Source organism: Nyctibius grandis, chromosome 5 (genome assembly GCF_013368605.1).
Source record: "Nyctibius grandis isolate bNycGra1 chromosome 5, bNycGra1.pri, whole genome shotgun sequence".
NCBI classification, from domain to species: domain Eukaryota; kingdom Metazoa; phylum Chordata; class Aves; order Nyctibiiformes; family Nyctibiidae; genus Nyctibius; species Nyctibius grandis.
Window position 1 is genome coordinate 51,553,874 of NC_090662.1, and position 72,089 is coordinate 51,625,962.

The 72,089-nt window shown below is 39.4% G+C and overlaps 1 protein-coding gene across 2 annotated transcripts; it reads right to left on the reverse strand.

Annotated features, from left to right (window-relative positions):
• Window positions 1–1,853: 1,853 nt before the first annotated feature.
• Window positions 1,854–59,201, reverse strand: KITLG (KIT ligand). Of its 2 annotated transcripts, XM_068401383.1 has the most exons (10): window positions 58,965–59,201; window positions 30,884–30,997; window positions 22,222–22,284; window positions 17,312–17,491; window positions 15,237–15,399; window positions 14,224–14,319; window positions 7,471–7,580; window positions 6,893–6,969; window positions 4,211–4,294; window positions 1,854–3,032 (listed from the first exon to the last, which is right to left on the reverse strand). In XM_068401383.1, exons 1-9 carry the CDS (start codon window positions 58,977–58,979, stop codon window positions 4,255–4,257), a joined length of 858 nt encoding a protein of 285 aa, XP_068257484.1. In that variant the 5' UTR covers window positions 58,980–59,201; the 3' UTR covers window positions 1,854–3,032; window positions 4,211–4,254. The 2 variants fall into 2 exon arrangements, with proteins under 2 accessions (XP_068257484.1, XP_068257485.1); XM_068401384.1 differs by lacking the exon at window positions 14,224–14,319.
• Between the last annotated feature and the right edge of the window lie 12,888 nt (window positions 59,202–72,089).

A 72,089-nucleotide genomic window follows, 5' to 3' on the forward strand; every position in this document is an offset into this window, starting at 1 on the left:
TCTCACAAGTCAGTAGTCTTCCAAAATTTCACTATGTCCAAAGTAAGGGCCTCCTCAGTGGGTAGACGAACTGGGCACAGAAAATTTCAAATAATTTCATGATCACATTTCCAAGTGCCATGCCATCCATTATATACATGAATGTCTAAAAGTGTCCTTCTGCTTTGCGAAATGATTGAGAACACCCAATGTTTTGTTCAGATCTCTCAAAAGAGGGCACAGAGAAGAGGAAAACCATGAGCTCCAACAACAGGTCTGCTACTCCATGTGTCCTACTACTTCGGTGCATATTCAAAGAACAATGTTTGTGATGTGAAGTTGGAAGGTTTATACATGAATTTTCTTTCTTTTCTCAGGTAGCCTTAAATTTGCCTTGCTCCATGGAAGAGATTAAAGTATCTGACATTATTTGAAAGTGACATTTTAAGATGTTACACTTGAAAGGTGAACATTTTGCAGCAGTCTATCTGGGTTTAATGTATGTTTCAATTTACAACTGGTATTTTCTATAGTATTGAACAGTAGACCAAGCAGACTAAAACATCATGTATTTTGAATATCAAAGTATAATTTGGGGCACATCAATGTGCAACATTATCGTGTATTTCATTTTCTGGAAAAAACGCATTTAGTAAAACTAACATTCTTATGAACAAAGAACATTAATAAATATTTTTGTTTAACTGAATCTAAGAAAAATACTGTAAAATTTAAAATGCCTAAGCTTGCTTTGAGAATGTATTGTATAGCAACATGAAGTATTTAAGGTTTTTGTAAAATGTGTAAGGATAATTGCTTCCATTTACTGTGGATATTTTTCTGCTCTGTCAAAAACAATATGCAGTTATTCTTTGCATTACCAGTAAGGTGCAAATTTCCCATCAATTAGGTCATGCTGACATTTCTTTCAGCAAACTAAATAAGTTTCCAAGACAAAGTCTGAGGGCCTTGTGAGTACAGAACTACACAACGTCAAATGAGACCAAGCTGCAGATGGGGAATTCTCTTGTTTGATTTTTGCAGAGCTAAAATTTGGAATGCACTTGCTTTTTAGAAGTGATGAGCAATCTTGATTATTTCTTACTAAGTGGTGAGTGCTGCAGCATCTTCTGAATAAAAATGAAGGCCTAATTCTCACACTAAGCTTCTTTTGATCTAGTCTAAGAGAAGTTTCTCAGATGACGCAAACCCAAAGCTCTGTTAACGTTAATGGAATTATGCTAATTTACACCAGCTGAGCAGGACTTGTGGATGCTTTTCTGACACCCAGGAAGTACAAAAAGGTCTCAGTATAAATAAAAAAAATAGTTCCACATGACCAAATCCTTGTATCAGTGAATTCACAGGAAGTTTTGACATTGATCTCAGTAGGGTCAAAATTCCACGCAGAGTGGCTACATGCACACATAAGCTCTGTCATCAAACACAGTAAGGTTTTCTGTTTTTGGTAAGTATGAAAGACGAATCAGTTTTACCAATAACACACACACACATATATGCACACACACACACATATATATTATATGTATGTCGTATTCTTTTTATGCATGGTTCTCAGAAAATTCATCACATGAATAAAATTTCCACAAGAATTCTTAAAAAATTAAGTAACTATATACTTTAAAGAGAACTCAAAAGTTTATGCAAAACATTAAAAAGGTGGTGGGTTTTTTTTTAAGTTTTCAAGCTACTTAGCCTAAAACTCTTGCTGACCTGGTCAGTTTGATGACAGACAACAGTTTGTCATCTGAAGTGAGCCACCTCTACCTTCTGATGTACAAACCCCTAATACAGATAAATAATTCATACCCATTATTTGGAAAGAGCCAAGATGAAAAGATGCACAACTACACTTGTAACTTTTACCATGGTATTTTTAGGGTTTACTTGAAAAAGCATGTCTGTACATCAGTACTGTACAGATTCCACGGATGCTATAACAGCCACAAATGCAGAAGACAACTCGGAAACAAAGCCTTTCTCTTTTGTTTGAAGAGAATTAACTTTAAGTGTGGAGAATGCCAGGATATTAAAGCTTACTAATCACTTAAAACACAATGCAAACATTAATTACAGCTGATGTAAGAAAAAGCTAAATACACTCTCAGGATCTTTCAGATTTTCTCTGCTATACATTTAAAGACAAGGTATCTATGGCAAGCATCTTCAGCATTTAAAATGCATTTCATGGGTTTGTCTTTATTCTGATGTTTGAACGCAATTCAGACTCTTTACTTTTCCTTCCCTTGGCATGGCTGGAAATTTCACCAGCGTTCACATACCCAGCAGTTACTCTTAATGCTTCGAAGCTCCATGAGGTACATTCACCTCCTGTTTACTTTGTCTTCATCCAGTATTTGCTTCTCCTGAACAGAGATCACCAATGCTGATGAATTCTTGAAGTTTTCTAGGGTGGGCAACTAGCCACCTGGAACCCGACAGAGAGCACATGTTGCTGTACACACTACCTTTGCCAGGCATAAACACAGCTCCTTATAAGTAAAAAGGCTAGAACACAGGTCCATGGCATGACTTTGCTTTCAAGTTTTATATACAATGTTGAAGAGTATGTTATCTGTATCCCTTTCTGCGTTTTCTGTCAGTTCAGAGAACTCCATCTGAAGACACCAAGGTAAGGCAGAGGACACAGAACTTAAATTAAGGATGCAAAGGTATTTACGACTTTCAATGATTACACATAGTTGGAGGCATTTGAAAGATGCTTTTGTTCAGGACATGTACTTTGTTTGCCAGAGTCAGCTGCAAGTATTAATGCAATTAAAAATCCCCAAATGCCACACAAGGTAGATATTCACATAAGATACAGTCCTGCTAAGTGCACACTCTTCTTGTCGTTGTTCAATTCAGTGTTGGTTTCACAGTAACAAACACAAATTGTTCTCATTTCTATATCATGTCTACGGAGTCATGGGTAGCAACAACAGATGCAGACTCAGTCTGTCACTCCAGAAGGAATAGGAATGTGCTTAAAGCTGCTTCATTTATGAAGCGAACATGGAACTGTTACCTGCCTGAAGAGAAAAACAGAAATTATAATTTTGCTGATTAGTTTTCCTCTCGGTATTACTGAACAGTAGAGCTTTTCACAGACATATAACATAGACATTTTTTCTTACAATTTTGGAAATAGATAAATTCAATGACACTTGCAAAGACTTTATCCAGAAAGAAAAATTATTGTTATAAGATATACTTTCCTGGTCCAAGAACACACTTGCTTGCAAAAGCTCATTGATGTCATCTATGGTGATGAAACTACTCTCACGATTTTACAGAACTGTTATGTTTGTGTGTTTTGGTATCTGGCAATCTCTGGCAGCAAAATTCCCTTTGAAGTCATCTGGACTAGCCAATACCAAAAATTAAATGACTTGAGCAATGCAGTGATGATTTCCCTTCTCAGTGAGCAGATGTTAGAACAAAGCAGCTAAGGAGACTGGAAATCTCTCAAGTTGTAGCTAACCTGATCACAACGAACACTCTGGAATACACCTGAGAGCGACCGCTACAGGACAAACTGCAAAACCTGGATTGCCTGTTATACTCTTACACTGCTCTTTCCACTCATGATATATAATGAAGCATTCAGCGCTGCCTGAATCTTCCAGACCCTTGCCAGAGATGCCGTGGCTTAAGTACAGCACAACTCCTGTGGTAAGAAGCCCCTTGCCAGAGACATGCACTGTTCTGCAGAGGACAGCTGGGACCGAGAAAGCTCACTTGCCTTTGCTGCTCCCTCTTACATACTAAAGGATGATGTACCTGATATGGCTACAGAGTCCACAAACTGTGCTGAGTAAGCAACAATAGAAGCTCAGCTCTACTTGGCCTGTTCTCCTACACTCACCTGCTAGTTTAAGGTTTGTGTTTCTTAGGTCACGCTGCTTTGAAACAGCTATAGCACAACAGCTGAAGACTTCTCCATATCGGCTCTCACACCAAAAAGGAGAAGCAGTAGCTGTCCTTCATTTTCGAATTTCAGCATTTTGTAACATTCAGGTTAAAAGTCAAATGCCTAAATTAATGATACAGGATTAATTACATTAGCTGCTAAAGATCTTAGGTACAAACAAAGCCTACTGATAACAAGTTTTATTTTTTTTTCCCGAAATGGACTCTGAATCACTTTGTATTTCAGCAGCCAAAAGTTATTATACCTGTGGTAAGACTCTCAACCGTAACAACTTACCAGTACACGAAACAGTAACAGTGTTGAGGGAGAAAAAGCAACAGCTACACTTGTAGATGTTCCTTTTCTTTTTGCTGCAACATACTGGAAAAAAAAAAGTACTTTATTACTACAATGCTAGTGTTTCAAGGAAATAGAATGGAAGGGTTTATCAGTTAGTTACAATAAAAGGGAACCCAAAGTATTAGAATTTATGTTTGCTAATAAGTCTTCCTAGTTATAGATGAATATTACAAATTTCTCAGGGAGAAGGAAGAAAAAAAAACATATGCCATGTATTTAAGAAGACGTCTGACGGAGAATGTAACCTGTTTAAATTTCCTGTTCAGGCCATCTCCTACATTTAACTAATTGTTTCCTCTTTCCTCTTTTCTTCCTATAAAGCAATGTTTCATACTTCCTGTGAAGTTAAAAGGAAGATGCATGTTCTATTTCACAAGTTTTAATACCTGTGAGGATGAAGTGCAGGATGAGTTATTGGTAGCAACTAATATACTTGGTGAATACACAGTCTTTCATTCTACATACTGTACATGAAGGAAAGTTGTTTTAAGAATGTATTATTCTAGAAAGTTTAAACACTGAATATTTCAGCTCCTGTGACCAAACTGCTAGATAAGAATCTCACCTATTTCTGCCTTCAACAGCAGCCAGCACCAGGCATTTCACACAGTGTGAGAAGCCTACAGGATAAGAAGTGTCCTTCTGCCATTTGCATCAGATCGTTCTCTTGAGCCCTCATACTTAAAATTTGACCAAATATCCTGAAATATGAGGTTAAATAATACTCTCAAAATGCTTTAGCATGAACTATTCTAACTTAAAATATCCCTAAGTCCTTTTCTGAATTTCACAGACTTATTTACCCAAGTCATGTCGAAGCAACTCTGAATGTCTTCAACTATTATTTCTAAGGTATATTTGATTAACTGAGTTATATAGAATTTTTTCTCCTTAAAAATTAGATAAAGCAGTGTTTAAGTATGAATAGAGCCATGAATCATTTCAGGATGACTTTAAGGAGTTATTAGGATTTGAACGAGTTCTCACTAACTTTCTATGAACATTAAAAACAAAACAGAAAACATAGATGCTTATATACACATACCCTGGAGAATGTAAAAAAGTAAAAGAACATAGAAAATGTTAATGTAAAAAATATTTAGAAGAATTTTCCCACAGCATTCCCCTGGAGAAACTGACTGCTCATGGCTTGGATGGGTGTACACTTCGTTGGGTAAAAAACTGGCTGGATGGCTGGGCCCAAAGAGTTGTGGTGAACAGAGATAAATCCAGTTGGCAGCCAGTAACAAGTGGTGTTCCCCAGGGCTCCGTAATGGGGCCAGTTCTCTTTAATATATTTATCAATGATCTAGACAAGGGGATCGAGTGCACCCTCAGTAAGCTCACAGACAACACCAAGTTGGGCAGGAGTCTTGATCTGATTGAGGGTAGGAAGGCATTGCAGAGGGATCTCGACAGGTTAGATCAATGGGCTGAGGCCAATTATATGAGGTTCAACAAGGCCAAGTGCGGGTCCTGCACTTGGGTCACAACAACCCCATGCAACACTACAGGCTTGGGGAAGAGTGGCTGGAAAGCTGCCTGGCAGAGAAGGACCTGGGGGTGTTGATCGATGCCTGGCTGAATATGAGCCAGCAGCGTGCTCAGGTGGCCAAGAAGGCCAACAGCGTCCTGGCTTGTATCTGAAATAGTGTGGCCAGCAGGACTAAGGAAGTGATCGTTCCACTGTACTCAGCACTGATGAGGCCACACCTCGAATACTGTGTTCAGTTTTGGGCCCCTCATTACAAGAAAGATATTGAGGTGCTGGAGTGAGTCCAAAGAAGGGCAACAAAGCTGGTGAAAGGTCTAGAGCACAAGCCTTATGAGAAGCAGCTGAGGGAACTGGGGTTGTTCTGTCTGGAGAAAAGAAGGCTGAGGGGAGACCTTATTGCTCTCTACAACTACCTGAAAGGAGGTTGTAGCGAGGTAGGTGTCGGTCTCTTCTCCCGAGTAACAAGCAATAGGACGAGAGGAAACAGCCTCAAGTTGTGCCAGGGGTGGTTTAGACTGGATATCAGGAAAAAATTCTTCACTGAAAGGGTTATCAAACATTGGAACAGGCTGCCCAGGGAAGTGGTTGAGTCACCATCCCTGAAGGTATTTAAAAGACGGGTAGACGTGGTGCTTAGGGACATGGTCTAGTGGTGGACTTGGCAGTGCTGGGTTAACGGTTGGACCCGATGATCTTAAAGGTCCTTTCCAACCAAAATTATTCTATGATTCTATGGTTTAGGAGCACAGCCAGGAAGATACTGTTTTCTGTTTATTTACATAATATCAACCTAGCTTTACACCACACAGCAAATGACAAAATTTTCTTGCTGCCGCTATAGGTCTCAGCAATCCTTTCTCACAGTGGGAGTAAGGACTGATAAAGTAAAGGTAATGTCCCTTTAATAAAATTTCATATGCAGAAATCTCCTCCATATCAATTTTTACATTTAAATTAGAAGCTCCTTTAGAGGACACCCTAAGCACACATTTTGCCTCTACAGCAAGACCTTGTGTTTGGTTTTTTTTTTGTGCTTGTCTTAGAGCTAGAGACATACTTTCAGGAAGCAGCTCTCAAAGATAAAATTACATTTGTATATACGTATATAAAGTGAAACAATATACCTTATCACATTTTCCTCTTGACAGTCATGAGACTGTGTAGTTTCATCACTTTCTGGTCTGGATTTGGGATGTGTTTTCTAGGAAGAAAATGCATTAAATATAAATACTCTATAGCTTTCTTTAACACCTCCCTACACAATAGTTGTATGTTTCAGTTTGCTTCAGATTTTCAATATCAAACTCACCTTGCAAAATGTAGGCCAAATCTTGTCCTCTAACATACATCTGCAACTGGTATAATTTTACTATCAAAGCCTTTGTATTGTAGGCAGGGGCACAAGGGGCAAAAGGAAAAGAATCCTCTTCTCAAGATATAAGAGGAGAGCTGGGAAATTGCAGGAATCCCATGTTTTTTATTTTTCATTAGACAGCTATCATGCTGATAAGACAGGATTTGCACTTTGGTGGTGGAATTCAAGAATTTGACAACATAGATTTACAGTTGCATGTCACACAGTTCAGTGAAGATCAAAAGAGATGTCTTGCTTTCAAATGCAGAATGGTTCTGTTCTTCCCACCTCCCCATAGCTATGAAACATAGTATCACTATGTAAACAATTAAATGTAATATTTCTTACCTTCCAGTATACGGCTCCCAAAATAAAGCCAATAAGAAGAGACAGCAACGATGTCAGTGCTATGCTGATCCCTTGCAGGCTGGAGCTGCTAATGAAGCCAAATGCCTCTTCTGTAATTACAGATGTTCTCGTTAGTGAAGACAGATTTATAGCAGAAAACTATCTTCAGGGCAACACTATTAGCAAGAGCACTTTTACACACCACCTACATAACAGCATCTTAAATAGCAGAACAGATACTTCAAAGAGCTGGGTACATAAGGTGCACTTCACACAAAATCTCACAGGCAATTTTTGACCACAAGGATGCGCCTCCCGTTTCTGAAACAGCTGTGTTGAATAGTTTCAACACTAATTCTCTTTTTGTCATTTGTAGAGAATTTTCTCTTTCACACACTTCAAAGTTTTGGGTTTATCAATTTTTAAAAGTCTTATTTTGTAACATAAAGTAATTCTTTGGAAGAGAATGCATCTGTCACTTCGTGCATTTGCTTAAGTTCCATAAGACACATCCCATTGACTGTAGATAGACACTTTGCCTTGCCACTAATAAATGACCAACATGAGGCCACTTGAGGGAGGTTAATTTAACAAAATAAGCCTGACTTCACTTCTAATGCCTGTCTGGAAAAATCCCGCTGACTTCAGCAAGATCAAACCCTTGTACCTTGAAGTCTAGCTGTGTGTTATTTTGTCATAACCATTTCTTGATAGCTTCTTATATTTTAAACAGAAGAGCCCCAATTCTAGTCTTTTATGTACACAAGCAATTCCATTCCCCTCACAGGGAGCTGTAGGCATGCTGAGACTAAACTGTGGCCTTCCAGTTATTTAATCAAGAGCAGGATGTGAAAAGTCCTACGAAGTCACCCTGGGATCCACCTTCTGAAATGCAAAGTGAGCCACAGGAGACAGCTAGTTTAGACACCATCCACCCAGGTTTAGTTCATTTCAAGATTTGGTGTCTGCAGCTCGAATGGTGGGTGCATTGTCAGATTACAGGAAAGAACCAAACTGTTAGCACTGGAAAAGTGTAGGTCATTAGATACAGAAATGAAAATGGACTGGTAGCACAAGAAACTTGTGTGACTCATGCAAATAGCAAATGTCTAAGCACGTAAGGTATGATATACTGGGTCAAGCAATGTGCATTTAGTATGTTATTAAACAGCCTCTAAGAAAACACTTTAGTTTAGAAAGGAGCATTCTCATCATTAACTAGCAACTCATTCTCAACTCTCTGAGATTTTCTGGTTGTCATTTTGCAAGCTTTTACACAAATGTTATTTTAATCTCTGAAATTCAGCTGCGTTTTCTGGAGTCATGGTAGACAGAAATAAAAAGTAAGAAAACAAAAAGTCTGTATCTTATATACTCATATACTACACGTATCTTTGTCTCTCGTACACTGTTTACAAACTCTAGATTCTAACTAGGTAAAATTCTGAATTTTACTTACATCCGGAAGACTCGGCACACTAGAAGGAAACATCGGTCAAGTAGAACCAATGTTAGCTTACCATGAAAGAAATCTGTCTACAGAGGAGAAGGGAAAGATAGCAGACAAAGTTCTACAGAGGTGAACATCAGCTGAAAAAGAGAGGCTATTGATTAGTCTGCCTCTGTCTGCTAGGACATTAAAATCAAAAGCAAAAATTATCTGGAGTGGCATATCTTTTCTCAAACTGTCTGTCCCAGATTAGGCATAGAGGAGGTTTGCTTGCAGAACTGACCTTCAAGAAATCCGGACAAACTCAAGTAGGGTAGAGTCAGTCGGAACATCTCAAAAAAAAATTCCTATCATTACTTTATCTGAATTGTATTCTGAGCATATTCTCAGAAGAAAATTCCTGTATTGTTCTTGTGCTCTAGTCAAGAAAAATGCAACACTGCTTTGCCTAATCACATTAGCCTTTCTTCCCAATGACAGACCGCTGAGTTATACAACTGAATTATGTAAATCCTATGGGGATGGTCATGTTTTTTGGATTTTGTCCTGCAAACTTCAGAAAAAATGGAAAAGTGAAATCGAAATCAAAGGAAAAACCCTTCAGGTCATACAGAGCATAATTTATTTGATAACATGTTATGGTATACCGTATAACCTGAAAAAACCTCTGCCTACTCTGCAAAGCTGGGCAGCATGTCATGGCAGGCATGCTGATTTCTACGTGAACTTCTAGAGAAATGTTCTGTACGCAGGGTGATCAGTGACAGTCTAGCACCCTCATTTTTACCATTTTTCACAAACTTTAGATAATCTTACACAACAGAAGAGCTCCCTTTACAGTGAGGTATCTAAAAGTGGAAAAATCTGATTTCTGAAAAGGTATCTCCAATGCAGATGCTTTCTTCAGCATCTATGGAAAACTGAAAGGAATACATAATTAGCTTTCCAGGTGGGGACCTGCAACCCAGGGACAGAACCTAAATACAGTCAAATTGTGACACCCTCCCCAGCCTACCTTTTAAAAAGGAAAACATTTTTTTTTCATAACTTGATCATGTATGAATTAATTTGAAAGTTAAGTAACCCAAAACTACCTTAAAAAGAAAACAACAACATTATTTAGATTCACTTTCAAGTCCAGAAAAAAGACTCTTGAAAGATCTGGAGAGAACTAAATGAGTCATGACAGGTTTCTTCATGTGCCTTTTATTTATAGTAACATCTAAACCAGAAAAGGTTGGAGAATTTTTGGTCTGGAGAACCTCCCAGCGACCTGTGTCCTAATGAAGAAAAGGGAAATAAGGAAAGCAAGCCGACTGACAATAGGTTTTTATTCCTTCCATAGGGACTTTTTCCTCTGTTGTTAGAAACTTTCGAGTTCTACACAGAAAGATTCCCACTTCTAGCAGCTGTAAAAGCAGAGTAGGAGAAAGAATAGGAGGAACCAGGTGTATGAGTAACTTTGTGAACTCCTTGGGCATCGCCAGACGAACTTTTGGCTTTGCAGTTAGTGTATTATTCACCTAAAATAGACTCTATCCAACAAGGTGAAAAAGGGGAGTGGAAGCACGCCAGCACCTCTCAGAGCTCTTCCTCTGCACCTTGTGGAAGAAACCCTTAGGAAGTGAGCTCATCTGATGTAGGTTTATGTATAGTCTTCATGGACATTGGGATATTAAGCTGTGACAAAATATATTTACATTAAAAGCCACTCAGCTACACAATGAAGTTATTGAGCTGCTTTCCACCTTGAGCCATGTGCGTAGGTTTAGCAAGCAATTATGATTCAAAGCACTGGCTCGATTTTTTTTTTGCCATATATGTCTCAAAAGAATTTTCACTTTAGCTCTGCTCAGCTCCAACACAATTACCACAAGATCTTATCTATAAAAATTCAGAGCAGCTCTCACCTGTTCATTAGGGTTTTCCATCAAATATAAAGTTGGAACAAAGGAACAAAGGCACAGAAGGCAACACCAATTGCATTAAGCCATGGGTGAACATTTTCAAATTGTTGTGCAATTACTGAATTAAACTACGGTATTCTTTGCTTAATTATAAAAGCAGACCTTCTTCCTAAAAACGCTTACAGAGATCTCTGCATTTACATGTTCTTCAAGCTGTTCAGTACTGAATAATAAAGCCAAATTACTGTGAGGAAATTATAGGCAAAAATGGAAGAAAGCAACAGTGAACTTTCCATGAAAATACAAATAATACTATGGCAATACCTTGAGTGAGAATTGTTAGTAACAGCTAGTGACTTTAAGCTTTAATCAGGGTAACATGAGATTCACCTGGTGCGAAAAAAAAGACTACTATTTATTGTCTGGTTCAACCACTGAAAGAAGAGGTCAGGACTCAAGAATTCTTATCCTGACACTTGTTCTTTACATAGGAACCATCTCATCTGAATTCTCTAGGCAACGCATGGTGTAATGATAATTGGAATTTAATTGGGATTTAAACTGGACTATAGTCATGTAACACAAAGAGAAGAAAACAAACCAGCCTAAATAAATCGGGAGCGGGGGGTGGTGCTTGAGAATTTTATGGAGGAAAAGATGGAGTGAGAACATGCCACAGATCTACAGTCAGTATTACAAGAATGAAAACAGCATTATTGCCATTCAAAAAAAATCAGAATGGGATAATTGTTCCATTTTACAGTTAGTTGCAGTAAGACTTTAGGTGTAGATTTTGTCAAAGTTCTACTCTATTTATAGCAGCTTAATTTTATCATTGTGTAATAACAATGAAGTCATGAAATATTACTCTTCCAAAAAATGCATGAAAAAAATGTAATTTAGCTAATTTATATTATATACAATTTCTACTATAATTATTTCACAAATGATTTTATTAGATTATGCACTTCAGGTTTGTCTAAGTTGAATTTAGAATTAAGAGCAGTTCAAGTCATCTGAATGCTTCTAAATGGTCTAGAAATGATTAATTTTAAATAGCTCAATTTAAAACTGTTTAATATTAAAGAGGGTCATTTAAAAAAAAGTATTGCAGTAGTTTGTGTATGGAGATGCTTTTTTCAGGTTTCCCCTTTTCTCCAAATGTTTTCCTTTTTGAAATTCGAATCTAGTGGTGCTGTTCTGAGAACAGTACTGAAGCCAGCAGACAGGGTCCCCTGTGCGAGGGAGTCTTCACATGGGAAGTAATAAGTTTTATTTATTGTTGTTCCTTCCACAAAGGTAGGGATTATCTAAAATAGAAAATTTACTCAGCAATAAAGCCAAGACAAAACTAAAATCAGTACTGAAGACCATTTTCAGGGAGTAAGACAGAGATGCCAATAAAGATGTCACAGATCCCTCCCTGCAAAAAAATCCAAACAAACAACTAAAGTGTAACCAGTCAGCATCTAATGTCCAAGTTAATTTAATCTGATTAAGAGTTCAAACTGTCACCAGCCCCAGACGTGCAGTCCTCATGTCATTTCTACATAAGGCTGTTAACTGATATCCAATTTTCCAATAAATTGCTTACGAGAATGATAATCAGTTAAAACACACCTGTACAGCATATGGCCAGCCAAACAATTTCTTTGACTTACTGCATTATTTTAATTAGGCTTTTTTCCTACTTGATTATCAGTTCCAGTTATAAAACAAGATTAATAAACCTGCTTCTGTAATCCCCTCCACAGTACAGACACAGGTGCTACACTCTGCTGCGCTGCCCAGCATCCCTCCTGTTACTGTTCAGATGGAAGGAGTTTGATCCTGTACTGCTCCTGTAATCTATCTGGGATTTTTTTGGCTCCTTGATTCATTCCTACGGCTTCAGGCTTCAGCTGAATATTCTTCCTCTAGCAGCAACAGCAAAAATTATCAAATGTTCAGATCTGAGAGAGACAGGTATGCGCTCTTTAGCCCCCTCCTGGTGCCTCATAATTGGACCTGGGCTCACCACGTTATTTGCAGCCAGCTCGGTGACCTCTTTGTGAGGAATTCATGGCAGTGAGACTTCTCTTTTCCACAGAGGAAGGCTGGCAGCCAGGAGTTGAAGGTGGTTTTTTTTCCAACCTTCCACTCAGAGGGTTCTGGGGAATGATGACTTAAGACCTTTTCTTAATTAGAAAGCAATCAGGAAGGGCTTCAAATCTGACAGCAGCTGTGAGTCAACTAAGAGGTAGCATGCATGGTGATAAAAACACAGAGAGTAACTAGATTACATGTTCCTAAGAGAAGGAGCATGAGAAGAAACCCAGTCTTAGTAGTATCTGTCCCACCGTCAGGAGCTACCGTCATGCCCATCAGGCTGCCTCCTTGCTCATGTTTTCTTAAGCATAAGGAGTACCAGCCACACACTTCATCATCACACATTTAGATACCACGGATGCTTGTGAAGTGAAAGGGGAAAATTGTAGAAGACACTGTCATCCTGATGTGTCCAGGAAACAGGAACAAGGGAAACAACAACATTGTTAAGCTTTAATCACCATTTCGGGAACCTCTAAGGAAAATCCCCTTCTTTTGTTCATGTGGAAAGCTCCAGAGAGTATTCATCTTGCTTTACATGATGTCACTAAAAGCTCCTGAAACTTCACTGTTCCTCCTAACCTCAGATTCCTATACCCCTTCTGACTTTGTGACAGGTAATGCTTAGGCTCTTACAGCAACAATTCTGGGCTCTCTTATCTGTCAGTGACCAGTCATGTAGTACACTGACCAAGACAGATGAGAAACATGGAGATGTCCGTGCCAGAGAGAAGATTACAGCCTGCCAAAAGTGTAGTGACTTTGTACTTGACCTCAACCCAAAAGCAGGCGGACTGTGGAGCTGGTCCTACTGTGACTACAGCAAGCAAACACAGCGACTGTCTTCAGATTTGGTGTCAAGCTTGGGGCTGACAGTAGTCTCAAAATGCTACGTACAGGCAACCTCTTTGTCCACTTGAGTACCCTGGGCCCAATTTTTGACAGCTATTCTGATCGTTTGGAGCAACTTCCTTTTCTGAAAGTTAAAATGAGGTGTCTCGGATAGACAAGTTTGCTGAGGCCATATGACTAGTGAGACCTCACAACAGCCAAAACAAAGAGACCTGCCCTCTCCAAGTTCTAGAGAGCTGTCACATCATTGTAACTTGATAGCATCTCTAAATTTTGATTAGATAAGTTCATTGCATTTCAGTATGACAGCTGAGAAACACATGGTACACCATGAGGCACAAGTAACTTCCCATTAATTTGCACAATTAATGACATTCTTTTCCTCTGAGCTCTCATAACAACCAGCTACCAGAACAAAATGGAGACACGTATATTAATTCAGTCACTTGTACTTACTGTTACTGCTAGTGTTACTGCCAATGCTGTCATTCCTAAGGGAGCTGGCAGCAACAGGAGGAAACAAAAATGTTTTTGTGACAGCGACTCTGGAATCTAAATAGAAAATGAGTGTGTCAGCATTATGTAACTTAAAATACAGTTCCCTCTATATAAGATGATGGGCTATAGGGCTACTCTGATGTGGTTATAGGGCTGTTTTAAAAATCTGCCTACAGGTTTATAAAGTGGATTAAGCCACTTTTTATAAAGTGGATTAAGCCAAAAAACACAGTCTTATTAACAGGCAGATGTGTCTACACACTAAGCTGCTGCTGAATAGCTATTCTGGAAAAGCAATTGCTTTAAACAAGTTCTTAGGTTATGGCACTGATCCACTTCTAGTTACTACTGGTGTAACTGTGCAACTGGATACGTTGCCTTCATTAAAAAGCTAATAGCTGTCACTAGAGAGAGTAAAAGAAAAGAGAATACAAAACCTCCATTTACTGGAAGGATGAGAATGAACTGCAGGAGCCTGATGAGCTTGTTAAATTTTTTAAATGAAGTAAACATGGCCCTTTTCAGGAGGGGTGGGATGAATACGGAGGTGACTTGAGGCTGCTGCAATTTACAACTTGTCCTAGCTTCCTATCCTTTCAGTAGTGCAACCTGAGGCTCCTTTACTGCCTTATAAAAATTAAACAGAGCATTAATATAAGATAAGAAGAATAACAATGTAAAAAGATGATCCAGGATACATTTGGAATGAAAAGAAACAGAGCAGAGTATTGTGAGGTTATTTGGATTACACTAAGGAATTAAGTCACTAGGAACGATGGCACTAGTTTTACTGCCAGATAGAACTCGACTTAGAACAGAAATACAAGCTTCAGTGTTGGTAGTAATTTTAACTGGCTGTAAAAAGGAGACATGAAGCTATAGCATTAGATCCTTAGCATCTCTGAAATCAAAGGAAAACCACCCATTTATACCTACTTAGATTCTGTTACCCAAAATGAGAGCCATCTTACCATTTTCTGGTGTTTCTACTGTTGAAGGTAGAATGCAGTCATTCTTATCCAATGTGTCTGCAAACTCTTTGTAGACCTCAATGGTACTATTAAAGTGCCTAAAAAAATCCTCAGGAATGAAGCGACCTTCTTCATAAAGGTGACCATTTTCTTTTACAAAATCCTAGGGTAAAATATAGAATTCAGCTTGAAAGAAGGTCAAGAGAGATGCTCATTTCAGCACCTCAACAGATGATAAAAATATCCAAAGATGACACAAAATAGTTTAAATTTTTATCCTGCAGAATACCAAATTTGCTGTATACAATCTTCATAAAACTTACAAGCCCTCTGATGTGAGGATTTTAAATTAACTTTGCAAATAGAAAAAAATTATTAATCAGTGTTGTAAAATTACCAAGGAATGAAAGGCATCTTCCATCCTACGCTGAAAACGAAGAGGCGTTTTTTTTTTATTTCCCTCATTAAAAAAATTACCTTGATTTCACATTACTTTGCAGTGTTCCACATGATCCTTTCAATCTGAACACAGGAACACAACACAATCATAGCTATTGTCATAAGAGTACAGGGAACAGAAAACAATAGTTGGGATACACTACTGCACAGAAGCAGGCTGAGATCCCTGATAATGTACCTAAAAATAAGAGCAGGACTATAAACAAGGAAGCCCAATCACTCTGAGGTCTAACAGACAAGTGTGTTACGCCAGACTAAACAACAAGACTGAGGTCCGTGTTAAGATCATTGATGGTTATCTTCTTTTTTAATTTTTACCTGACTCTGGCTTCCATAACAACTGTTTCTTATGCCAGCAGGTCAAATTTGACCTGGGGTTACTCTGTACTCCCGAGAAGAAGGACAGTGGTAAGAACATCGGTTAAATACGTACTAAAGAAAACTTTCTAGTTTTGGCTCCAAAATTATTTTATGTTTAAGGCTGAAAGTACTATACCTAAGATCATTCTTCTCTAAGGAAATCAACAGCTAGTTGTTTCTCTAAATTACAGGATATTTACTTTTTCATTCTATAACACAAAATTCCTCTTCCCCAACCACATCCAAGCTAAGTGCTTTGACTCATCAGGACAAGAATAGAAAAAAGATACATTGAAGACTGGACAGAATTAAGTTTGAAATGGAAATGTACAGAATGTCTAAATACTCTCAGCAATATAATGCCAATATATGACAAGGTTACAAAGTTATGCCACTCTAAATGAGACTGAGTATTTTAGTCCATTTGATTCATACTGGATGTTAAAAAGGTGCAATTACAATAGCTAAGGACTTACTTGACAAAAATAAATGTACATGGAAGATTAAATCCTTGCCCTAAAGAACACGATGGATTTTGGCCATTTTGCTCAGTGAGACTTAACCTTCGACTACAGAACTTATTTTTAATTACTGATAGACTGGTTAGAGCTGGGTAAGGGATTAGAAAGTTAATTTTTCCTCATCATTTTCACCCAAGAGGATCAGCTGTCTCTTGAGTGAGACTCCTGGAATCCTTTCAGCTGCTGTTGGCATTCAGAAGCACAGGAAACGGGCCTATATCCTCTAGTCCTTGCTGTGTCTTTGTATGAAAAAGTTCATTAAACCATGGTGAAGTTTTCAGAGCCTCACACACTGTGATACATACTAATAGGCATATTAATAGCTTCCAACCACATCATCTTTAAATTTACATTAGGATCATTAGCAAAATGAGCAATTTAAGCTGGATACACAAGGATACACAGTTTGCCTGTTTCAAACAGACCAGAATGAATTAATTATCTTAAGGATGACGGCTACATTTTTGACTACTTAAATAACTGTATACAGGACATTCTATATACTGTAATTCCTTGTAAGCCATTTTCTTTTGAAACAGGAGATAACAACTAGCCAACATTAGCACAGTGTACTCAGTGCATTTCTAAACAAAGAAGAATGTCAGATGTACAGGAATAGAATGAGAACAAATCTAACAAGCTTTGGACATTTTTAAACTATTACTGAGTACTGTGGCAACAGAAAGTTCAAATAAAAATATTCAGTATCAAAGTAGAAACTCTGTAGTATATTACCTTATTTTTATCAAAAGCTAGACAAGCCATAAGATCATTAATTATCCTTGTGAGATTATTGATTATTGAGTAGTTGCTTAAAACATCAGACATATCTGAAATATCTGAAAACTTCTGGAGAAGATTATGTAGACTCCTTGAAAATTCAGGCACCATCAAATGCAACCAACAGTGATTAGGCTGTCAGGGGACAAAAAGAGAAACAGAGAGGTAGATTAAATATCAGACTTCTGCAAAAACTGGTTAAGCAACTCAATGTGCAAAAGTAGATTAGACTGTTCTTTCCAATTTAATTATCTTGAAGTCTAATTTAAATTCATCTTCTTTAGTGTGGCCAACTTTCTCTTCAGTCCTTTTGGTAAAATTTCTATTCTCACCGATACTGACATATTTATGGTTGTCTGTTAAATGCCATCCCTTCATTAAATTCTTAATGAATGCTAAGCATCAGTCTGTTGAGAATCTGAGCCTTGGGACGTACTACTATGAACCCTCTTCCTTGGTTTCATTAACCTATTTATTTTTTTTTAAATAACTACTGCTTTAACAATTTTCTACGGACTTTCTTTAAACCTGTCTCGGTTTTCTTTTTATTATTGTTACCCTACATGACACAGTTAACCCCAAAGATCCTTGATTTGAATCTCTTCTGAGGAAGGTTTCCGTAAACGTTTTGCATGAAATCCATGTGTGCTTTTATCCACCTTTAAACTAGTTAGCTCAGTCAACTCCTCCTCTTCAGCTTTTTCACTAAATGCCATTCCTGAGACCAGTTTCTAGATCTAAAAGTCTTTCTTTTCCTGAGTTTTTGCAGACAAAAGGGTTCTGAACAGTATCTGCCACATCTGTGCCACTGGAATAGAGTTCAAATCCTTTCACTGACACCTATGCAATTAGTTTGCAGATAAAGTTTGTACAGCTGTTCATGTGATTGAAACCTGGTCATTCATCTTGCTGCCTTATAGGGAGTTGTTAACTTCTTTTACTTAGATTTACATAACAGTACACAAGTAAATAAAAAAGCCACTCATCCCAGGAAAAACCCTAACTCAATATGGTCAGCAAAAATACAGGTAATGTGCTAGTCACACTGCAACATGTACCTGGAAATCCCATCCCAATAAATGCTGTATTTTTAATAGTAAATGTTATGGGAATTTATTCTGTATGTGAAGCTATTTTTTCAATGGTTTAAAATGTCTCAGGATCATACAGCCTGCCAGTTATGAAGATCTTGGCCCAGCAAGCCCTAAGTACTCTCAGTATCACTAAACCAGTTTCCAATTGCTGCCCAGCGGATGGGCAGCTACCACTGAATCCATCCACTCCACCTTCTGCAACGCACAGTAAATGCTTGGCAATGTATCTGCTTCTAGACTTAATCTCATTTTACTCAATTTCTGCAATAAACCTGCATACAGATTCTTTATTAAAAAAAAATGTATCCGCTACTATCAATATTATTACTTGGCAACAAATTCCTTTCTCAATGACACAGGTGTTGTTCTGCCTTGATATGTAAATGTTTTTGATGAGGAAAAACACACTTTGTGCTTTCGAAGACTAACCATGGTATTAGGCTTCCAGGCTCAGAGAACCAAATGTAAATACATTGTTCAGCTCCACTTGACTTTCACCTTTGTGTACAACTTTACAACTTTCTGACACACTGATAACAAATGGCAAGTCAGTATTATCACCTTCTGTAATTATCTCAACAATAACTTAAAAAAAGAATGAAAAAAAGAAGTGAAATAGATGGCATGTGGCTTGATTCTCTGCTTCCTTTTTTTTCCTTCAAGCACAAGAACAGGAGGAGAGGCATAAGCAAATAAATCAGAGGAAGCTTGTTGAAATGTACTCTGTTTAAGCAGCATGTGTTGTGCCATGTCGCATTGCCCTCGTGAGATAGGCAACGCATTTTCCTCTGCTTTGGTGTAGGAACAGGGACACAGAACTTCTGTGCTTCCCTGAACTGCAAACCTGGAAACCCTTTTCCTCTGAGGTTTTGTGGGTGTGCACTCTCCTCTGGCAGGCACTAGCAAAAGCTTGCCGCTTCTCCTAGTGAGCATTTGGTGATTCCAGCAGGGAATCTATTTTGTTGCTCCCGCGGTTTAGCGTGTGCGTGGGAGCCTCCTCTGACTGAACTGTTCTGACCTGCAAAGCTGTATTTCACGAGAGCTTCAAGTTTTCTTTTCAGCAATATCAAGCTCTGCAATCGCTTGCTATCTCAATACCTACCAAACACAGGGATGAAACTGTTGAAATTGAGAAATGTAACGCTTGCAAGGAGAAACGGAGGTTTAACTCTGCTTTTTTTTTGTGTAAACTTTGACCAAGATTTACATTTTAGGGCAACTGCAAACCTGACTTCCCTTGTGCTTCCAGGTAGTCCTCATTTAGCTTTTTCTTTCTACATCTATCTAAAAGTTTCAGGTTTATCTGTCTTCTCTTCTGAGTTCAGCCCCCGCTGCTGTCATCTTTGCCTTTTAACTTTCAGGTTAGACTACACAGTTCACTCTATGCGAGACTACTTTTAAAGCCACTCAGATGCCTTGAGCTAGTGCATAATGCAACAACCCTTCTGTTTAATGGATTGGGTCAGTCTGTTCCTGTTACATGCACTACACTAGCTTCCTATCTGCTTTGCATTCACAGAATCACAGAATCAATCAGGTTGGAAGAGACCTCTGGGATCATCGAGCCTAACCATTCACCCTGCCTTCCTACCTTTTGTCATCTACATTTGAGACTTGATACCTTGGCTACATTTCCCACTTTATGCATGCACTGAAGATTGAAATGTATCGAAAAAAATTGCAGAGCACCGTTTCAATCCTTTCAGAGCTGAACAAAGGGCATTTGCCTTATGCAAAGCTGTGGGTTTCCCAGCTTGCAGGGACCTTGCAGAACCCAGAGCAAAACCTACTTATTCAGCCAGCCTCTGCTGTGGTATGTGTAACACAACCTGAAATCCCCAGAGAGGAATTTGGCAAAGTGGGATGTGAATACTGCGGAATACTTCCTCCTGTGAAGGCATATGGCCAAGAGCTGCACCTTCCATCACCAGGACTGAAAGTGGTGTACGAGCAAAGGGAATATGGAAACCCTAGCTCTGAACTTCTCTTCTTCTTATTTATTTCTTGGCCGCTCATTGTAAATGTAAACTGGATCTAAGTTTCTGGATATGATGCAGCAAGATGACATGGCATTTAAACTACACAAAAGAAACTGCGTACTGGCAGCCAAAACTGAACCACGAGGTGAGGTAGGAGTTAATCAGTGAGAATGACCAGGACTCACTGCTCAAGCGGGCTCCCTGGCCTTCATCCACAGTGCCAAACTCCCCAGGAGCGAAGTGGAGGGAACGGCCCTGATCCAGCCTGACTCTCACCCATCAGCTGCCCTGCTCATCCTGGAGGCTGGGGAGCAGCGCTTGGGCTACGGCTGTCCTCCACAGATGTGAATTTCATCACATCAGGCACCAAAATAATTGAACTTCAAAAAGCATCACAGCCAGGGAATGGTGCCAGTCTTACTTCCTTTTTCTCTGGATATTGGCTGTTTTCAGAAATGGAAATTTTTACATTAGTTTTAATTGTATTATATAGGATCTAGTACCTGACTTCCATAGCATTTGTTCTGTAGAGTTTTTCTATGGAATAAAGTTTAAACTGGATTTTCTAAAGTACTCTAAGTTTTAGTAAAAGCCTCGAGCTTCCAACAAAATTCGTAAGAACACTGCCAGATCTACCATCACACCTCACAGCTCAGGACCCTTCACTATCCCATAGTCTCCTTTTCCTCCAGCTATCTTCTTAATTCATGTTATTCAGGACTGAGAGAATGTTGCTTCTGGCATTGTTATCCAGTACGAATAGGGCATATTGCTAGATTTGCTACAGTGTTGTAGGATAGTATGCTTTTTTATATGTGTATCACACACAAATTGGATTTTCATAATGAAAACTTTGTACAGACACAAACACAGCTTTTTACATCTACCAGATGATTTCCAACTACTGATGTATGTGTACAATGATTCACTCTTAAGACAGGCGCAATATTGTTCAGTTTAACTGACAAAGTAGTCCTTTTCTTACTTTTTTCTTTCCTTAAAAAAAATAGTACAGTATAGCATTCAGCATAATATCTACTTTCACCTTTTTTCCTTCTCTCCTTTTTCTTGCAGTGCATGCAACAACCAAAAGAGCATTTTCAATGCATTATTCTTAAAAATATTTTTTTTTAAATTAAGGAAAAATATTGAAAATATTTAGTAGAATAAGCAATAAGATGACAAAGTTTTAAATACAAAATGGTATCGAACTTTAAAGAAGGTAGATGATGCCAATTTGAAGTATCACTATGTATTAACTATGGGATTATATAGAAAGAATAATACAAAGCATGTTTGAATGAAATAATGTCATCACTTTCTAACGGTTTGTTTAGTTACTGACACAACCATTTGCTGAACTTAGGGTTCTCTTCATTGGCTACACAGTATTTGTTGTGCTTTAATGGCACTTCCACTGGCTTAAATGAGAAAGACATTCTACAGCAAATTCCAAAGTACAATTAGAAAGAAAGTACTTGTTTAAGAAAGCAACAATTTTCAATTGACATGATGAAATAATACTGTATTTTGACTTTTTCCGGAGAAGCTGCTAAAAAAATTAATATGAAGAAATATTTTTCTAAGATTCCTGTAATTAAAAAGGTTTTAAGTGACTGCAGGAATCTCTTTACATTTCTTTTAAATGAATACTTGCAAAGCATATGAAAAGTGAAATAACGATTATTTAACCGTAATTTACTAAGCCATAGGACTAGGTATAAAACATTACAGCCATCACTGGTTCCAGTGGGCTGTTTTATTGGGATTAACTTGAAGTGGTTATACATACCAGACTATCCATCTTCGGGACATATTTAAGGGTTATCATATAATCATTTGGGAGATTCCCGACCTACAATAAACAGATAATAAAAATGTTATTACTGATTACACAAAGTAAGACTTAATTTCCATCACTGTATTCAACAAAATCTATCAAATATTCAACACAAATTTTCAGTAACCTACCAGGTGCAAAAGCTTACATACTCAGTTTCCTGTGGAACTGCTACTGACTCTTATTTGCTCACAAGTGAAGCATCTTTCCACACCTCTGTAACATTCCCAGATCCAATATGATTATGTTCAAACCTACCAATTCCCAGCAGAATTAAAGTCAGTAATGTGTGAGGAGAAGTGATCTGAACTTATTCATTACTGCATAAACTGCATTTTCATCTTTTAATGGCATGCCTTGAAGTGTTTACTTGAGAATTTGATGTAACCCCAACCACTCCAAACAGTAGAGGTCCCAGCAGTATATAAGCCTTTTTCCTTCAAATAACTTCCAACTTCAGCAAGCATTTGAACCTACAGAAATATTTGCCTGCCTTGTGCTTAGTTATGTACCAGGACAGAAAAACACTTGAGTACAACTTCAGCTTTGAAGCTGTGCCTCTTGTTAATGACGAGCAATATAATTATATAACAGCAATGTCCTGGGGCAAAGAAGAGCTTCCGCATATGTAAGCTCAGTGCGGCTCCGCAGATGTGGGTAAGTATGTGATGTGCTGAAGCAAGGACAAGGAGTGGAAGAAGGGTTCTCACTGAATTATACCATGCAATTTCCCACAGATGGAATCCAACACTACCATGAGACATGGCTGATCATCTAGGGAATGTGCTGAGTGGGGAGATGAAGAGGAAGATGCTACCATGATCCACAATCTCTTGAAGTACTTTTTGCAAAAGGTTTACCGATACTATGATGCTTAGTGATACAGTAAATCTATTTTCTTTTGTATCAGTGAAAGATTCATTTGGTATTCCCCATTCTGTTTTGAAATTCATTTAGTCCAAAGACAACAAGCACACACATAATTCCTTTCATGAACCAGAATCTACACTTTGTTCAGCAAAGCATTTCTACTTCTTCGGGGTAAAGATAATTCTGTTACGGTTGCTTTTGATTCTGCTGCTATAGCAACCAGCACAGGGATTTTCGTTTTTCCTGTGCAGTTTTTAGGTAATATTTGTTTGACACAACAGAATGTTTTATTTGATAATTAAAATTTTGTTTCAATTAAAAATTAAATAGCAATTTCAAAATGTTATGGCTCTAGAAAGGATCAAGGACAATACTTAGGCACAGACAGTCACTAGTGAATTCCAGACATTTTTTTATTTACAACATGGGCCGAGCCACAATCCTTCAGTTCAATGACATCTACCTTTCTCCTACAGCTTTTAAAACCAAGTTTTATACAAATGATCCTGACAAATTCCTTTCCATAGATCAATTTTCTTTTATCTTTTTTCTTTTCATACCTATACATTCCCAAAGCAGCAGTTGCAAAAGTGCCACTAAAATCCCCTATATCAATTTCTATTTACCTGACATTTTGGGGAGTTGATTCAAGAGACTACAAATATTGAAAAATATTGCAATATATTTGTTCTTTCTTTAGAGCACCTCATTTATTCTAAATCCTCGTCCACAATTTTTTGTATCTTTTTCCTTCCTCTAAAAACATCCTGACATCATGACACATTAATAGGTAATCCAGTTTCTTTTCCAGCTTGCTTTGCGTGCCTAGAGAGGTAGGATTAGCAGCACTTCAAGCAGCAAAAATAGTGAAGATGCTACTGTATGTGCAAAGTTTCCCAAGCTCACTCTAGAGGGATTCAACACTTAGCAATGTCAGCAAAAGCACTGTTCTTTAAGAAAGGTCACTGGAAAATTAAATTTGTTCCAAATCAATGAACACTACAAGAATTGATATGCATTATGTATACAATCTACTTTACTGGCAGCAGAGCCTGTCAAGAACTTTTCATGCACAGTTAAAAAAATGTAACTGCCCAAGAGCTCTTACAGCATCTCAAACAAAGCCAGAGAATACAGCCCAGCCTCAGATATTTTTCTGCTTGACAGACTGTGAATCAGAAAAGATATTTTTGAATTTACTACTAAAAATGAAGAACACTGGAGGGGAGGGTGTCAAACACAAAATATATGCCCTGCCTCAAGACAAAACAACTTGTTAAACTTTTATTGATTAAACACCACATGCCAGATGCTCTGCTGATGGTAAATGATGGAGCTCAGTCAAAGCAAGGGAGTCATATTTGTGTCCCAGTTGGACTTCCCAACTCACGCATAGAAAATAGGGTAGAGCCCCTGATGTAAGAGTGAAGGATATGTTTGTACTAAATCTGTGTATTTTGTACTGTCTTGCTTTCCTGAAATGAATCTTGAAAATTCATTGACGACTAACCACCAAGACTATGATCCAAAACCAACCATTTGCTTTTCAAATGCTGAAGTGATCCTGAACGGAACGGAAGGACTCTGCGTACCCGCTCTGTGCGGGGTGCCTGCCTGCTGCAGCTCCCAAGAAGGAGCCGCACGAGGAAGAGGACAAGAGGGCTCTGAGCTGCCTGAGCAAAGGGGATGGAAAGGGACTGTCCCTAGAAACTCCCCGAGTCCCACAATGGCTTTTTTGGTTCCCGTACTCAACTTCTTAAGTACAGTGACAAATTTGGGGGCCTTCTTAAGTACAGTGACAAATTTGGGGGCAACAAAACACCTGCCTGCATGACTTTCCTTGGTTTAGACAAAAGTAACAGTTTTGATGCTTACAGAGAAAGTCAACCGATAATCTTGGAAAGTAATGTATAGAACTAAAATAACCCTGCATTGCATTTAAAATGCCACAAAAAAATTCTCTGATTTAGTGATTGTGTGTGGTCGTAGAAGTTCTATCAAGCTCTGAGAAGAGGTGAAGAACAAGGAATCTAGACTTATGTCTTTAAATCCATATAAAACCAACATTAAGTGCTATATTCCCAGTTGTAAAAAAATCTCAAACTGGGGAATGTAAGATTCCTTTTGACATACAGAGGTCTGAATATTTAATACAGAACTGTTAACATTGCATAACCAAAATATACTTTTAAAATATGCTCATGGTCACATAGGGAGGTGAAAAAGGGATGTTGTGAAAGCAATTTGGGTTCCATAAACTACTCTTCCATTGCAACAGCAGAACAGAAACGAGATGACCTATGTCTGCAGTCAAGTGCTTTGAAAGGAGGGCTACTGCTCTTAGAAATTCTCTTTATTGTGACTGTTCTGAAAATGTTAAGGAGATAAGCATAGATATCATGATTTTTTCATACACAGATCAAAGATAAAGTAAGTCATTAAAGTAAAAATTACCATTTAACATTGTCAGTAATTTCTTTTCTACTCTGAGGCATATGATGGGAAAACCATACTTTCCTTTTGGCTACCATTTCTGCCTCCCATTTCTCTCTTCCTCATTCCCCTTTCCTATTCATTAATGCCTCTGCATCTCCCTTCTCTGTATCCTTGGCTTTTCTTTTCCTGTAGGAGCTTCCACTTTCTGTCCATCATCTCTGCAATCTACTCTATCTCATCTGCTAATGAAGCAGTTAATAAAATCCTCATCATTTGGCTTAAGACAACATGCTAACGATTTCCGTTCACACTTCTTACAGCCATAGTGGCAGATTATTTGCAGGATAACAACACTGGATCATTTTTTATAACCCCTTCACTCAGGAGAGTTAGATCCATTTAAAAATAAATATCAAATGTTGCAGAGAGCGTAAAGTACATATTTACAGCAAAGATGAAATGTGAAGGCAAACTGTTTGAAACAGCATGTCGCAAACAAGGAACCTGATCAGTAAATGCTGACTATTGTTTGGGCTTCCAACAATCAAAAGAAAAAAATTGCTTTAGAGAAATAGATCATGCAAGAAGAGGTGAAATCTTAGACTTTGTTAATGAAGGAAACCAAAATATGTAGGTACTTTCCATACATACCGCACAGCTCAGTGAAAATTCTATTTACATGTAGGTTTGATGTTCATATTTAACAAACATATATACAACAGATTCCTAATTCTTATGCAATATCAGAGTCACAATTGCGGCAATGAAGCTTTCTGCCAACTTACTGTGCTGAAAAGAACAATGGGGACAGGCTTTATTGACAGGTGCTGCAATTACAGTTTCATAATATGGCACATTTGTTCATCAAGAAATGTGTTTCCCTCCAGACATCTTCATTAAAAACAAAGCAGGAGTTCAAGTGATCAGTAATGCAGAATGAATACTCTCTAAATACTTTCGTTCCCTATAGGTATGAAATTATGCTCTTTTAAAGTTCTCACTATTAAAAAACAAACAAACAATGATTGTTCAATTGTTCTTTGCTTCTTAAAATCATTTTACTTAGGACACATTCTTCATATAATAAAATTATATTATAAAGATTTGAATAAATTTAATCTTTATTCGAGTCATTTTTGTATGAACACATATCAGTCTGGTTTGGTCTTAGGTTGATTAACGCTCAGAAACCTTATTGTTATTGAATCTGCTCTTTCTTTCCTATTCTAGCTTCCGGTATGAGTCTAGTATGATGCTAGTGAAAATCCAGATTAACACCACTGAAAACAAGTTACACCATACATCTGTCCTCAATTTACTACTCAACACAAAGTTGATTAGGCAAATGACCCACATTTTCAGGCACTGCACAGTGTGTCTCATTTATTCTCCAATAGCTTAGGCTTAGTAGACATCCCTGGTCTATATTCACTGAAAGTGTTGACTGAAGCATGTTATTCTCATATTCCTGGAATACAATACAGCCGAGCAGAACACAGCCACAACCACACTCGGGGGTTTTCTACCAGTGATACAGGGGGTTTACAGTACTTGGAACAAGAAGCTCAGAACCAAATAAATGAAGATTAGGTTGGATCAAGCTACAGGCAAAAAAGTTTGGTAGGCAATTGTGGCACTGTTTCGCTAGCTGTAGGTGAACTGCAATAGAGGTAAGGAAGAACAGAGTAGGCAAAAGAAAGAAGAGGGATGTGGATTCATGCTGCAAAGAATTTTAGCATGAGATACAAAGAGGATGAGAATCTGCCTGAAGTTCATCAAGGAGCATCCTTCCTGCGGCCACAAACAGCATAACAGATACCATGGAAATAATGAGGAGAAGCTAGGACAAGAGGGCAAACTCAGCATGTGTTAAGACATCACAGGCAGTGTTAATAGTTACTGTCTTCGAAGACAAAACCAAGAAGCTTGCCATTGATAATGAAAAAAAGGAGGAACAGCTTGAAGGAAATAACTAGAAGATATAGGGTCAGAGCAGCAAATTAATAGACAGAAGGGCAAAATTATAGAAGTCAAAGACAGAAAAAGACTTTTCAGTAGACTGAATTTTTATCCACCAAGAATTTGGAAGAAAAGTGAATTTGTATGGACATATAGCTACAAAACATTTTTCCTGTTATGACAGGAAAAACAATGGAGGTTTTAAAAGTGAACATACAAGGGTCTGTAAAGTGGCAAGAGCCAAAATGGACACCTTTGTTATAGACCTGAATGGCTGGGGAGAGATGGTGATATACCTTTTCAGTGAGGAGAAAAGGCCCAGGGAGGACTAACATTTTTGGGGAGATTAAGAGATCATAATCCGTCTCAGTAAAGGATTCAGGCCATACTGAATCTAAGATGATGTCTGAGCATTTGTGATGAGACAGGAGGACAAGAGGTCAATATCCTAAGCTAGATGATGGGACTTGTGTACGACCGCTGAACAGCAAGTTTATCACACATAGATATGGGACTATACTCATGACTGTGGACAAAAGGGTTTAAAGTACATGCCAGTGTGGCTGAGAATAAAGCCTTTCAAAACAACCGTCATACCACTCCCAGCAAGTGTGATGGAGCTTGTGGATAACATCATAACAACTATGGGCAATAACTGTACACACAAGATTAGCTTCTGTGAAATCCTCGGTGCTACAATTTGTTCTCAGTGTGAAAGGGGAGGACATTTATTAAAGACACTATGTCCTACTGGCACAAACTCTTTGGATCAGTGGAGAAATAAGACTTTTAAAGGCCAATAGGATCAATAAAGAACCCAGCCACCTACAGATGCTATGTCTAATTTTGAAGATGTAAATAATCAGCATATCATTCCTTAATTCAATGAGTGTATTTTGTTTCAAAGAGCAGAAGTGGTACAGAAACATTTACAGTAATTTACAAGAGTTGTAGGGTCTCCTGAATGATATTTTTAAGCAATATCATGTTGGAGCCTGTATTATACGTACTAAGGATATACTCCATATAGCACAATAAAAATAGTACTTTTTAGCAAAGTAATGTGATCAGTCTTTATTCTCTGTGAATTTTTCCCTTCTTGTATTCACACTGTCAGCTAAACTTTAAACCTTATCATATATATTTTTTTTAATTTTGTTCTCATGTCAAGTTGTCACTGTGTAGCATTTCAAAAGAGAATGACCAACTTGCAATATAGTCAGTTGAATTGAAACCAGGAGTTCTTACAGTAAATTTAAGACACTAAACTTATTTCCATGTAATCCTTTCAATTCTCAAGTGGCTTCATAGAAATTATTTCCGCATGAAAAATCTATGCAAATGTTAACACAGACAGACAAAACAGGGATACAGACTTTCCTCAAAACATTTTCTGACTCACAACTCAAAACAGAGAGAATCCAGGTGTCTGGGCTTTGTATGTTCTGCATCTCTCCATTACTTCTCCAACCCCAAATATCTTTGAACTTGCTAGTTAACTTCACCCAAATTTTGCATTTGGTAGAGAGATCTGAAAGGTGTAGGTGTAAATCAGGAGAAGGACCGTACTGCATCCTCACCGAGGAGTGGCTGGAGGAGCTTGGCGCTACACTATGGCTCGAGCTTGACAGCAGCAGAAGCACAGTGCAAGCTGGACTGTTGGCAGAGGTTTTCTTCCTGGACAAGCAGCACATACACCAGAACAGATGCCACATGAAGTCCTTCCTGCCCAGCCAGCAGTCCAAGCAAAAGGGGATACAAATACAGCAAGAGCTCAAAACATTGCTCAGGAAGGCATCATGCCCTAGGGGGCATGGGAGGGAACTAGCAAACACACTGCATGTGAAGAACTAAGGGGTTCTGGAGGAGAGTAGGGGTATGGAAACATAGTACTGCAGGAATATGTGCAAGAACTGCAGTTTCTGGACTAGTCTGGAGGAAGATGTAGGAAGACGATACAGAAAGTCACAGTCAGTTAAAGACTAACCTAATTTTTATGATATTAGGTTTCTTTCATAATTTATCTCACAAGCAAAGTGTGATTGCTCAGGTTGCATGCAAATTTTTGTAACCTGTATTTATACATTCTTGAAGTTTAAATTGTACTAAAGGGAAAGTTAAAGAGTTTGTTCTGAGGATACATAACTGACAAAAAGTTATTGCTAACTCTGTACTAGACAATTTCACCAGCCCTCACAGGGGTTCTGTTGTTCTGTCATGCTTTCAACAGGTTTAAATCAAAGCTTAATACTCTTTCAAGAGATGAAATATTATCTTGAATAAACTTGCCAATATTTCAGAATTCTGCCTAAAGGGACTAACATGAAAAACTAAGCATTTGAGTAGGCCTATAGAGCACCCCCAGACATTTACACTATGTGCCAATATATATAACAATGCCCAAAGAAAACAAGTTAAGAACACTGCACTGGCAGCAAATGCAAGGGACTCCAAATTAAGCGTTTGATAACATTAACACTGGTATTGCAACCGTTTTTGCATAACGAAGCCATAATTTTCAGCTGAAGTCAACGTGTAGACGAAGTAATGCTTGTTAAGTGTTCAGTATATATTTCTTAAAAACTTTGTTGTTAGATCCTGCACTACTGCAAGTTAGCATAATCACTGACTTCAGTGGAGTTAAATACCAACTGACTTCACACAAGGAGATGCAGTTTTTCAGGTTAATGCAGTGTTCAATTAAGTAACAGTTAAAATGTACTTAAACAAATTCAGTTCTACGAAGCCATGAGTCCTTCAGACTTAAAATTCTAGGTACAGCAAGTAGAGAGAGAAACACATAATGAGTGTAACCCACTTACACCTAAAAACTGTAAGAGATGTTCAATTGTTAATTGTCTTGATTGCTGCAGCGATGTCTAATATCATACTAATCATACTATTTTTACACATGGCACAAGTTTCCCACATACCTAAGGTAAAGACTTCTGGTTCATTTCAGCTGTGTTTGCCACCAGTCTGCTCCAAACAAATCAGTAACACAAAGACAATAATCTTTCATCTGCATGGAAAACAATCTGATCCCAGACAATGTTTGAGGAAATCAAGACTTTTGACAATTTTTATGGAAGTTTGGAGGGAGGAAAACACATACGTACATACACTCCAGCTTGGTCAAGCAGGTCATTGCTTAAATGAACTCTGAAACTATTCTCCAGTATCCACAATAAACGTTTTGATTTTGATCAGGTGACAGACATTGATGGATTTTTTTTTAATATTCCCCTGGTTCTAATATAGATTTTCTAACTTTGCTTAAAAATGTAAGTGTCATTAGTCACTGATTACTGTTTAACATAAAGAATAACTTAAAATAAAAGCTACTTACCAATTTTGCAATGTCATTCACATCATCTGTCACTGGATTCCCGCAGGAACTCTGGGCTTTGACAAGAGGATTAAGTAGGAGTAGTTGAAGACAAAAGCAAGTGATAATCCAAGTCTATTTAGTAAAAAGAAAAAAAAAAAGAAAAAAGAAACACCAAGTAAGCAATCTTCAAATGTGAAGTAAAAAGAGATTTTAGTAACATTTTTCATATACGAAGTTTAGATGCAACAACACTTCATCTTTCATGAGGACACACTCATACCATTATAGTATAATCTTCATGGCAGGGATCTACAGAAATGCACTTAATTGATCTTTTCTGGAAGCAAGTACCTTTAGAGTAATAATGGAAAACCTGGTATTGAGCCATCAGATTACTTGCGCAGGATCCTGCTTAGGTGAGTTGCTGCAAAGTTTACAGATACCAAAGAAGAGAAAGAGACAAACTTTGCAATATTCTTCATCATCAACACAAAGTTAACTAAATACTGGTCATTCACCTGCTAAGGTATTTGATAAACCTGTGCCTCTAATGTGGTAATGGATAATAAGGAAAAAAATGATACCAGACCACATCAAGATAAAAGGAGAAAGTTCATAATCGCAGCCATTACATTTAGGTAGTTCAACTCCAAGCTAAACGACAACTGGATTCTGCCCAAATACTGAGATCTTAATCAGCAATACAATACATTTTCTCTAAGTGACGTGCCCTGGCCTCTCAGGAGCGGCAGCTTGGCTTTGGCACTACGTTCCCCTCCTAAATCCTATTAGGAACAGCAATGCAATGTACTCACACAGCCTTGTGAGACTCAGCCAGAAAAGCACCAGATAACTAGCTGCGATGCACCTGGGTGTCTCCTTGGCTACACTGCCTGAACTTCCTCGCCTTCTGTTGTTCCTTGTGCTTCGCTGGTTTCCCACAGAGCCCTGTGCCAAGTTTAAGCTGCAGATCTTTATTTCCAGAATGTTAAAGCATTTAAGCTATGGATAATCAAAAGTTGCCTCGGGTTGTGAAGCTTCTTGTGCCAGCTGACTGAAGCTGTCAGCAAGAGCTGATGATGGTGTACATCTACTGCAAGTATGGAATTTGCCTGTGCAGGCTCCTGAGCCTCCATGATGAGGGCAGGACTGAGACCAGAATTTGCTTTTGCTTGAACTAAGATGTAGCTCAGCCCTGTCTGTTCCCTGTGATAGGTAGAGAGGTCCCTTCTCCAGCCTTTCCTTCAAATGCTATCCTACCTTTCAATTTAAGACCAAAGCAAATCAAACAACATAGACGAAGCTCTCTAGGAAAGCAGAGAGAAAAAAAATTTAAAAGATTAAGTATCATTATAGTAACCCAGAGGGGCTAAGAAAGCATGATGATAACGATCGCTCGGGAGCTACATAAACATGACAGAACAGTGCCAGGCATTTCCCTAGAGCTGTTAAATGACAAGTAAATCTCACTCTTGTATCTTAAATCTCTTAAATCTTATATGTATCTCACATCTCAAGTAAAACTGGTCATTTGCTTTCTTAGAATATGGCTTCCTGACTCATTTAGGCAAAACCAGTGTGGGCTGCTGCTGGAAAAGACAACCTAGCCTCCTCTCCCCGCCCCTTGCACTGGCACTGAGAAGATGGTTTAGCCAGCTGTACCAGGCAGACAACTTCCATTTTTGTCTTCCTGTCCTATTTTTGAGGCAGACCAGCTTTCTGATCCAGGTAACTGAAAGAGCAGAAATGCTCCTTTACAGATGGGACAAGCCAGGACTGCCTGTTTTGGTGGAGCCTACACTCAGCTTTCCCTAAACTCTACCTTCAGACACCACAGGATCATGATTGATGGGTAGACTTACACACAAAGAAACTGAAAGCACTCTAAGCAAAGTACACATTCAATACGCAGCATTTCTTTTGAGAATGCCTCTTTCTTCAACATAACTAGCATTTAGAAATACTTTTAATTTAATATTTATACAAATAATTATTGAGAATAATTACCTATGTGAAGAATTGAGAATAGATACCTAACTGGAAGTTAGGTACTTAACAGTTTTTCTTACAAAACCTCTGTATCTTACACTATACAAAGCTTTGCAGTTATACATATATCAACAATTCAAGCTCTGCAGAGATGCAACGAAGATGCTGCTAGTCTCTGAAAGGAACTTTGAGAGCTCCTTGCAATGTATAAGACATCAAAGCTGTTTAAGAACTAGCTTCAAGTGGTCAGAGAAACATCTCCCTCTCCTCACATAAGCTCCAGAACCACAGAGGAAACCAAAGAGGACCTCAAGTTAACAGACTACTTCCCCACTGCAATTTTTGGAAAGGCAAGAAATTAATGACAACCAGCTCCAAAATGCACTAACTATACTGCTTTCAAGAATTAAAAAAAAAGTAGCTCTACCTTCAGAGTTAAACAGTACACTAGCAGTTACACTCACTAGGGTCCAGGGACATTTCCCTGACATGTTCTTTGGGGATGGAGTCCACGTCAGAAATCAGTGATTTCTTTATTGGGTTCCTCAATACTGAGTAGTATGTAAAGGAAGATGGGATTTGTTCACTGACTTGCGTCACTGTCATAGGACAATGTTTAACCTGACATTCTAATAATAAAAAAAGTAACAAAACTCTTTCTTTAACTGGAAATACTTTTTTTCCAGATCAACTGAGCAATATTAACAAAAGCAGCTGCACACTCCAAATAAAACCAGAACTCTGATGCATCTTGTCAGTTACCATACTGTTGGATCTAAAGACAACCCATACATAAACCTTAAAATCACTAAACATTTTATAATCATACAAGTCAATAAGAATACACTTTTCTCTATGTAAATAATGGGATTTAAAGGCATAGTAAATTTTATAACTGCTATAAAAATAAATGTTTTGTAAATTTTGAGATGATTTGAGGTTTGTCTTGCTTATTTGTTCCCTGTGACATCCAACAGGAACTGAAAATCTGCAAAATACTTCTAGTTTCAACACGCCTATTATACAAAATCTTTTAATTATTTGCACTTACAAAATATTTATATTACACATGCCTACAGGCACATTGTATGTAAGGACTGTACAGATCAAAGAGCTAAGCTATTTTTGTGTTATTTACTAATGACCAAACCTGCTATTTGAGCAAAATGTGAATAGACTGAATTAAATCAAGGACAGAACAAAAGGGAATCTTAAACAACAGTTTTATAAATAGAGATTCCAGTTTTATACTTTACTAAGCATAAATGAAAGTTACCCACACAGCATTCATAACAGATTTCCATATATAATTACTTCTAAGCTGAAATGGGATTTTCAAAGCTGACCACAGGATTTAATCACACATCATCTACTAGCATTAAATTGAAGATATATGGCAGACGGGAGGTAGACCTGCATACCAAAGGGCTTCTTCCTATTTTGGCTCAAAAATTATTTAATTGTTTTTATATTCTGAAATCTCTTAAATACTTAATATTTAAGTTGCTTTTTTGGAAAGGGAAAAAAATTAATGATTAGACTGGAAAGGATAATTCAAATTAAGGATTTAAAGTATACACATTCAATCATTCTATAGATTATTTTTATCATTGCCTATACGCCACAATCTCTAATTTCAGTTAACAGCATTTTAGAGGCTTAGCCAGTGATCCAGTGTGTTGAAGGCCATCCTTTCAGTTGCAAATCAACAACTTTTTCATTTATGTTCTTCATTTACGTTCTCCATTTATGATCTGGAGTGTTGACAAAGGCTGCTGAATGAGTGCTTTAGCATCTTTTTCACAGTATGTTATCAAAGATACTCAACCACTGGTTAATGTTCAGCTAATTCCTTAAGCGGAAAGCAGCAAGGGGAATACCACATTGCTAAATAAGCAAAACATGGGAAAGTCTGAACATTTCCAAGTATGTGGCTTGTACTGATAACAATTCTAATCATAAGTAGGGAGGAATCATCAAAAAAATGCAAATAATAAACCACAAAAAAATATTAAGCACAGGGAGAGGTAGTAACTACACAGATGAATGCGTTCTTCATCATAAAACTTCTTCCATTCAAATCATGTTAGCCACGGAATTTTTCAGCTCAGTTTCTTGAGCAAATCATCCAATTAACCACAACCAAGCCATGGCTCCAGTTGAGTTAGCTGACAGTGTGGAACAATATTCACCCTAGGCCAGGCTTCCCAAATTTATTTTTCACTTCTGCTAATGCTGGGGGAGGAACATCTCTCAATATTGGCTCCTCAGGCAGTGTTTGCGTGATGCTTTGCAGAGGCACAGCTTGTGAACTTCTGCCATAGACAACATTGGTTGGTCAGCCATGGATAGCTAACTTAATGTTCATACTTATGCTGTAAAAAGCCTTTTGTAAGAAGATTCAGAGAAAATGGAAATAGAAAGAAAAGAGCTTTCTCACACTTCTTTTCTTTTAACCACAAAGCATCCAGAAGCATAAAAGCAGAATAATTACTTCATATGTCTACTAATCTATTTAGTTATTTAGCTGTGATAGAGATAATTAAAGTCATGGAAGAATTGTCTTTAAGCAAGTAAGAAATTTACTGTCAGTGTGGATAAATCTTACAGTGAAAGAAGAACATTTATACAGAATGTAATCCAATTCCCATTTTCATGGTATTCAGTGATACCTTCACCCATGCAAATGACAGTGCCAACTTCAGTACTCTAAATGGCTGTGTCTAAGTACTGCTTAAATGGTAAATATTGCTTAAGCCCCAAAAGAGTGAGCTAGCTGTCGAAAAAAAGGCACCCACCCATGACCACCTAGTTCCGGAAGCAGTGAACTATTTGGCAAGCACATTTGGAACTGGAAAGGTTCTTACATGCTCTCAGGTACACAGAACATTAACTTCAGTGTAGTTGGAGCAACCACTGCCTGATCCCTTAATAATGCATAGTTGAAGTGTCAAGTCCAGTGTGAACCCATCATTGTCCTTCAGAAGACTGGCACTAGTCTCACTGAATTTAACAGTCTATCAACGAGGGTGCTCACTAACGAGTGACAGACCTGGGTTAAACTTCCTCTAATGAAGGTAATGCCAATTCACAGGAGTTGGGATCTGTTCCTCTGATATCTACCTCATAATTACCACCGGAGGCACTTTCCCACCTATGATGGCTTCCTAGCCAGAAGGGGCAAAATGGGGGTACACTGGTATTCCTGACCCTGATTTTTTCAGAACATTTATGCATTTTACACTGGCAAGCCATTATGTAGGAAAAAAAAAAGATATATGTTCATTGCACAGGCATCAGAATATTTATGTGTATCCTCGTCTCGCACATGCTCCTCCATCTGGGCACCCTAACTTCTGGGAAGCTCCCCAGTCAACATGTGAGTTTACTTGAACAACCTTTTGGCAGTCCACTGAACAAAACGGAGGCTAACTCCAGCTCAGTGAGTCACCCTGCCGGGGTGAGACACCTAAAAATCTCTGGATCACACCCTACATGCTTTGTTATGATTACAAAAAGCAGATGCATACTTTTCTAGTGACTTATACTATTCTTCATTTTTTTTAACAATGATGTGTAGTAGGGAGAATGACAATAAAAGTAAACAAAATTCATCAGGGAGTATCAGTGTGATTTATTTGGATTCTGATTTAAACACAGACTACAGAAATGTTGGTCACTCTTTTTCAAAGTAAGTTTTGGAGTGCTTTAGACATTAAATATTTGAACACGTATTCAGTTATTTACAAAATGTAGAATACTCTTCTACCCAGTTCTGCATATAATATCTAAAACACATAATACAAGGGCACAATACAATGGGGTAAAGGGGAAGGAAAATAATGCGTTATTGTTACAAACATAAGCAGGGAAAGGTGCCATTGCCCCCTACATTCAAATGAGTTCAATGGGCAACCTGCTTTCACAGCTGTTTGATCTTTTTGTGATGATTCGGTATTTGCCTTTCCATGATGTTCCCAACCATAAAACCTCTTCCCCCTAACCTTTGCACACTCACTTGCTTTCCTGTGGGGGACTTCTGGAATGCCTAATGACAACTGACAAGAACAGGATTTTTCAGTTAATTGTCTATTTGGTGGCAGAATGTTAAAGTGGCATTTGCTGGACCCCACCAGCCACGTGTGCAAAGGAAAAGCCAAATGCTGTATCCAGATGCTTACAGACCTGTGAAATGCTAATGCAGAACTACTTTTTCTTCACTCCTTTTTCTTCAGCTGGAAGGAGAAACCATTCTCTAGTTCTGCCAAGTTATGCACATCTTTTTCCTGAGACAGACAAATTTATGATACGTGGTCTTGCTGTGCTGAGAAAAAGATGAATCACACTATTCTTTCCCACCATCCAGATCTTGGGAAAACTAGGAAGCTGCTTAGACTATATGCCAACTTCATTTCATGCAACCTCAGGCCAATTACTATCATGCTCTACCCCTTCCAGCTCTCCTTGACAGATGCAGAAGCAGCAGGCTGCTCCAGCCAATGTGCTACTGTTGCACTTACTAAGGCGCAAGGAAACTCCTGCTGTGCTTGGTTTGTGTCTTTTGGTTGGAAGCAAGACGAACATGATAAGCCAGAAGAAGTGTAAATTGATACAGAGTTTGCCTTGCAAATCAATGTAATCCAGGTATTTTGTAATTACATTCAGTAAACTACAAAACAGTGTTTTTAATGTGTAAATTAATGTATTTATTTTGCATCCCTGTAAGGATATCAATGTAAAATATTTGGCTGTCCTAAAAATGTTGGCTTTAGCTCTTTAAAAATGTTATCTGTTCCATAATAAATTTTGTCCACTTTTTAATCTCACTTGACAATCAGGGATTCTGGAAGTTTCCATGCATCCTAAATCTGTCCTGGATGACAGCCAGTTTGTTTAGTTCCCAAACACTGGGAAGTGAAGTTACCAAGAGACAGGTAATTACATATGGATGTTGCCTCTGGAGCTTTTGTTAACGGCATCCAAATAAATATTTACTGATAATCATCCATCAGGTGGCATTCTAGTTCTGTAAAGAACCAGGAGTTCTATGGACAAAAATGTTTCAATTGGGAGAAAGGTTAAAAATAAAAAAAAAAACATATATTTTTAAAGAAATGTTCCTGTTAAGTCATAATCGGAGATTATGAGGACCTTCAGAGGTCCTGCACTTAGCACAGTCTTTTTAGGACATATGTACTGGCAAGAGATTTTTTTTCCCCTTCTCATAAAGTTCCATTACAATCATCCAGGATGGGTATTAAAATTTTAAATTTTTCTGTCCCACTTTAGAGTGATAAAGACCAATATTTACTTGTTCTGTTAATGGAGACATTGAGATCCAAAATACCTACAAAATCAAAATAGAAATAAGCAGAAGACCAGACTTCAGTTGACTCAACAAAATTTCCCACAAACTCCAAAGAGGAAGTTACCTTTTTTTTCCCCCCCTCCTTCCTGGGAACTTACAAAAGAGTTTTCTAGCATAAATCCAAAGGCATTTTTAAGTAATTGAAAGGGGAAGGCGAAGTAAGATACAAGATTTTCTTGGCAGGGAGGATAAAATTCTCACGCTGTATGGAGGTGGATGATCTGACTTCCTCAGGGAATGAAAAGACATTCTCTTAAGTAAAATACTTAATTAAAGATTGTTTTTAAAGATCTATTTCAGATGTTTTGCTTGCTTGCCAAGTTTGTGCAAAAAAAAATCCACTATCTTGAATATTCTTTTGAATTATAATGAGAATATATAAAGAGCCACCCTTTTTAATCCTAGACCTTCAAGCACCAGTAAAGGAAATGGAGTAAGAGTTGCTATAGAAATTCTGTACTGGATCTTTAATTCTTACAATCTGCTACAAAATAAATGGAATTTGCGGTGGGAAAACTATTACACTGACAAAATAATAAAAAAAAAAAAAAAAAAAAAAATCAAGGACAGCGAAAACATCAGCTATTTTGATACTTGGCATACGATGAAACTCATGTACATGATGAAAATGTCTGTCCTCCCTAGTATTTCATTTATAGTATGAAGTAAAACAGGTAAAGTGTATTGTTACTCTTTCATGCACATAAACTTCGCTAGAAAGTAAACTGTATTATAAATCTGAAGAGTTTTCAGTTCATGCTTGGGCCTGTGCAAAGAGAACATCAGGAAAAAAAACACTCATACAATAGTAAAAGGTTTTTAGGCATTTTTTCTTTTTCTTTTTTCTTTTTCTTTTCAATCCTTTTATACTTTCTTGTATAAGCAGAGGATGTTTTGTTTCTGAACTCTGAATTTCTTCTATAACATCCCTGATAGTCCCTGTATCTTTATAGGGATATAAATTCAGCACTAATTTCTCTGACCTGCTCGATATGAGAGACCTCATTAGAAAATGATAATTGCTGAACACAGACTAAAAATGGATGCCAGTGCAGTTGAGATTAAGTGTGTTTCATCCACCTACATTAATTGTATTACATCGTTACAATTACAAGCTTAGCTGTGATTAAACAACACTCTTTGGGTCTCTCAGATATGCCAACACCAGTACAAATTTCGACAGTGCTGAAGGATGATATTTTTTTACAGATGCTGTCTACATTGGTGGTCTACAAGAGCACTCAGGATAAGGTGAGAAACAGAGGTTGCATAAATTATATGGTTTGCGTCATGATAAAGATCATGGGATTGAGCTCCAGCAGCTTTCCTCAGTCCTTCTACCATCGTGAAGATCTCATGACCATCAGGCAAATGTGATACTCTTGCAGTCCATCCAGAAAAGCTCTAGTATCATCTGCTACTAAGGCAAATGATATCAGTAACCTGAATTCCAACATACAGAGATAGGTCTAGGTAGTCCGCCTCAACAGACAAACAAAAAACTGTTATTCCTGGAGCATAAATCTATTGACTGACTTTATTTGCCCCATTCTGCAGCAGGTATCAGTTTTCAAAGTCACTGTGGGCTTCACGTAACTCCTGGGATAGGTAGGCTCCAGATAACAGTTCTGTTATATCCCATTTCTTTGATGCCACAGACAGGTTACATTTGTAATAGGACTGGATAAAACCAAATAGAAGGAGTGGAGGAGTAAAGTGGGAGTGGAGGGAATAATCATAGAATAATAGAATATTTTAGGTTGGAAAAGACCCTTAGGATCATTGAGTCCAACTGTGAACCTAACACTGCCAAGTCCACCACCAGACCACGTACCTAAGTGCCACATCTACACGTCTTTTAAATACCTCCAGGGATGGTGAGTCTACCACTTCCTGGGCAGCGTGTTCCAGTGCTTGACAACCCTTTCGGTGATAGAACCCTTTCCTAATATCCAAACTAAACCTCCCCTTGCAAAACTTGAGGCCCTTTCCTCTCATCCTATTGCTTGTTACTTGGGAGAAGAGACCGACACCCACCTTGCTACAACCTCCTTTCAGGTAGTTGTAGAGAGCAATAAGGTCTCCCCTCAGCCTCCTTTTCTCCAGACAGAACAACCCCAGTTCCCTCAGCCGCTCCTCACAGGACTGGGTCTCTAGACCTTTCACCAGCTTTGTTGCTCTTCTTTGGATGTGCTCCAGCACCTCAATGTCTTTCTCGTAGTGAGGGGCCCAAAACTGAACATAGTATTTGAGGTGAATCTTGGGAAATTGTTCCAGATCTTCACTGTTCCGATGGTTAGAAGCCTTCTTGTACTGTGCAGTTTAAGCGTACCGACAGCAGTTTATATCAATGTGTTCTCATGGCAACACTGCTCCTTTGCTTATGTAGTTATCCTGTCTTTCCAGTTTGTTCCTTGAGGTACTTATGGAGACCAACCCTACTATGCAAGTCTTCTTTGTGCCTGATTGAAAAGCCTATCTGACTTCCAGTGGTCCACGACACAGAAGCAACATAAAAAAAACCCAAACCTCATGGAAAATAAACAAAGCATTCCCTTTCTCTTACCTCCCCTCAGATTAAAAATTGTATTTATTTACTCTCTATAGTACCTTAGTTTCACAGGCTCTCCTCTCCAGCAAATGTAAATAGAGGATTACCCTGCCTCCTACTGAGCATTGTTTCGGCCATTACAATGGATGCAATGTCCAGCCAGGTGGTTGCTTCTGAAGTGAAGAGGAACAAACAACTTAAAATCAACACTTTAAGTCATACAACTTTTAAAAGCGATAGCTCCTCTTTAGTCAGAGCAGTTTCTCCCACTGATAAGTAACAGCCAACATAAAAGGTATTCCCAATTTATGCACACAAAAGCTGGCTTCTCTGGATATATTCCAGACAGTAGCACCTGCATCAACTTAAAAAGGCTTGGAACAGGAAATCTCAATGCACCAGAACTGAGAAGTTTTCACTTTGATCCCCCAAATCCTCAGTTGATAACTTTTCCAATTATGATGTAACCTGCATTTTTCTCTTGTAAAATGTTGGTGAGGAAAGTGATTTTATATTTTGAAGAGATTAAAAAAAAGAAAACCAACCAGATATTTAGCCAAGCCTGTGGCCAAAGTTTTCAGCACCAACTACAACACTGATGAAAGAAGGTCATTCTGCTTTTCAGCTGCTTTAAATCCTGGATCTTTTGGGAAATAGTTAAGGTATATTTTAGGTTTCCTTCCATCATCAGTAGTGACACCTAAAATTTTGAACATAAGTAATAAAAATACTCATTCTTTCAGAACTCAAAAGATACTTTTATAAGCACTATTCTAAACCGACATGATTACCTTGGAGCAGGTAACAGGGATGAAAAGTATTCTTCACACACTGCTCTACTGTAGGATGAAGGAGTGCCGTTACACAACTCAGCTGCAGAAATGGGGCCAGGTCATGGTCTTCCATAGTGAAGCTTGAGTTTCTGCTCCTTCTCACTATTTTCCATTTCATCAAGAAATTTACTATACTGGACATAATGTCTACTAATGATGTGCCTGTACACTGTTCACAATTTAGAAATGTGGCTTTACAGATTTAACGCAGTGTTTTACAATCATCTTGTGTACAAAATCCTATGCTAAGTCAATAGAACACCTAGTATGTGCCATAAGTGAATATTCAGGGGAAAATTTAACATAATAGCGCCTAGTTTGTTAGAAACAGTTTGAGTTTTAAAACAAATACATAATCCTTCCCACATCATGTACTGTTTCCAACAAAACACATGTTGTTAGGCAATAAAGTCGGTTTCTGGCCCCATAAACAGCCACTGCAGACATTTAAACAATAATTTATACTCAATTTTTACAAAAACTACAGGAGGTTTCTGGAAGATAATTTTTCAGGGGAAAAGATTAAAGGCACCTAGAGGCAAGCTGTTTAAAAGCCAGCATACTAAAAAACCAACAAAAGTGAAAAATGAAACCTTTTTCAGGAGATGCAGGAAGAACCCTGAGGACTTTCAGCATGTTGAACTTATTTGTCACAATAAAAATCCTATTGTTCTTTGCTCGTTTATATAGCATTTCTTGATATAGTATTAGCTAAGCAGAAGGTCTGTCCCAATGTTACCCTGGGAAATGTGTAAATTTCAACCCTACCATTCAAAAACTTGGAGCATATGACTGCACATTCGTCTATAATAAAATGAAGTTTCAATGAGCCCCTCAGAAGCAACATTGCTAGGCTTACGTTCTTCCTAGACCTATTTATTAATTTTCAAGATTTCAGTAGATCTTGATTTTGTACTTCTTCTCATCACTGTACCTGACAAGCTGAGCTGTATGTATTAGTAGTGCACCAAGAAATGGTTGTGAGGATCATGCAAGTTTATGTCAGCTGTTTCCAACTAACACAGAGTAAAACAAAAACAGATTTAAATCATTTTCTTACCAAAAAAAAAAAAAACACCCATCATTTTCTAGATCCTGATTTCAACTCAATTCTCTCATATTTATTTATGAAAGTTACCCAGTAAATAATTTTACTTCCAAAAAATGCTCTAAGCTCTTAGACCACATTTTGTTTCCTACATAATTTGAATCGGATGCTTTCCTAGACACACTCAAAACCCAAGGGAACAATTTAGCTGTAAGGTAGTGATCTGTGAAAGAATAACACCATCTTACATTTACACTGTTATTAGAATATAAGGACATTAAGAAGGAATCCATATTTTTTTGTGAAAAGAATATTTATCTCAAGTGATGGACTGATGGATGAGATTAATCTCAAATGCCTTCAAGTTGCATCTTACAGGACTTCAGACAAATCAGGTAACTGACACATCAAATTAGAAACTAATCTTCAAAACATTTAAGTATGCTTGCAAGACAACGTAAGCACTGGGCAGGCAATGAGCCATTTACCTCAGCAAGCTGGAATTACAAATACATTATGCTTTGTCTTAAAGCAAATAAGTTGGTATACTAGTAAGAACAAATCAACTAATTTTTTTGATGTTTTCAATCTAAATTGAAAACATTTCCATATGTCAAAAATAACTGATTATTATTCCAACTGCACATCTTTTTACCACAGAAAATGAACATCAATTCATTTTTCAAGATTTACTAAAATGCATCGTGCCATTGTTAATTTTAAAAATTCTTTCTGAAATAATTTTTATGAGACATATGCATTTATTTTTTTTAAAGAAAGCAAATTGCCAGACTGGCCATTTTAGGAATATGAAGCAATGTATAAGGTTGTTCCAGGACAATATATGTTGAAGATGGCAAAAATGGTATGGTATGGGACTGATTGAAATGCTTCCTATAACATAAAAAGCCAGTGACTGCATTACTGCATCAGAAACTCCAGTATATTTTGAATCCCTATGTACCCTTAAAAGAGAAGGACATACTTTTAAGTGCCTTTTCTAGTTGATACTGAAGTACTGGACAAGAGTATCTTTTGGGGATGGTCCATGGAAACTGTCTTTCAATGACTAGAGCTATGCAACATGTCAGCATTGCATAAAATTTTATGAGTTCTAACCATTCATACTCCCGTGCTAAAAGAAAGATCTTCCAGTATAAATGTCTCAGCTGTCATTACTTTCACATGTAATTGGAGTTCAGCTACAATATATTTCAAAGGGTTTTCCTTTTCTCAAAACTAAAGGCTGAATTGTTACAAATGGTAACTTTGGCAGATGGTTGTATATGAAACTGAGTTTATAATTAGGCCAAATCTGACTTGTGCAATTAAGGCAATGAAGATTTGGAAAATAAGAAGTGTCAGATTGGTACATGATCAGTCTGGTAGCCACAGAAAACTGAAGAAACCTGATCATTCACACTTACAAAATATATTGCCTATTTAAAAATTTTTTCTTAATTGCATGAATTAGAAGATGATAAGCAACCTTTCATGCTTAGAGTGTAAACTAAAGTAACCATGGCTTTTTACCTACTTCAGTGTATAATCCTTTTTTCTTCAGTTGAGGTTAATGAGATGGTCTGAAGCAATCTAACAGCTCCCTGATGCTAAGAGAAGGCTCTCAGCATCTCCTTCTCCACAGCTTCCCTCCCTCTGACATTCACCCGACCCCTCGGCAAGTCAGTAAATTCACAGACAGTGACTAGCCAATTCAGCTCAGAGACAGAAAACTAATCCCTGAGTAATGAGTGGAGGAGGAGAAGAGATGTGAAAGGATGAGAAGACTAGGACTATCCATTTCGGTGAAAGTGACCTCTTGGGCTCACTCTGACATTTATCAAGCTGCATTTCAAGCCGTATTATATCTAGTGTCAAAAAGCTTTCCAGACTGGTAATTGTGTGTGAAGGTAGCATTGACTGGTTCTTCTGACTTTCAATTGTGTTAAGAATTTCTTTGCTCTTGTACCAAGATCAGTAGTGTCCAGTAATAATTCTCTCTACTACTTCTTGCATATCACTCAGTAGTTTCTTGCCCTCAGCTTTCAGTCCCCCTTCATATCCATATTGTTTCCATATAACACTTTTGCCTATTTTAGGACCACCATTTCTGTTACATTCTTTTTTCTGATGGGGCAACCAGGACTTTTTTCAGATGGCTGACTATCACCATCATAAAAGCATTACAGTTTTTACATTTCTCTTTCTGCTCCTAATACATGCCAATATGTTGGTGGATTTGTTCTACCACAGGTACAATACAGGGATTTTTCATCCATTTTTCCTGACCAAGTAGTGCTACAAGAACATTACAAAAAAGCTTGCAAGTAGTTTTTATAACTAATGAAAACTGTTGTTATTAATGTAGTTACAATTAGTTCAAAACATTCCTTCCAAAATGCATCCCTCTTGCTCTTCAACACCACAAACTCCACTTGCCATCATGCCATCTGTTCTCCTATCTTCTCTAAACATTTTCAAAGTTCCCTAGCATCTCTTTTAATTTCAATTAACCTGAGTAATTTAAGTAGCTTGCACATGTTGTCATCAATCTGTGAACCCTCTTACCAGATTGAACTATATGAGGTTGCTGACAATTAGAAAACGTTACCTCTTAGGTTTTTGCCATGTTACAAACTAATGACTTATTCCTACACTTTGCTTTTCTTTATGGAGACATATTCATTCACTCTAAAGACAAGAATTAAGAGTTGATGTGTTATGAGTTTCTACATATTTGAGAAAATGAAGGGAACACCATGATCACCTATTTTTACCAAGTTATGAACACCTTGATTTTACTGTAAAATTAACCCGAGTTATAATTTATATCCTGCCCCGAACTTTAGACCTGTCCACACAAACTATAATTCTAATATCCTGGTGGTCTGTGGGTGGGTTCAGGTTTTTTGTTTTGATTTTTTGTTTGGTTTGGGTTTTGATTGGGATTTGTATAGGCTAATGACTACAAATTCCATCAAAGGGTTGCTAGTACTTTAGTACTAGTTGCTAGTACTCTAGTACTAGTACTAATGAAAACAATTCCCCTACATTTCCAGGAAGAAGAGGCACATTCCCATGATATATATCAATGTGCAAGTGCTCTCAGCTTAGAGCATGGACACACAAGATATATCCCAGCTAACTTCATTGTCACAGAATTGTGAACGCAGAATTAATATGAATGCCTCAATGTTTTTGCTTGAGTTATGCTAACTAGAGAGAACTGTAAATACCTAAACTTAAACCTAAAGCTCCACTTGCAGCTTTCCTTAAAAATTGCAGAAATTGTGGGGTAAACATACCAAAAAAAGAAGCTGAGTCAGTCAGTTTGCGGCTCAGTATGACTATGGAGATGCAGATACAACTGGAAGAAAAATAATCTGAGAAAAAAAGCTCCCTAAGTCTGTACAATTTTAGAGAAATATAAATGCCTATTAAATACAGATGCTTATAATTCTAAAGACATTAGTAATCAGTACTTCGAATTCAGTAAATAACTGATAAGAAATGTTAGGTAACCTCGCAACATTTGCAATGATGTGACAGAACGCAACCCTCTGGAAAAACAGCTATTATACCTTAATTTTACTGATGATTTTCACAGGGGTTACTTATAAAAAATGCAGTTGTAAATTGCGTGCAGTGCATTTACTTCCTATAGAGCTTTAATTTTGGTCAAAAGTATTCATGTGAACTAGAAAAAGAACCACAGATGTCAGTAGTGAAACTATTTTTCTGATATATGTTCAACAGCATCCTTGTTACAGATGCGATGATAGAGAAGCTCATGCAAATACTCACACAACATAATATGATTTCTTTGATGATTTATACACCTATTTCTCACAAGTTTCCTAGGATTGCTCTTCTTAAAGAGGACACATTAAGTTGCCTGGCCTATCACGAAATTTCTTTGGCTTCCGTAATTAATCTCACAGAAAATATATCCCATCATTGATAAGATCAGTGCAAATCTCCTAAGAGTATATACTTTTCAATGTCTACACTCTAAAATTCCAGTAAAAGACATTAGGTATTTTCATAAGTGATGCAGTTTCTTAGCAAGTTTACTTAAGTGCTACTTGTCAACTTATACAGGAAAAAAATTCTTTCCAGTTTTGTAGGAATTGTGCCATTTGCTCTGAAATGAGTAATGGAGTGTGTATGTTAAGAAGAAAAATCTATCATAGGGAATAAAGCCAAAAAGCACATCATAGTTTGACAATTAGCGCTTTAAACAGGTACAAATTCAACAGTAACTGAAATAATGCTTTTGGATGCAAAGCAAGAGGGACTTGTTTCAATAGAAATAAACCAGAAGGCTAAAATCAGATTAACTTTACATATGTCTCAGACCATTTGTAAATGTCAACAACATTCTGTTACAGTGGAAAATGACCAAAAGTCCTGTAGACAATCTGACTCTTACTGGCAAGTGTGTAGTTGATCCCTAAAACCTGTGTGTGAGAAGAGATTTTTTAAAATGTGCTGAGGAAAAAGAAGACAGGAAATTCACTCCAGATTATTTAAAGCATGTTTTAGGCCAGATTTTTTTAAAGCCAAATGAAAACACTGAATCAGATATTTCTAATATGGTTAGGTGACAAAGCTGAGATACAGGAGAAAGCAGTAACAATTACTTCTAAAAGGATTTCCTTTGGTCTCAATAAGTATCTGACTCTTAAAAAAAAAAAAAGCAAGGATTTTCTTAATATATTAAGAAAATTACTGACGTTACAGAGGAAAACGTATTGTTGATTTTAGAAACGGCAGACCAATATTTCAGAGGGGTCTTTATAACTGTATTAATAGCTTACAAGTGTCATCATATAAATAAACAATATATTCCACAGAACAGTGGATTCATTCTAATTCTGAGATGTTTAGTTTTTACAGAGAAGACTAAGTACAGTAAAAACAGGTTATTCAGAGAATTAATAGTTGAAGTGGGCCTCAATAAGATTGTGGGAAATAAAAATGGCCTCAGGACAGACTACTACAAAATTGTAGAAAACATTCACCAGAGATGAAGCTTAGACTATGCGGAAGAAAACAGGATGGTGAGAGACACCTTCAGTATTTTGCCTGCCAGATGTGCTCAAGTTTTACTGTCAGAGGCGAGGATGCTGACTTAAATGCAACTGAGGCCAGGAAAGGTGCACAAAGAAATGAGGGCAGCACTGTTAGTTTTCTGTCTGAATGAGGAAAGGAGAGAGAAACTTGAAGGATGAACAACCATTTTTAGATTTGGGCTTGAGATGTGATGATAGAAAAAAAAATCCAGAAATTTTGTTCACAGACATGGTGGTGGAACAAATCTTCCTGCATCTGTGGCAGAAGAAAATTGATGGGGGATTATGAACACCACCCTGCTTGGGAATGGAGTCTAATTTTAAAAAATAGCACGATTTTCACTGGATTTAGTAGCCTGAAAAGAGGGCTTTCACTGCCCAGCTTTACACTAAAGGAACAAATACTGAAGAAATTTATCAAAACAGTTTGGAACAGACTATGATTACGGCCAGAATTTTTAAAGGACATGGATTTACAGAATGCATGGCAAATCTAGGGCACATTCTTTGCCAGGGATTATAATACAGAAGATCAAAGCAGTTTCAGTGACAGTATTTAAACTTAAGGTTTATAAATAAGGTTCATATTTCCTTGAAAATAAAGAACGCAATACACATCAGAAACATTTAAACTGCTGTCAAATACAGTGCTGATAGTTTTTGCTATTAGAACAGAAATGCAATCCGCACGTTGCAGAACCACACTAATTTGAAAAAAGACAGCAATTATGAATATTGGAGATATATTTTTTCCCTCCTTTTTAAAATAACCACCAAAAAGCTCTATTTATTCAGGAACATATTTTTTAATCCAAAAGAAAGAGGGTGCCAAGCAGTGTTATACAAGCTTCCTAAATTCATTTGGGTGACTAATGTTCCTATTCCTGCACGCTTCAAAGTAGTAAAAGAAAAACAAATCTCAAGAAGAACTGACATTCAGATCTATATCAGTCTAAAACATAATGCATAAGATTGTCTGCTTGACTTTTAATGCAAAACACAAATTTTGCTGAGTTCACTTAATGAGTAAATGGAGGCTGGAAATCAGAGGGTTGGAACTTAGGACTTCTTTACAATAAAACATTAGCACGTTTAAATTTCAGCTTCCCTAAATTTCTAAGCACTTCTTTTCATTTAATGAATTATTTTACATATATGCAGCATATTATTAATCTAAATGTATCATGTCTGACTTCTCACTGCCTCACTTCAGTCCATTACTTCAGTTAGCGCACAAAAGTCAGCACCTTGATATCCTACTCCCATTTTAGACACAACTATGAAATCCGCATAAACAGAGAGGGATTTTTTTGGATCAACATGAAATGGAGCAACAAACTTCCCTATACTCTTTAAAACCTCCACATTTACAGGCACTGTCCAAAAATCACACTTTAAAATAATGAGCTGTGTACATCAGTGTATTACTCCGAGTTTTCAGTATGTGCTGTAGACATCACTAAGTTAATTCTTTTGTCCAAGAGCAGCTCTTACAAAAAGAGTTGCTGTATGATTTGCAGAGTTCATTTTCTGTTCTAAACGGAAATAGATTGTCAGGACATGCACAACTTAGTTTTTACAGTCTGGCTTATATTGCCAGAATAACTTTTTTCCAAACATAATTAGAGGTCATGTGTTACTAAACAGACCGAAGAATCCACCCAGCGATGATGTATCATTCTGCAAACATAAATGGGAGACATATATTGGTCTGCTGCTATCAAGCAAGCACAAGGAAGCAAGGAAAATTTTATATTTTCTCCTCATACTTCCAGATTAATATAAAATGTATATACCTGTTTTGTATCATCATAAAAGTCCGTTCAAAAAAATAATTGAGCATTATTAAGTTCTTCCACAAAAAATGAGGAACTAACTTTACCTGTCACTGAATGCTGAGTTTCACAGTAAAGAACAAAAATACACAAAGAAAAAGCTATAGATCCGTTTGACATGAATGGTTTAAGATTATCCTGTACAGGACTCAGATAAGCTTTTATTCCAAGGAGGTTCTCTGCCTTACTTCTTTCATGATAAAGCATGGTGTGAATTCACACACAGATTATGTCTGTCCTGTAAAGGAAATACACACTGTTGGCACGTATTTCTGCACTTGTGTTATTCCAGGCTGAAACTGGACATTCTCAGGGCTTGGCTGTGCCCACATGACATACAGATTTTCAAATCTCTTGGGCAGGAGGCTTGCACACCATGCTTATGACCTTCACTGAGCACAAGTTTGTGCATAAACAGAGGCTGGCATCCAGATAAAGAATACTGGATATGTACAGTTGTTTTTGCGTGGTGTGTGTTCCTCTGTATGTATGTGGACACTGGTTCAACAGGGTGAGATACTTGGATTCACTCCTAACTTTCATTAGTTGCAAGGAAAAAAAAATGGTATTGTTCATTTAGGAGAAAAGACACTGGAAAACTATCAGCACAAGTGATCCTGCCTACATCAAGTGGAGAGATTCCAGCCAAAGTAAATGCAGAACGTAGGTCCTATCATACAATGAGCAGACTGCATATACTCAACATATTCCTAAAGCTATATTTAGGGTGCTTCTACAAACTTCTTAAGGTACTTCTTAAGGGACCAGTCCTGTTTAACATCTTCGTTGGTGACACGGACAGTGGGATTGAGTGCACTCTCAGCAAGTTTGCTGACAACACCAAGCTGTGCGGTGCGGTCAACATGCTGGAGGGAAAGGCTGCCATCCAGAGGGACCTTGACAGGCTTGATAGGTGGGCCCGTGCGAACCACATGAAGTTCGACAAGGCCAAGTGCAAGGTCCCGCACATGGGTCAGGGCAATGCCAAGCACAAATACAGGCTGGGCAGAGAATGGATTGAGAGCAGCCCTGACTTGGGGTTGATGGTTGACGAGAAGCTCAACATGAGCCAGCAACGTGTGCTTGCAGCCTGGAAAGCCAACTGTATCCTGGGCTGCATCAAAAGCAGCATGGCCAGCAAGTTGAGGGAGGTGATTCTGCCCCTCCACTCCGCTCTTGTGAGACCCCACCTGGAGTACTGCGTCCAGCTCTGGGGCCCCTAACATAAGAAGGACATGGAGCTGTTGGAGGGAGTCCAGAGGAGGGCCACAAAGATGATCATAGGGCTGGAGCACCTCTCCTATGAAGACAGGCTGAGAGAGCTGGGGCTGTTCAGCCTGGAGAAGAGAAGGCTGCGAGAAGACCTTTTCGCAGCTTTCCAGTACCTGAAGGGGGCCTACAGCAAAGCTGGAGAGGAACTTTTTACAAGGGCATGTAGTGATAGGATGATGGGTAATAGTTTTAAACTGAAAGAGGGTAGATTTAGATTAGATATTAGGAAGAAATTCTTTACAATGAGGGTGGTGAGACACTGGAACAGGTTTTCCAGAGAAGGTATGGATGCACCCTCCCTGGCAGTGTTCAAGGCCAGGTTGGACAGGGCTTTGAGCAACCTGGTCTAGTGGAAAGGTGTCCGCACCCATGCCAGGGGGGTTGGAACTAGATGATCTTTAAGGTCCCTTTGAACACAAACCATTCTCTGATTCTATGATACTTCTAAAGAGATGGTAGAGTGACCTGGACTACACTTATTCTTGGCCTTAACTGTTAGTGAACTGATGTCCCTGGAGCTGATGGCAGCAGAACAAAGGAAAGGCAGAAGATCAGCTGAATAGAACGGGATGAGGGTTATTGCCACTGAGGACAGTTAATGTGATTGCATTGAAGCCAGGCTCAGTCACACGGGATGGCTACGCTTGGAAACACCAAGATACACAAACAGATAGGACTGGCAGACTGATGTTTTCAGACTGATTTGCAGACGCCTAAATCTTTCTGAATGGAGGTTCAGAGGTTGGCGTGATTCGCAATCTATGAATTTGGACTTGTGACCTGACATACAGTCCTGCCTACATCCCTAGTTCATGTGTCAGCCACCCTCAATATTGAACAAATAAACCTAGCAGCACAGTTAATTTGGTCTTAAAGTATGTCTTAACTCAGGGGAGTTAAAATCTTAATCTGCATGGACCCAGTTTGGATTTGGAGAAACACCGAAGTTACACTTCAGATTCAGAGCCTGGACTTGACTTTTCTTCTTTTCTTCCCTCTGGCACAATGCATAACTACCCGTACAAAGAATAATAGATTCAACAAGACAGACTGGATGGTTAGACTCTTCCTGGAGACCTAAGTCCCTACCGAAGAAAAGATGTGAACCTGTGTCTCTCACACTCCAGTGAGTATGCTCAGGTACATTCCTTTAGATTAGCCTTTTTCTCTCTGGATTTAATCAAGGTCACTCGCAAACCCTGAGGTAATCTCTGTAGACCATACACTCATTCTGTTGTGACAGCCAGCCTCAACCTGCAGGCTTTGCAGAACATGAATCTGAGCTGAAGTGTACAACTCACCTCTGCCTGAGCCCCAAGGCTGCCAGCACACACCCCTCTCTGACTTCCCTGCTCTGCTGCCCAAAATCAGTGAGAAGCTAGTGAAGGTGGAGGAGTACCACAATACCCAGCCTGACTTCTAGAAACTCTTCACTGGAACCCTAAGAAATACCATGCAACTGACTGTTACAAACAGGCACCAAGTCACAGATGGGAGAAGAGGTAGCTCTGGAGGTTTGGGCTAAATATCCCCGGAAAGGTGATGGAACAACTTGTTCTTGGTGCTGTCTCTAGGCTCATCAAGGATAGGGGGATCATTAGGGGCACTCAGCATGGCTTCACCAAGGGGAAGTCAGGCTTAACAAACTTGATAGCCTTTTATGAGGATGTAACCCGGTGGATAGATGATGGTAAAGCTGTGGATGTGGTCTATCTTGATTTCAGTAAAGCGTTTGACATTGTCTCCCACAGCATCCTCGCAGCTAAACTGAGGAAGTGTGGTCTGGATGATTGGGTAGTAAGGTGGATTCTGAACTGGCTGAAGGAAAGAAGCAAGAGAGTGGTGGTCAACGGGACAGAGTCTAGTTGGAGGCCTGTGTCTAGCGGAGTCCCTCAGGGCTCGGTACTGGGACCAGTTCTATTCAATATATTCATTAATGACTTGGATGAGGGAATAGAGTGCACTGTCAGCAAGTTCGCTGATGACACAAAACTGGGAGGAGTGGCTGACGCACCGGAAGGCTGCGCAGCCATTCAGAGAGACCTGGACAGGCTGGAGAGTTGGGCGGGGAGAAATTTAATGAAATATAACAAGGGCAAGTGTAGAGTCCTGCATCTGGGCAAGAACAACCCCATGTACCAGTACAAGTTGGGGACAGACCTGTTGGAGAGCAGCGGAGGGGAAAGGGACCTGGGGGTCCTAGTGGACAACAGGATGACCATGAGCCAGCAGTGTGCCCTTGTGGCCAAGAAGGCCAATGGCATCCTGGGGTGTATTAGAAGGGGTGTGGTCAGCAGGTCGAGAGAGGTTCTCCTCCCCCTCTACTCTGCCCTGGTGAGGCCGCATCTGGAATATTGTGTCCAGTTCTGGGCCCCTCAGTTCAAGAAGGACAGGGAACTGCTAGAGAGAGTCCAGCGCAGAGCCACGAAGATGATTAAGGGGGTGGAACATCTCCCTTATGAGAAGAGGCTGAGGGAGCTAGGTCTCTTTAGCTTGGAGAAGAGGAGACTGAGGGGTGACCTCATTAATGTTTATAAATATGTAAAGGGCAAGTGTCATGAGGATGAAGCCAGGCTCTTCTCAGTGACATCCCTTGACAGGACAAGGGGCAATGGGTGCAAGCTGGAACACAGGACGTTCCACATAAATATGAGGAAAAACTTCTTTACGGTGAGGGTGACCGAACACTGGAACAGGCTGCCCAGAGAGGTTGTGGCGTCTTCTTCTCTGGAGACATTCAAAACCCGCCTGGATGCGTTCCTGTGTGATATGGTCTAGGTAATCCTGCTCCAGCAGGGGGATTGGACTAGATGATCTTTCGAGGTCCCTTCCAATCCCTAACATTCTGTGATTCTGTGAAATATGACCTTGAGGGTCATTCCTAAATCTGATCTTCTCCATCCAGTAAGTTTTGCAGCAAAAATGAAGAAAAAGAAAAATAAACAAATGGTGCAGTTCCTGCATGCTTACAGGTGCTCTTTAACAGCAAGGAAGGTTTGGGGCTAGCAGGTACCTGAACAGTGGGTCTACAGCAGACCTGCTTGAGAAAGCCTTCCAGGAGCCCTGACCACTATCAGCGAGCACTTTTGGCCCTGCAGGGGGGAGCCTGCACTTGCTCCCCCAGCCTACACCACCTGGTCTTACTTCCAGCATTGGTTCAAGTGGTGATGGAATAGCTGGAGGCTCAGGACTTACCCATGTTGCAAAACTGTGTGCTTCAAAGCATGGTTGCAAAGCAGTGAGTACCGCAAGGGCCTCCTTCAGGCAATACCTGCAGTGACATCTTAGACCTGATGCTATTTTTGCCTTGCACCTGAACTTAAGTCTGCTCCACGCAGCAACAGTAACGCAAAAATACGTATAATGCAGAAAATTCCTAATCAGATTTAAAATGGCTATCGCATCCATCTACATTGTATAATTTAAACATTATTTAAACAGAAACAACAACCAATCATTCACCCAGTGGTTATTAGATAACAATAGGAAATCAGAGGATAATTTATTTCCTATGTTGCTGTGATTCAAAGTGTTCATTAATCTGAACTCCTAAACTGGCTTTTATTTAGATATACAGTAGAAATAATGCCTTCATTAGCGTATCTACTTTCATTGACCTCAGATATTATGCATGTTACCAGCTTTAATCAAATAAAATACTTAACACTTTTTTTGTTTTCTCTGTTTGTAACTGTAACGTATTTTCAATTTTCATTCTCATACTAGTAAATGTCCGATACCATTTACATTTGTCAATAACTAAAACCACCCAGCAAAGAAATCTATATTTTATGTGCTCCCCACGGCCAGTTATTTCAGCATCAGTAATACTTACAAACGTCGGTTTTGCAGGTTTACGTATGACGCAATGTAAACATAGGCCAATCAACAAAACTAAAGTGGAGCATTGCCCCTCTCCACTCACCTTACATTGGTCCATCTCCTTTTTCCACAAGTGCACAGGGAAAAAAAAAAAACAAACCAAAAAACAACAGGATTTGTAGTGTGTTTAAAAGGCTGACTAGCCTCAGGTTTGGCATACTAAAGACCAGGGCCAGGACAAACGCTTTCGTTTTCATCTGTCTGCTCCCACACCACTCAAATGGAATTGTGTAGGGAGATTTTTCCTGCCTTGCTTCAAATAAATGGGTGTTGTGTTTACATACGGCATACTGAGCATTGCCCACCCGAAGCCAAGGGCTGCGTCTTGCCAACTCTTAACTTTCGTACAATATGGCGATTGCATGAGCCAGCATACCATTAAGTCACATAACAAAACTTGGAGAATGACACTGTCAGCTTGCAGAACTGTACCTGAACGACCGACATGCAGTGCACAAAAGGAGAAACTAGATTTCAGTGTGATGGCAGAACTGGGTCAGAAGCAGACTGGGTTAGCAGCCTCAGTCTAAACTACAAAGCCAAGTGCTGCATAGTTCATGGAGATAAACACAGGCGCACAATACAAGCAGGCAAAGAAAAAAAAAAAGATCACTAAACACGCCTTACAAAATGCTCCCCCACCCTAGAATCTTCCAGGTCATCTGCTGTTTATTCTCCATATGACACTTTATTCCGGGATGTTTTTTCCAGCTGCAGTACTTGCAAACTGTCCTCCCCTAAACAAAGTCAAAACCAGAGGAAAAGAGACAGACACCTTAGTCCATTGCTCAATGTGAATAGCATCTTTCTGGCTCCAGCAAGTTCTCTTTTCTATCTGATGAGCAGCAGATCTATACCTACCGTGAGCTCCAGATGTCTTCTAGTGCCTAGTGTTCAGGTTTTTTTTGCAGAATGAGCAAGAAAGATTGGAGATCAGAGCTCACCATTTCTCCTGAAGTAATGACTCTGCAAGCTCACACCAAGGTATCAGGTATCTGCTTTGTGTTTCTGATTTAGCCTGCTGATGTGAGACTGGAGCAGGCAATTTGTGTACTAATTCTTTTTCCTGGTATCATTCCATAATAATTTCTACAGATGCTCCCACTTCAGTGACACAAACATACTACAGATAGGACAACCTAAGAAGGTCATTTAATTACCAGCAACAATGTGCACATTCAGAGATAAAAAGCCGAGCTGAGATCTAAGACACTTCTAATACTGAGGTTTCTAAGAGGTTGTGCATCTAACCCACTGCTGAAGATCAAGTGCCTGAACCAAGTATCTGTGATATCCAGACATCAGCAGCCTTCTGAGCTAGCCCCATGGATGACCCCTCCTTGCAGCATATTTCGTAGTAACTTAATCCTATTTAGGTTGTCTTCAAATCAAAGAACAGGCAAATCAGAAATCTGCTACACATTTTTGCAAGATTGTATCACACTAGCACCACTCACCCTGTTTTATTCAAAATGTAAAAGGCTGTCCAGACATCAGTGATATTTTATTTGTTGTAATGTTAGCATGCAAAATGACATAAACTCACTTCTGATAAAAGTTCTAATTACTAAGTGTATAAGCCTGCAAATCCTCTCATCCAAGTAATCCTTCAGTGAGATTAATTTATGGAAATAGCCCCATTGAAAAAGGATTTGTATGGCTGCTTAATCACATATTTAAAGGCATTATTACTTTAAAAAAAAATATATCCAGGAGGTGTTGGCACGTTTAAAACAGGGGGTTATATATTTGTCAAACTGTATAGTTTCAGAAACACTCCTAGGACTGATGCTGTTGGGAACATGCTTCTGCAGTTCCTGTGGTTTCTCAGGTTAAGACTGATTTAAATAAACTGACCAACCTGCTCACTTCGACTCTAGCGTTCAGCATGACTCTCCTCTTTCAGCACTTTCATTGCACTGATGTATGACTCAGCTACTCCTTCAGCTGCTCTAGTTATATATTATCCCTGCGTAACATTACCTCAAACATCAAAATCCCTGATGTATTTTAAGCACTATCCAGGTATTACTAAGTGTTTTCAAGGCTCAGTGATGTAGTGGTTCTCACTTTCTGTTTCTATTGCAGAATATTTTATTATAAGAAATGTTAACTTCTTTCCTGGCTTCCCAATCCTATTCTTTTCACTACGACAGTTACCAGTCCTGACAATGGCAAAAGTAGCCACAGGAAAGCATAAAGATTAAAAATTACTTTAATGTACCGAGTGCCCCAATGTGCTTAAGTCCTCCTTCTTGTAGCTGCTTCACTTGCTCTCTCTTTGCACAAGGGGCTTCATGGTTTTAGTGGAAAGTCTCTAAGTATCTCCTGCTCTGATCCCCTTGGAATGATTAATGGTTTGGTATCACATTTGTTTGCTAATCCTTAAAATGAAGAAAACAATCCTTTGGAGAGTTAGGAGTCTGTCACTGCCTCCAAAAAGCAGGAAGCATAACTGCTTGAAGGCTGACAGATGCTTCACCACCATGACAAGAAGCTGTTCCACAGGCTACAGCTCATGAGCCCCTGAGTCAAGCCATATGGTCCTGAATGCCAAGACTGCTTGTCTTTCCCAGTTTATTGGGAGAGAGGGATTGTTCTTGCTTTGCTCTGAATTTGCAAAAGTACTCTGTTGGTTTCAGAAGTTTACAATTTGTATGAAATAAAACACTTGACCGCTTGCACTTATAAATCCTCACTTGCTTGATGAACAGTTTTTTCTTCTCTGAAGAAAGAGCCCTACCTGTACGCTTCTGTGGCTTAGGACAACATCCTGTGACTTTATTGCTACCCCCTCTGATATTAAATGAACACATATAACTAAGCACACATAAATATGGCTCTTAAAGTGTAAGAGACCCTTCCCAACTAATAATCTATTCAGCATATTTGACCAAGTTTGTATATAGGGTCTGAAACAATAGCTTTGAGGTGCAAGGCATCTTCAGTCATCTAAAGGGAATAACAGCGATGGATACATGCCATTAGAATTCAGAACTGATCATTTAAGATAACACCTCACTGTACTTCAGCATCACAAAAATGAAGTCTCTAAGTTATAACTCCTTAAGCACGGGTACATTCTTCAGTGCTTTGGCCAGCTGAGATTTAAGTATTTCAAAAAACGAGTATTTCTAATTTCTGTCATCTCTTGAAAAACTATTTAACTGCCCAAAAGACTTCAGTTAGGTCTTTCCCTTTTTAAAAAAATACATTTTATGTCTTTTCCAATGACTGTATGCTGAGGTGTCTTCAGGCTACTGGTGCGTGGACGACCCAGCAATTGCCAAGAAACAGACGAAGGCAAAAAGTATCTTGCGTCTAACCAAGAAGTGAAGGGGAAGGCAAAAGCCCCCAGCGCAGGACCAGCGGTGTGTGTGCCCACGCACTGCTCTCTCTCGGAGCTCAGTCTTGGCACTGAGTAGCCCTGGCTCTCACTGAGGTCATCCAGGATGAAGGGTACCAGCACTTGCAAAGGTCAAGCCTTAAACTTTTCAGTTTCCCTGAGCTGCTTCTTGTTACAAGATTGATTTTTCCACTTCGTGCCTGTCCCCATCTTTCCTTTTTAAAAAAAACACACAGCACAGCGATTGCGATCTCTACAGAACTTGGAGGAAATAATGGCAGGGACCACCCGCAACGGCACAGAGCGGCTCTCAGGGCGCGGTGAGGGAGGGCGGGGGGGCGGAATGCCGGGGGCGACCCGCAACACCGGCCCGGCGCCGCACGCCGGAGCGGCTGGAGCGGAGCCCCTGAGCACAGCAGCCCCGGCACCGCTGCCTCCGATTATTTCGTGTTTTCGCACTCAGCTCGTCAGTGTAACACAGGCAACTGATTTATTAAGGCAATCTCCCCAAGTGCCTTCTGAGATCTCCCACGGCTCAGCCGCCCATCCAGCCGCTTGCAGCAACTTTTCCACAAGCTGCGGGCGCCGCGGGCAAGACCGGGCGGTAATTATTTTTCTCCCCCCACCCCGCTCCCCCAAATCGCTCATCAACGGCAGCAGTTCCCATCCCCGGCACCCCTCACCTCTCGGGTCGCCTGGTCACCTCCCCCCGCGGACACCCCCAGAGACGCGGGTGCGCACACCCCGCCCGGCCGCTGCCCCGACCCGCGTACCCCCCTCCGCCCCAACAGCCCCCCGGTCCGCAGCGGACCTTCTCCGCCGCGGAGCCGCGGCCCAGCCTAGCCCAGCCCGGCAGGTGGGTCCGGCCGCCCCTCGCCCCCGCCGCCCGGCCTCACTCACTTGTGCCTTCTTCATAAGGAACGGCAGCGCTGCAGTCCAGCCCAGCCGGCCCTGTGCAAACTCCCTTCAGCGGAACTGTAGCTCCAGCATAATGCAGCAGCCGATAGTCCACGCATTGGGGTTGCCCACGGCGAGCCCCGCGCTGCCTCCGCCTGCCCCGCTTCCCGCGCCGCTCTGCGCCCCCGCTGCGCCCTGCTCCCCACGGCGTGAGCGCCCGCACTGACTGGAGCCACTGCCGGCGCCCGGCCAGGTCTTTTATATCTCCGATCTGCCTCCAGCAGCGGCGGCGGCAGCCGCAGCCCAGGCAAGACACGCCTTTCCCCTCCCTCCTGCCCTCTCTCCCTCCCTCCTGGAGGACCAGGAGCCCGAGCAGACCTCGCAGGGAGGGGGAAGCCCGAGTAAACTTAGGGGAAGTTGGAGGCAGGAACAAGCCGAGCCTGCCCCTGCCCAGCGCGCCAGGGGAGCGCGCCCGCGGCGGGGCCGGCGGGGCCGCGGGCTGGCCGCCGCGGGAGGGCGGCAGGCGGGCGTGCGGGGGGGATGCGGGTCAGGGGGCACTCGGTGCCGGCCCCCGGGGTTGGGAGGGTGGCAGGGGACTTCTCCCGCCCGGCGGCTCGGCGGTGACCGAGAGGGACGACCCCAGCCGCCCTTGCCGGGGCGGGGCGGGGGTCCCCGGCCTCCTCCGCGGTGGGTTCTGGCAGCTGGCAGGGAAGGCTCCTGCCGCCACGGCACTCGAGGTCAATTAGGCTGCCGGCGCTGAGCCAAGCCCTTGGGTTGGGCCCCCCCACCCACGCCGGTGCGAAGGGGGGGTCCCTCCAGCCGGGGTCCGCCGCCGGGGCGCCGCCTCGGCCCGCGGCGGGGAAGGCAGAGGGCTCGGAGGGCTGGCAGAGCTCCCAGCAAGCGCCCGGTATTTTCAGCGCAGCACCTCGCTGCGCCAGCGGCGTGCACACCCGGGAGGCAGCTCCGGATTTGCGATTTCCATTTCAGTGCTGCCTTTCCATACTCGGCGAATACAAGTTGGGCACTGGAACAAGCATTTCAACTACAGCTTGAAAACTCCTTTTACCTGCTCCAGCCACAGAAAAATTGTTGAGCAGTGCCTCCTAATGTTTGTGTAAAGGTGATCCTGCAGGTCTTTTAACCTGCTATTACAATTTGCATACTGTGTAAATAATATATTAGTGTTGGGTGTGGAAAAACAACACTTGATTTTTACTGCGTGGAGTCCTGCTGGCAAATCCATCCCAGTAGTAGCGACAGAATTTGAGTCCTCTTCAGAGAAGACAGTTGCCAGTTTAACACAGACTAAATCTTGAGCGTACATTAAATGGAAAGAAGAGTGGTTTATGAAACCAGCATTTCCTGAGACAGTAATCTTTGGTGATGATTAAAAAGCACGTTAACACGAAATGAAAAAAGAATAGGCTGCCCAAGTCAATGGTCATTTCCTAAGGGAGATTAGATATGCTCAGAGTACACAGTAAGATATTTCATTAGAAAAGTGTCTAGTTTTAGCCTAGAATTAATGGGAAGTTTTCAAAAGACTGGGTTTCTGTCAAAATGAGCTGTTCAGGTACAGAAAGATTTTGAACCCATCCCCAACTCCACTATATATTTGGGTTTCAGTGTAGGGCAGGTAAACATCTAATCTCTTTGTGCCTCTGCATCCAGTCCAGAAAAATGGGCTGATAATTTTCTTTTACAGCGTGACGCTGCTGATGAATTCATTGCAGTTTTTTGCATTCTTGGTTATTACCGTGCTGAATTACCTTGGAGTTCTTGTTCTACCCTCTAAGCTTTGTCAGACTGTTTTATATGCATATTGTAATAGTGTCTTCCTCTAAAAGTTCATGATTCAAGCAATAGACAAGCAGTGAAAGGAAGGAAGCTTGTAACAACAAAAAAATCAACGACCACGCTCACTGAAAAGATATTTGTTCTATCACCCGATGCTGCTTCCACAGTCTACGCATTTAGCAAATAGGGCCAGGAAATTAAAATCTTATGGCATATTTCCTCCTTAGAGCAGATGCCAGGTTTAGTCTCCTGGGGAGAAGGCCTGGGAAGTGTGAAAGAGCAGTCTGTCATAGCAGTTACCTACCTTATGGAAAACATTTCAGGTCTTTCTCCGCCTTGAGCTCTGTCACAGATTAAGTTTCTGGGCCCGATTAAGTTTCTTTACCACCCTGGCATCATGCACTTTTTCTCTCCATCACTGATCTGCATTCTTGAACCTGCTCTTGTGTTTAACCAAGCCCAACTATAGTGGAATAATGCCCTTTTCTTCTCCCCTTACACTGGCAATTTACAAGTGTATTGCTGCTGACGACCTCAGTATGGTTTGGGAAGTCTTTTCTATAAAATTCAGAGTTTAATAGTTTAAACTCATTAATGACTTATGTCCATAACCCATAAGAAAGCATGTTTTTATTAGTCTTGCCCATTTCCAGTGTAGTACCAACTTTTGATTTACCAGGTGAGAACTTGTTAGCCATGGACCATTAGTGCATTGAGTGGCAGGTTTCCAAAGCACAACTGCAAACTGCATTCAGTCTTTTATAGCTTCCCTCATTTGCATTTCTAAATGCTCGAGGATGAACACAGGCTCCTGTCATAGCTCTGTGAAAACTGTTTCTTCACAGGGAAGCTATGGAAAATAGAGTTGGTCATCCCAGCTCTTCACAGGATTTCGTTCCACCCACTCAGCAGGATTGTCCTCACCAGAATACTGTCCTGCATACACGGAAATAGGAACGACTGAAGCATAAATGATGCCTTTCCAGTCTAGTGTGAATGGAAGAGTCTCACCATCTTCTGCAGGTAAGAAATGGCTGTTAAGTGCTGTTTATTCTGGAATATTATGGAGTATCTCCTGTAGCTCTAGCCATGAGAAGAGTGACCCCACTCAGTGTATGAATAGCTTGGCTGCTGGCTGGAACAGCTGGAACTTGGGAATACGCAGAAGGAGATCCAGCTTCAGCCACTGAGGTTGCTGGGTTAAAAAGTGCTCTGCACCAGCTTGAAAAAATGAAAAATTTCTCCTATAGAACCATCTAAGCTGTGAAGGCAAACACCAGTGTGTACGTATTAGAAAGATAACACACTGATCCCATCTAATCTGTTACAGACTCTGAGTATGTGGAGGCTTTTGCTAGCACGGAGGCCCACTCCATAGCATTAGTTCAGTTAACTCCACTCCCCCTGGTCTTTTTTGGGGACATGGAGTAATAGATACAAGCTTTCTTAACCTACTTCAGGCAGATAGAAATAAAAAATATGTTAGAATTGAAGTATATACAGTTAAGAAACTCCAAAGGTACCCTCAAGCTTCCTTAGGTTTTATTTACAGAAGTACTTGATTGTAGAGGAATTGCTTCACTATAGAGAAGAAAAACCTGCAAGCGTGCAAGATCTACAGAGAATTACATGGATTACTTTGATGTTGAGGAAGTGCATTGAGATAACTAACTCCTTAAGAGATCTTCCCTGTTTCGATACCACAAAATGTACTAGGTGTTATTCTGTGACTGAGAACTCGTATATTCTAATCTTGGAGCACAACCACAACTGAGTATTAGTACTTTAATATTGGATCAAAGTATGTATTTTGAATTTCTAATTGAGCCTTCTTATGCTTAACAGTTACCAAAGTGACTGTTAGTTTCTTTTAAGCACCATACATCCTTTGTGCTTTATATAAATGACAGGAAGAACTTTTGTGGTTATTCAATAATACTAATCAGCAAGTAAGTGAATGACTCAATCAAGACTTAGGTCCACAGGGACACCTACACCACTATGGAGCTGCTTTTATTTCATTGAGCACCATAAGAGCACAGGATTCAGCTGCATTTTTTTCATTCACATTATCTGGCTCTAAAGATTAATTTGCAAAAAGCAGTTTCCATGTAACTGTTTGATTCTCCATAATATATTAGTACAGACTGGGATTTTAGGGATAATGGTGTTGTTATACAGTAAAATCACTAACTGGCCAGTTCATTTGGGAGACAGATTGGCAGACCAGCTGGGGGTAAATGCAATATTCTGGATGAATAGAGATACCTCCAAATTTAAAAAAAATATATTTATTGAATTGAAATTCAATTATTTATTGAAATGACAGTATGAGTAGTTCAGTACCTCATTATGATTCTTCTTTAAAAAAAACTCTGCACTCCAAAAACCATCTAGCTACCGGAAAAAGAAGAAGCAAGCAGTGCAGCGTAGGACTGGAGCCAGGTGGCTTCAGACTACTGGAAATCTGTTCAAGAAGTGCCAGTGAAAGAGGCTAGAATTGCACAGTTGTGTGTGAGTTTCATTCCCTCAGAAGGAGCTATGGAGACAAGCAGGTAGACAAAGCTAGAGTGTAGTCTTTGTTTTCACTGGAAGGAAAGTGGGCTTTGTTCATCTGACTACCATCCTGGTCTGAAATCCTGATGGACAGAAGGAATAACAGCTTTTTTACTGAAAGCCTAAAACTGCTTCTGTCTACTGGTGTCTTTGCTAGTTTTACTTTGCAGAAAACTGACAGTTTTGTTTCCATTAGGATTTTGCAGCAGGATAATTAGCATTCAAAAGATACTCTGTTTTACTAAGAAAAGTTTTTGGGAAGGAAGACAAGCCCAAAATATGAAGTTGCACTGATGCTGTTAAAACTCGATCAGAGCCTGTAAAAATATAGTTGTAGCTGCTAAAAAGTAAATGTCCATTTCTTGACTGATACGTGAAAGCTTCTTGCTACTATTCTTTCAATATACAACAGTTTAAAAGCAGTCTAAAATGAGCATCTGAAGATCTCATTGACATGAGGGAATTCTCAGCTAGAAAAAAAATGGTACATGGAGAACATGTACCATTCTATGATTCTACGATTCATTCTATGATTCTATGAACATAACTTGGGAAAAACTGAAGCTGATGGAGTTCTGTGATCCTTGGCAATCCCCCTTTGACTTCTGATGACCCTCCAGATGTTAACAGACCTTAACAGAAATGTGAGGCTCCTTGAAACTCTTGTAAGGTTTTGCAACCACTAAGGTTCCAAGAAGATCAGAGAACAGCAGCAATTCAAAGATTTCTTTTTGGTCTTAACTCATGGGTTTTTTTCACATGTGGGCTAAGAGGGATCTGATTCATCTGGGGTTGCACTCAAAACCACTACATATGCTTTTGAGGAATAGGTTACATGTGTGATCTCGAAAGTTATTCGGTTGTCCAGATCAGGGAGACCTGCTGGAGTACACTGTGATTGCACTGATGGCATGCCTCTGTTTCCTTCTATGGTGAGGGAGGTTGCAGGGATGAATGGCTCCCATCCAGCTCTGGTCTTGGCATTCGGTCAGAAAGAGACTAGAGAATACATTGGGATGGACAAATCGGCTGTTGTCCAGGCCTCGAGTTTGCATGTAGCCATAGTACATCATGCTGTGGTAGTTGCTAGTGGTTACGTTCAACAGTGTTCAGCATGGCTCAGTTTTCCAGAGTCCAAACAGCGCCTTTGTTTCTGAAATGATGGAATACCCAACCTGGAAGAACAATTTACTCTTATTTGCAGAGGTTTCTGTACTGGGGTTGGTTGGAGGATTGGAGAGCAGCATGCAACTGTCTGTTCAGCTGATGCAGTTAGTCCTGACTCTGAAGAATACTCTTTTCCTGAAGTCTGCCAGCCATCTACCATGGAGTGCCTGCTAACATATTAGATGACAAAAGAGCAGTCATTTATCCTACAGATACTGATTTCCTCAAGATACTGTATTTGATATGACTTTTAGGGACTAAATTTACAGTAGGGGATATTTCAGTATCCACAGTCTTCCAGTCACAAAGGAACAGGGGGATTTGTCATTACTTCTTAAACAGGAATACCAGAGGCACCAGCTTGACTGCTCAAAAGTACCAGAGCTCATGCTTCCAAGGAGCATATTCATGAACAGCGTAGAACAGGTTTCCTATAGCATTACAAAGCATTATAGTTACTGTATTACATAATCATTATTTCCCCAACATTCATGTAATTTTTAACTTTCCTCACATTTTGCCTTGTTTTCTACTTGGGGAGAGAAGGAGACAATTATACACTACAGTGTATAGCCAGGCAGTGTTGGAGGTAGGCAGACTCAAGCTGATACATCATCTTGGACATCTACAATGCAACTAGATGTTTATTACAGGACAAGACAACCACTGCTTATTATGTCTAAAATTCAGTTGTTTGCCTGTCCTGAGACCAGTTTATGTAGCCTAATGCATTAATTATAGTTACACAAGCTCAAAAAATCCCATGTTATTTTTCTTGTACAGTTCCATTTCCAAAGAAAAGAACATAGTTTATTATTTTTACTGTACTTAAGTAGCTCCTTGTTATATTCATATTCTGATTCCAGTAATTTAGAGGTGATAAATGTGTGAGAAATAAATATCTCTGTTCCCAGATTTGTTGCCTACATCTCTCGATTTGCATTAGTCTATGTCATCCTTTCACAGTAATTACAACCCTAGGGAGTTTCGTGATAAAATGGGTTCATTTGAAAATAAAAAGCTGTATAAGTGGGATTGGATATAAATATTCACTGTTTACAGGGAAAACTGAGACTATTCCTGTTCAATGAAAAATTGTGAATTTTTTTTTTTGTGTAGTGCATTTAGTCTGTAGAAAAGGAGGCACAGCATCAGGTTCAGTGACTTCAGAGCCATATTATATTGTCACTTTTCTCTTTGTTTGATGAAGTCTGATTGCATTAGGAGTGTAGGAAGGACTAAAATGTAGGTAGGAGTAAATAGACTTCCCAGGCTGAGCCCCCCTGCCATCAAGAGAAACTGCATCATTCAGTCCTTTTGAAGGTTTATCCATTTCCAGCATAAAATGAGTTAAGGTTCTTGCCCCTGCTCTTCTATGGGAATGTTGTTTTAGAATTTGACTCATCTCATTGTTGGAAACCTTCTTTTAATTTGAAGCCTAATATATTCATTGTTAATTTATACATGTTTGTTCTTGGGCCAAAGTTATCCTTTACCGTAAATAGCTCTTTCCTTTCCCTACTGCTTTTTGATCCTCCTGCCCAAACTACTGGCAATATGTACACTAATAAACAAACCAGAGATGAAGCATGGGCTTAAGTACTGGCATGCAATGGTCTCTGGAGTTTAATTTTTAGCACTTGGTTTGGCACAGTTTTGGTCCAGCCAGCTAGTGTTCTCCAGATCTGAGCTCAGCCAGGGGAAGAGTACAAGCCAGGATCCATTTCCAATAGGCAGTTCTCCCCTGTTCTGGGCAAGGAAGAGAGTTGAGCCACATGGATGCAATCCATCCTCTGCCACTTGCCCTTGGGCCAGAGAATGGGTCCGGGCCTAAAGCTGTGGTTTGGATTGCCTCTTCTAATGCACACACTTAAAACATAGTATATTGTAAGTTATATTGGAAAAAAAAAAAAGTTTGGTAAAACAAGTGTTCAGGAAATGCCCAACCGCAGCACCTGTGCAGTAAAAGTCAACCTTAATTCTGGAATTTCCTCCCTTTTGAGGTCTGGAAATGCAATCAAAGCATTCTATTAACATGAAAAAGGCAAGAAGCAGAAATGGACCTCATGCTAAGTATTCTCCCCTTAACTAGAAGGTCCTCTGCTGTTGGAGCTCACTGTGCCAACAAGAGGTTATGGTGCACTGAGAAACTGTCTGCTCTTGTTATCGCTATATATTACTGCAGGGAAACACTCAGCTAAAGCTTTTAAACTGCTGAAGAAGCGAGAATGAGGAGACCAGGCAGTGAGCCCAGACCTTTTGCAGGAAACCATGGATTTGCTTTAGATATCCCTTTAAGATAAAGAGGGAGGAAAGGTAGAAAGTTAATGATTTTTTCCCATTTAAAAGGAATTGGTGTGACTAGGGTGTTTACGGTGCAGCTGTAGAGAAAGTTCCTGTTCAGAACTGGAGTTCCAGTTAGAATGCTGAGAAATGTTTGAAATCAGTTTTGTGTGATAGTTTAAATCCCCTAAACTGACTGTTCAGTTTACTTTACTATGTGTTTACTTGCATAAGAAAATACAGAATTAAACTATTTTGCTTTGTTTTTCAGTTTCATTAAGATGGCAATACTAATCCATGCACAAGCCCTGAGCTCTGACAGGATAGATAATCAAGAAATGTGAACATGAGATTTACCCTCTCCTCCCAGTTTTGGAAATAATCCAAAATGGAAAGCTGTGACACATACATAAGCCTGAGTCATTCCTCAGATCAGTTTCACATGGGGTTAACCACTACATTGCTCTTCTACTGGATGTGAAAAAAGTGCCCCCTGTATGGTGCAAGGATGATGTATTTTCCTGTTCTTTTTCCTTAAGATTTTGTAAACAGTAGCAATTTTCATGTAATATATTCAATCCATTAAGTCATTCCCTAATTTTAAAGAGCAGTTATAAAAAGGAAATGTAGTTCAGTCTGCTTTCATTCATGAAGTAATATGAATTCAAAGTATTGTTTTTAGAAGGACGGATTCATGTGACAACTCTTTCCCCAGAGTTTCCAGCTCTGGAGGACTGTGCTTAATGACTTTCATTTTCTTTTTTTTCTCCTCTGCATCATGCAATACTATCTAACAGTCATCATCCTCAGCTGTTTCGGAAGGATCATTTGCCATATTTTCTCATTTAGTCCTAGATTTAGTGAATGGTTATTTCAGAAAACATTAGGAAAGCAAGTGAGAGAGAGAAAGAGAGAGAAAATGTGATGCAGATATTTTTGTTATCCATTTAATTTTAGTCTTATTTAAATTTTCTGAAGTTATTTCTCTAATATTGTATTGCTGTCAATTTTACAAGCTAGCTATGCATCTTGTAAAATATAAGTACTTTTTTATTTTAAACAAACTGCCTTTCAATATCATTTAGTTTCCGTGTGTTTTTTAATTATTGTAGAATTTACAAAAGAACACTTAGTATATTTTTGGTGCTTCATTATTTGTTATATATCTAACACATATCTGCTTATCTTTTCTCTAGACTAATAGTTTAACCTTTTTAGGGGCTTTTTATAGGAAAATCATACCATGACTTAGATAAATTCCATTCTCTATCTTTTTTCGTAGCTTACCCTGTTAAAAAGAGGTTGAAAGAAGGCATGTTTGTTCTGATGGACAGGAGCCAAGCTTATGTAGTGATTCAGACAGCACACTTCAGGCCAGTTCTGGAAATGACATGGTTAAATCTGACAGGAGCCAGCTGCTAAAAATTGCCATCAACAAATTCTGCTGCCCCTAATGGCAGCCTTTCCCCAAGAGCTTTGGCTCTGTGCTCAAACGGCCCTTCCTCCTCCTCCCTTAGACTGAGCCTTAGCCATCCCCCCTTCCCCATATGACGGCTTGTCTGTGTAGGAGGAGGAGTGTATCCTTGCCAACTTCTTGCCTCCTGGCCCTGGCCCTGAAATTGGTAGCTGTTCTGTTGGCAGCGCATGATCCTGGAGCTCTACAGCTGTACGCTGCAGCTAGTGACAAATAGACAGCTTCAAGCTGCCTGCTTCATCTTCTCTAACACATTTACTTTCTCAACACATTCATTTTCTTTGTAAAATGAAATATTAAATCCAGTTCTAAAAGGCAGAAATCAGAAACGTGAAAAACAGGGGTTTTCTTTAGTGTATGAAATAACGCTTTTTCAATGAAAAGAAGCTTTGTAAATCAAATAAAGCAAGATTAGCTGTGCTTTTTAATATTTCAGAGACACTTGTAGCTGTGGAAAAGGTAGAGATGGTCGTTGGTCCACCATACACCCTGAAGCAATAGAGGAGTGTTGAGGCACAAGGGTCTCCTAAGTTCTCACCTTTAATAATGGATGAAGAGTTCTGTTAACCCTGGCTTAAGAAAAGGTTATTAATTTTGAACTCCAGTAAAGAAGGCTTATTTTGGAGAGCGAAGGGTCTGTTTTGTGGAAAAAGATAAAAAGATCTTGGTTTTCTTGGTCTGGTAGGCCAAAGACATACTTTTCTGTGGAGGTCAAGGAAATAAAGAGGTAAAGCAGGAAGAATAAGGTAGTAATATTCACACAAGGATGTGTAGATATAAACTGGCCAATAGCCAGCTTAACCTGGAAACAAGCAAACCATGCAGGACTGATATTCTGGATCGGCCTTCCAGAAGGAGAGGGGGGAAGAAATCATACCTGCATGAAGTTTAGTCAGCGTAGAAGGTGATGGTACACTGTGCTTGTAGGAGAGAATAGCAGGTGACAAGAGCTGGAGACCAAGGCTGTCGCTTGCTGTCCTGTCAGAAGGTGGATAGTAATCCTAACTGTCTGGTAAACGTAAGTGCATGAAATTCTTTAATCTCTGGTTTGCCCAATAAGTGAGTATCTAAGTATGCCCCTATAGACAGGTATGTGATGCCTCTCTGCAATGATGAGAAACATCTCCCTCTCAAGCATTGTCACTGGTGTCCTTTATAATCCTCTATTTGTTCTTTCAGCAACAGAACTGCCTGACGTGATTTTTATGTGGGATGTAGTGGGTGATACAAAAGAGTTAAGGACAAAGAGTTTTCCCTAGTCTGCACAAGGTAGCGGCACATCTCTTCATTACTGTAAGGATCAGTAGGTGTTATAAGTTCTTCACATCATATGTTACCATTCTGTGAATCAGGAAAAAGACCTCATTACATAGTAAAGGTAAGCTACAAGTGGAATATATTATGTTGGAAGGAGTTGGGAGTATCTTAAACTTGTCTTTTTACAAGACAATAATGCCTACAAGAAATGATCTTTCAAAAAGTGTATGAATGTGTCCATACATTTATAATAAGAGACACTGATTCTTTGCCGGTGCTGTGATGTAAACTAGATCCTCAGCAGTCTAAAACCCTTCTCTCTGTGCTTTCCTTTTGTCTAGAGAAGATATGACACGTGTCAGGCTTCAGATGTTTCAGACGTTCAGATATCCTCAAGCAGGCCTGCCTGTTTCAATTGCCCTGAGAGGGTGGAAGGGTACTAGAAAGAGAAGAACTAGGAATGGTCTTGGAAACTGATCCTGTCCCTGACCCAGGGGGGGAATGTTATGGGGCAGATTTAGTGATGGGTCTCACCTCTGTTCATTTTACAAAACCTGCACTAACTGTTGGCCAAGGCATAGGATGAGAAAGGACTGCACTCAATTTTAAGAAATCTGTTTTCACAATTGCCACTTTTCCTGGGTTAAGTGGAGTAGTGAAAAAAGGCTGCAAAACTAAATAGGTTAAAGCAAAATATATTCATCATATTGAAAAATTCCTTTAGCCAACTGAAGTTCTCATTTCAAGCAGTTTAGGCTCCATATTGTATTTTCTTATATGGTAAACTAATGGAAAATCCCTTTGTATTCTTAATCTTTTCCCATTTGCTTTTTAAGAGAAATCTAAATGTACAGAGATATAATATTATATATTCTATTCACTGTATGTGTGTCTGTGTATTTATTTCTAATTGCTGTTTCTGTGGGTGCCACAATAATAAATTAGGTCTTTGGCCAGCTATTCCAACAATTTCATTTTACTCAGTGGAAATATTCTTGATTTATATACATAGTCACATGATCAGAATTTGACCTTCTGTTTAGTTTTTTTGTTATGCTGTATGTACAATAACAATATAATGAACTTGTGCCATTTCAATGGCTGCGCTGACATTAACAAATGGTCCTGGAACTGAGCAAAGATTCCTCAGCAAGATAAGATACTATAAATTTAGCTACTAGAGCACTTCAAGTGACGATGCCGAGGTTTGATTTTTAAACAGAATAGCTATGTTAATCCAGTCTTCATTGAATGCACAAAGGAAGAATTCATGGTAATTAGGAAGAGACAAATGGCAGCATTCACTTCTGGAATTCTGGGCCCACATAAGCATCCAGTAACCACTTTAGGTCTTTAGGTTTCTTACTTGGCAGAAAAAGAATGATATACAAGAGGAACTTGCCTACTGGAAGGAGGCTCCGCTCTGTCTCCAGACATACAGACTTCTACAGGATGAGTGGAAACAGGTTTATAATAATTATACAGGGAGCTGGAAACAGCCTGGTTGCCTAATATGTTCCATTTTCATTTTACATTTTTCTTGTATCTGTATTAAATGTCCTAATACCTCCACTAAAGCTGCTACAAATCAACAATTTAGCCTAGAAAAACATATTTTCCTTTGCCTCATGAAACTCTCTTTGGGTTTGTCTAAATTAGAAGCTGCGAAAATTGCAATTTCTTTTCTGGGACTTGTATTCCCCAGGAAAACTTTGGCAATCTGCTAAAATACTAGCTGAACATGAACAACCTGAGAGTGAATCTGTTCTGCTCTGTAGAGGTACATGCAGAACTAAAGCTTTCAGGGCCATGATAGGGGCAGTGGAAGGTGAAGGAGAAAGATGGGTATATTGTCTCTGCTTTCCAGACTCAGCAAAGCACAAGCTTCTAATGATGGGAAAGAAAAGGAAACAGGATAGACTTGGCTTTCTGGAATGGTGGTGGCGACTCATTTTCTGCTGTGGAATAGAAGCCGGCCTTAGCTGCTAGCTATTCGAATGAGAGTGGCAGCTCAAGCTCAGGTCTGCTTGTATGCTGAAGAATTGAGTTTAGGGGTTTTCCCTGGACATGTCACTTAATTTACAAAACAGAAAATTCTCCACCCACTCCCCCTTTTTTAAAGAAGATAGGAAGTTCTCTACAGAAAGTGTGACCATTGGACCCTATTGTACGAATGTTCTGGAATTTAATAAATGGTACATGTACTGTGTCTGTTGAAACCACACGTACATGTCTGATGAATTAATTGTACTGAATGTCTAACTATGTGTCTGTCTACGGTTTCTCCTTCCATTTCATGTGTGGGACAGATGCATAAAGAGATAAAATGTCCTGACTAACCAATGCACAACTAAACATTAATTTGGCATTTCCTCAGATTCTTAGTCATTGCTTTTGCATCCTAAAAATATTTTAATAAATGCAGGATAGCATTGGTTTTAGTATTTCATAGGCTGGAAAATGCACGCCAGAACAGCTGTAATCTCTGCATATGATTTAAAAGATAACTCAAGCTTTGTAATTCTAGAGGTTCCTTATATAGTGACACTTTATATTAGTGTTTCTTGAGGGAGCAGACATAATAAAGATGCTTC

Bases quoted from the DNA above. Each gene is read 5' to 3' on its own strand.
- KITLG (XM_068401383.1), bottom strand. The intron at 22,285-30,883 runs GTAAGTAGCTTT...TGTTTATTGTAG, and splicing joins TGAATGACATTGCAAAATTG to GTCGGGAATCTCCCAAATGA. The intron at 14,320-15,236 runs GTAAGATGGCTC...TTTTCTATTTAG, and splicing joins AGTAGAAACACCAGAAAATG to ATTCCAGAGTCGCTGTCACA.